Consider the following 72,089-nt stretch of genomic DNA (forward strand, 5'->3'; position numbering starts at 1 on the left):
GAACACAAGCCCTCAGCCTCTGGAGGCGACTCCTGTCCGGAGTGAAGGAAAGGTATCCCTTTAAAGAAGATATTACAAATCGCCTAGGAAAATGGACAACTATGGGTATGTGAACTGCAAGGAAGAACAATCACTCAGGGAGGTTCTTCCAGGAAAGCTGCTGCTCCAGTTTCCAGTGAGCAGGTCCCCAGACAGAGGAGTAGAATCACACAGTCACAGAATCACAGGTTGGAAGGGGCCTCAGGGATCATCTAGTGCAACCTTTCTAGGAAGAACAGAGTCTAAACAAGATGGCCCAGCACCCTGTCCAGATGACATTTCTGAGCTTTATAGAGAGACTCCTGATTCACATTTACAGGAAGTGAGTTGTGAATGACATGATCAGGAATAGAGGGGCCCTGCCTCCAGCCGGGTGGAGGAAAGGGATATCCGGGCTTACTGGACTGTGTGGATCTGATGGCCTGGCACACCTGACCCACAGGAGTATAAAGCTTTAGTGGACACTGGTGCACAGTGCACCCTAATGCCTTCAAGCTATATAGGGGCAGACCCCATCAGTATTGCTGGAGTGACAGGGGGATCCCAAGAGCTAACTCTATTGGAGCCCAAAGTTAGCCTAACTGGGAATGAGTGGCAGAAGCACCCCATTGTGACTGGCCCAGAGGCTCCGTGCATGCTTGGCATAGACTACCTCAGGAGAGGGTATTTCAAGGACCCAAAAGGGTACAGGTGGGCTTTTGGTGTAGCTGCCTTGAAGATGGAGGAAACTGAACAGCTGTCTACCTTGCCCGGTCTCTCAAAGGACCCTTCTGTTGTGGGGTTGCTGAGGGTCGAAGAACAACAGGCGCCAATCGCCACCACAACAGTGCACCGGCGGCACTATCGCACCAACAGAGACTCTCTGATCCCCATCCATAAACTCATTCACCAACTGAGGAGCCAAGGAGTCATCAGTAAGACCCACTCACCCTTTAACAGTCCCATATGGCCAGTCCGGAAGTCTAATGGAGAGTGGAGACTAACAGTAGACTATCGTGGCCTGAATGAAGTCACTCCACCATTGAGTGCTCCCATGCTGGACATGCTAGAACTTCAATACGAACTGGAGTCCAAGGCAGCTAAGTGGTATGCCACAATTGATATTGCTAACACATTCTTCTCAATCCCTCTGGCAGCAGAGTGCAGGCCACAGTTTGCTTTCACATGGACGGGTGTCCAGTACACCTGGAATTGACTGCACCAGGGGTGGAAACACAGTCCTACCATTTGCCATGGACTGATTCAGACTGTACTGGAACAGGGCGAAGCTCCAGGACACCTTCAATACATTGATGACGTCATTGTGTGGGGCAACACAGCGGAAGAAGTTTCTGAGAAAGGAGAGAAAATATTCTAAATCCTTCTGAAAGCTGGTTTTGCCATAAAACAAAGTAAGGTGAAGGGACCCGCACGAGAAATCCAGTTCTTAGGAATCAAATGGCAAGATGGTCGCCGTCAGATTCCAATGGATGTGATCAACAAAATAGCAGCCATGTCTCCACCAACTAGCAAAAAGGAAACACAAGCTTTCTTGGGCATTGTGGGCTTTTGGAGAATGTATATTCCAGATTACAGTATGATCGTAATTCAAGTGACCCGGAAAAAGAACGATTTCAAATGGGGCCCTGAGCAACGACAAGCCTTTGAACAGATTAAATGAGGAATAGTTCATGCAGTAGCTCTTGGGCCAGTCCGGGCAGGACAAGATGTAAAAAATGTGCTCTACACTGCAGCCGGGGAGAATGGCCCTACCTGGAGCCTCTGGCAGAAAGCACATGGGGAGACCCGGGGTTGACCCCTAGGGTTTTGGAGTCGGGGATACAGAGCGTCCGAAGCCCACTATACTCCAACTGAAAAAGAGATATTGGCAGCATATGAAGGGGTCCGAGCTGCTTCAGAAGTGGTTGGTACTGAGGCACAGTTGCTCCTGGCACCCCGACTGCCAGTGCTGGGCTGGATGTTCAGAGGGAACGTCCCCTCTACACACCATGCAACTGATGCTACGTGGAGTAAATGGGTTGCACTGATCACCCAGTGGGCTCGAGTAGGAAACCCCAGTGGCCCAGGAATCTTGGAAGTGATTATGGACTGGCCAGAAGGCAAAGACTTTGGATTATCACCAGAGGAGGAGGTGACACGTGCTGAAGAAGCCCCACTGTATAACAAACTGCCAGAAGATGAGAAGCAATATGCCCTGTTCACTGATGGGTCCTGTCGCCTTGTGGGAAAGTACCGGAGATGGAAGGCTGCTGTATGGAGTCCTACATGACAAGTAGCAGAAACTGCTGAAGGAGAAGGTGAATCGAGCCAGTTTGCAGAGGTAAAGGCCATCCAGCTGGCCTTAGACATTGCTGAACGGGAAAAGTGGCCAGTGCTCTATCTCTATACTGACTCCTGGATGGTGGCAAATTCCTTGTGGGGCTGGCTGCAGCAGTGGAAGCAAAGCAACTGGCAGCGCGGAGGCAAACCCATCTGCGCTGCCACATTGTGGCAAGATATTGCTGCCCGGGTAGAGAAACTGGTTGTAAAGGTACGGCATGTGGATGCTCACGTCCCCAAGAGTCGGGCCACTGAAGAACATAGAAACAACCAGCAGGTAGATCAGGCTGCCAAGATTGAAGTGGCTGAGGTGGATCTGGACTGGCAGCATAAGGGAGAACTATTTCTAGCTCGGTGGGCCCATGACACCTCAGGCCATCAAGGGAGAGATGCAACATACAGGTGGGCTCGTGATCGAGGGGTGGACTTGACCATGGATATTATTGCACAGGTTAGCCACGAATGTGACACGTGCGCTGCAATCAAGCAAGCGAAGCGGGTAAAGCCTCTGTGTTATGGGGGACGATGGCTGAAATATAAATATGGGGAGGCCTGGCAAATTGACTATATCACACTCCCACAAACCCGCCTAGGCAAGCACCATGTGCTTACAATGGTAGAAACAACAACTGGCTGGCTGGACACATATCCTGTCCCCCACGCCACTGCCCGGAACACTATCCTGGGTCTTGAGAAACAAGTCCTGTGGCGACATGGCACCCCAGAGAGGATTGAGTCAGACAAGGGGACTCATTTCCTAAATAGCCTCATAGACACCTGGGCCAAAGAGCATGGCATTGAGTGGGTGTATCACATCCCCTATCACGCACCAGCCTCTGGGAAAATTGAACGGTACAATGGACTGTTAAAAACTACACTGAGAGCAATGGGGGGTGGAACATTCAAGCACTGGGATACACATTTAGCAAAAGCCACGTGGTTAGTCAACACGAGGGGATCTGCCAACCGAGCTGGCCCTGCCCAGTCAGAAATCTTACATACTGTGGAAGGGGATAGAGTCCCTGTAGTGCACACAAAAAGTATGCTGGGCAAAACAGTCGGGGTTCTTCCTGCCTCTGGCAAAGGCAAACCCATTCGTGGGATTGCTTGTGCTCGAGGACCTGGGTGCACTTGGTGGGTGATGCGGGAGGATGGAGAAATCCAATGTGTGCCTCAAGGGGATTTGATTTTGGGCAAAAACAGTCAATGAACTGAATGGCACAATGCGAACTGCTATATAATACTGTGTGTCACCTCTGTGTTGTATCAATGATATCAGAGTACAAGCCTCCCAACCCATGGAAGATCAACTATGAAACAAGCCGTGCAGCAGTGATGGAACGATGACTGACTCGGTATGCAGCAACCCAACGCCACACACCATCTCTCCCACCCGGAAAGACTGATACAACAGATGGAGCCCAGAGTCATGGACTGGGTGAACTCAATGGACATTTTAATGGACATTTTACAGGGAAGGTCCATGAACTAAGGGAATGATGTCTGTGTATTATGTTAAAGGACGGGAAGGGGAGGGGTGGTGGTTGGTACGGTTGTATTGCATCATATGGGACCTGGGCATGGTGTAAATGGTATGGAATAAGGGGTGGAGAATGTGCTGGTTTTGGCTGAGAAGGGGTTAATTCTCCTCACTGTGGGGGTCGGCTACCTTTCCAGCTTCCCGCACTCTGCCTCGTGGCGGGGGGGGGCTGGGAGGGGCAGGGCCATGGTGGGGGCAGCTGACCCCGACTGGCCAATGGCAGGTTCATTCCATACCATGTGACAACATGACCAGTATATTGAGGGGGGGCAGTGGCAGCGTGGAAGCGGCGCGGCATTGGGTCGGCAGGCGGCTGCGGCACGTGCGGTTTGTTTCGGCGGTTCGTTCCCCTTCCTCCCCTCCCTTCCCCCCGGGGTTTTGTGCCTCTCGTTGTTCTCCTTTACATTGCATTTCTGTTGTTGTTTCTTTTAATTTTAATTATTAAACTGTTCTTATCCCAACCCACGAGCGTTACCCTTCTGATTCTCTCCCCATCTACCGGTGGGGGAGTGAGCGAGCGACTGTGGGGCTGAGCTGCCGGCTAAACCAAGACATCTACTAAGGGCTTTTGTGCTTCGGAACAGCACAGATCACAAAGTCTAGGACAAAGTATGTGATAGCCAAGGACAAAGCCTTCTTGGTCAAGGATAACATACTTCCAGATAAATCCAATGCCTGAAAATTGTTAGGAAATCCTGGAAAATTCTCCTATGAAAAAGCTACTTCCATTAACATAATGATACAGCATTTCCTGACTTTCAGTCAGTAAAACCAGCCATTGTCTGCTATAGCCTTGGGAGCACACCTGCAGCTCTTTCAGAAGGGGGTGGAAGATGGAGGCTGGTGCCTTCCACCCCGCAGGGCCACTGGCTAACCAGCAATGAGCCAGTTAACAGCCACGCTAGTTCACTGTTAGTGTTTTACCATTTGCTCCCCTGGGGAGGTACTGTGCAGGCTGCTGAGAGTCATTGTCCCAGGCTAGCTGCAGAAGACACTTCATATTCTTTAGGGAACAGGGAAAATTTGTTTTATTTCTTCTTTAACACAAAGCTCAGATTCTGGAGCAAGAAATTGGTGACACTTTCTATAACACCCTGTCCTGCTCTGCCTAGTCACCTGTATTGGGTTTGCATGGTAAAGTTTTGGTAGCGGGGGAGCTACAGAGGTGGCTTCTGTGAGAAGCTACTAGAAGCTTCCCCTATGTCACATAGAGCTAGTGCCAGCCAGCTCCAAGATGGACCCACCACTGGCCAAGGCTGAGCCAATCAGCGACAGTGGTAGCACCTCTGTGATAACATGTTTTAAGAAGGGGAAAAGTTGCTGCACAACAGTAGTCAAAAGAGAGGAGTTAGAATATGTGAAATAAAGAACTATGCAGACACAGGTCAGTGAAGAAGGGGGAGGAGGTGCTCCAAGCGCTGGAGCAGAGATTCCTCTGCAGACCATGGAGGACCCCACACCAGAGCAGGTGGATGTGCCTGAAGGAGGCTGTAACCCCATGGAGAGCCTGTGCTGGAGCAGGCTCCTGGCAGGAGCTGTGGCCCCATGGGGGATCCATGCTGGAGCAGTCTGTTCCTGAAGGACTGCACCCTGTAGAAAGGAGCCATGCTGGAGCAGTTCATGAAGAACTTCAGCCCATGGGAAGGACCCACATTAGAGAAGTTCATGGAGGACTGTGTCCCATGGGTAGGACCCCGTGCTGGAGCAGGGAAAGAGTGTGAGGAGTCCTCCCCCTGAGGAGAAAGGAGTGGTAGAGACAGCATATGATGACCTGACCGTAACCCCATTCCCTATCCCCCTGTGCCACTCAGGGGGAGGAGGTAGAGAAAATGAAGAGTAAAGTTGAGCTCGGGAAGAAGGGAGAGGTGGGGAGGAAGGTGTTTTAAGATTTAGTTTTTATTTCTCATTACCCTATTCTGATTTGACTGGTACTAAAATTCATTTTCCCCAAGTTGAGTCTGTTTTGCCCATGACGGTAATTGCTGAATGATCTCCCTGATCCTTATCTCAACCCACAAGCTTTTTATATTTTTCTCTCCCCTGTCCAGCTGAGGAGAGGGTGTGATAGAGCAGCTTTGGTGGGCACCTGGCATCCAGTCAGGGTCAACCCACCTGTCATGGTTTTAGCTGGGACAGTTAATTTTCTTCACTGTAGCTGGCATAGTGCTGTGCTTTGGACTTAGTATAAAAATAATGTTGATAACACACAGATATTTTGGCTGTTGCTGGGTAGTGCTTGTACTAGTCGAGGACTTTTCTAGCTTCCCATGCTCTGCCGGGTGCACAAGAAGCTGGGAGGGGAGGGGGCACAGCTAAGAGAGTGGATTCGAAGTGGCCAAAGGGATATTCCATATCATGTAATGTCATGCCCAGTATGTTAACTGGGAGGAGCTGGCCAGGGGAAGGAAGCAGCAGTCGCAGCTCAGGGACTGGCAGCATCGGTCGGCGGGTGGTGAGCAGTTGTATTGTTTGTGTTTCTGTTTTTTTCCCTTTTTCCTTTTTATTATATTACCATTATTGTTATTATTTTCTTAATAATTGTCATTATTATTTAAACTGTTCTTATCTTAACCCACAAGTTTTCTTTTTTTTTTTTTTTTTGCTTTTGCTCTTCTGATTCTCTCCCCCATCCCAGAGGGGTGGGGGGAGTGAGCAAGTGGCTGCGTGGTGTTTAGTGGCTGACTGGGGCTGAACCATGACAATACCTGAGGTCAGACTATGTTTATTTAGGCATCTAAATGAAGATTTAATCATCTCACCTGTGGCTCCCAGTCTGAGATTTCACATTACCAGCCAATCCCAACTAGAATTCGGGAATTGTGCGTTTAATCTATTAACTGTGCTGCTCTGCAACTGGTAACACCTGGCACATATAAATGTGTCCAGCTGAAAAACAGTCACAGATTTATTTTGTTTCTGTTACTTCTGGATAATTTTTTTTATAATATAGACAGAGACACACACAGTATTTTGAGTAGTGTTGCTTGCACCCAATCTGATACACAAGATATCTTCAGAGCAAAGCTGTTTTGAATACATTGTGTTTAATTTGCCTGCACAAAACAATGATGATGGGATGATTTTTACATGCCGTGTTAATTTTTCATGTTGTTTATTCAGTCTTGGTACTAATTGTTACTTTTAAGTAACCTCAAACCTCAGGTTACACAGCATGGAGTAATACCTGAGGCTGAAATTGTGTATTTAGGACAGAATCTAGAATCTCAGTACTCTGTGTATAAAAACTGTCTTCAGATAACCATAAACTCAAAATTGGATATCATTTATATAGATGTTGAGCAGCTATCTCCAGAAATATGAGCTCATCTGAGTCGTGGCCCCTGCAGCAGTTTGGACTTTCTCTACAACATCTCAGCTCTCTCAGACTCTTGCATACTCTCTTTAACCAACATGCACTACCAGGACTCACTGCCAACCACCAGTTTGTTATTTATATCCCCTCATTTAAAAATCACCTATGCTTTTGGCCCACTGGGCCTAGGAAAGTGAAAGAGAGTCTGAGTAAACTCAAGTGAACTTAACTTAGACTTACATATCACCTGTACGTTTGGCACCATCTCCTAGAACAATGTCAGAAAACGAACCAAAAAGAATTCATGATACTCTTTTGATGTTACAGGACATTTACTGGGTGTTACTTTTATTGTTGTGTCCAAAACAACCAGAGGACATGGAGGATCCAGGATATTTTCCTACCAACAGGTCTCTAAATATTCTTAAAGTGCTGTTCAGTTCTGAAGGGGGGTGATGTAAAAATGACACTTTCGTATTCTGCACATCTGTTCTTTGTGCACATTCACAGCTGGAGTCATATCTGCTGCCTGCAGAAACAACATTTCAGCTTTACTGTATTTTTCCTCTTTTAGTCTTGCAGAGCAGGCACAGCAGAGAACAAGCTGGATCCCCTTCTTGTCCAGATTTCTAACTATAAGCAAATTTTGAGTGAGTCTGCATATATGTAACCAAATATACAATCCAAGAACAAGGCATAGCATTGATGTGATGGAGACAATAATCTTGCCACCAAAACTGGAAGTATTTCTAAAGAAATGTGAAGCAAAAAGTATAACCTAGCTTGATGTCGTGGTTTAGCCGGCAGCTCAGCCCTACACAGTCGCTCGCTCACTCCCCCACCGGTAGATGGGGGAGAGAATCAGAAGGGTAGCGCTCGTGGGTTGGGATAAGAACAGTTTAATAATTAAAATTAAAAGAAACAACAATAGAAATGTAATGTAAAGGAGAACAACGAGAGGCGCAAAGCCCCAAGGGGAGAGGGAAAGGGAGGGGAGAGGGGGAACGAACCGCCGAAACAAACCGCACGCGCCGCAGCCGCACGACGCCCGCCGACCCGACGCCGCGCCGCTTCCGCGCTGCCACTGCCCCCCCTCAATATACTGGTCATGGTGTCACATGGTATGGAATGAACCTGCCATTGGCCAGTTGGGGTCAGCCGCCCCCACCATGGCCCTGCCCCTCCCAGCCCCCCCCCCCGCCACGAGGCAGAGTGCGGGAAGCTGGAAAGGTAGCCGACCCCCACAGTGAGGAGAATTAACCCCTTCTCAGCCAAAACCAGCACATTCTCCACCCCTTATTCCATACCATTTACACCATACCCAGGTCCCATATGATGCAATACAACCGTACCAACCACCACCCCTCCTCTTCCCATCCTTTGACATAATACACAGACATCATTCCATTAGTCTATGGACCTTCCCTGTAAAATGTCCATTAAAATGTCCATTGAGTTCACCCAGTCCATGACTCTGGGCTCCATCTGTTGTATCAGTCTTTCCGGGTGGGAGAGATGGTGTGTGTGGCGTTGGGTTGCTGCATACCGAGTCAGTCATCGTTCCATCACTGCTGCACGGCTTGTTTCATAGTTGATCTTCCATGGGTTGGGAGGCTCGTACTCTGATATCATTGATACAACACAGAGGTGACACAAAGTATTATATAGCAGTTCACATTGTGCCATTCAGTTCATTGACTGTTTTTGCCCAAAATCAAATCCCCTTGAGGCACACATCGGATTTCTCCATCCTCCCGCATCACCCACCAAGTGCACCCAGGTCCTCGAGCACAAGCAATCCCACGAATGGGTTTGCCTTTGCCAGAGGCAGGAAGAACCCCGACTGTTTTGCCCAGCATACTTTTTGTGTGCACTACAGGGACTCTATCCCCTTCCACAGTATGTAGGATTTCTGACTGGGCAGGGCCAGCTCGGTTGGCAGATCCCCTCGTGTTGACTAACCACGTGGCTTTTGCTAAATGTGTATCCCAGTGCTTGATTGTTCCACCCCCCCATTGCTCTCAGTGTAGTTTTTAACAGTCCATTGTACCGTTCAATTTTCCCAGAGGCTGGTGCGTGACAGGGGATGTGATACACCCACTCAATGCCATGCTCTTTGGCCCAGGTGTCTATGAGGCTATTTCGGAAATGAGTCCCATTGTCTGACTCAATCCTCTCTGGGGTGCCATGTCGCCACAGGACTTGTTTCTCAAGACCCAGGATAGTGTTCCGGGCAGTGGCATGGGGGACAGGATATGTGTCCAGCCAGCCAGTCGTCGTTTCTACCATTGTAAGCACATGGTGCTTGCCTTGGTGGGTCTGTGGGAGTGTGATATAGTCAATTTGCCAGGCCTCCCCATATTTATATTTCAGCCATTGTCCCCCATACCACAGAGGCTTTACCCGCTTCGCTTGCTTGATTGCAGCGCATGTGTCACATTCGTGGCTAACCTGTGCAATAATATCCATGGTCAAGTCCACCCCTCGATCACGAGCCCACCTGTATGTTGCATCTCTCCCTGGATGGCCTGAGGTGTCATGGGCCCATCGAGCTAGAAATAGTTCACCCTTATGCTGCCAGTCCAGATCCACCTCAGCCACTTCAATCTTGGCAGCCTGATCTACCTGCTGGTTGTTCCGATGTTCTTCAGTGGCCCGACTCTTGGGGACGTGAGCATCCACATGCCGTACCTTTACAACCAGGTTCTCTACCCGGGCAGCAATATCTTGCCACAATGTGACAGCCCAGATGGGTTTGCCTCTATGCTGTCAGTTGCTCTGCTTCCACTGCTGCAGCCAGCCCCACAGGGCATTCGCCACCATCCAGGAGTCAGTATAGAGATAGAGCACTGGCCACTTTTCCCGTTCAGCAATGTCTAAGGCCAGCTGGATGGCCTTTACCTCTGCAAACTGGCTCGATTCACCTTCTCCTTCAGCAGTTTCTGCTACTTGTCGTGTAGGACTCCATACAGCAGCCTTCCATCTCCGGTGCTTTCCCACAAGGCGACAGGACCCATCAGAGAACAGGGCATATTGCTTCTCATCTTCTGGCAGTTTGTTATACAGTGGGGCTTCTTCAGCACGTGTCACCTCCTCCTCTGGTGATAATCCAAAGTCTTTGCCTTCTGGCCAGTCCATAATCACTTCCAAGATTCCTGGGCCACTGGGGTTTCCTACTCGAGCCCGCTGGGTGATTAGTGCAACCCATTTACTCCACGTAGCATCAGTTGCATGGTGTGTAGAGGGGACCTTCCCTCTGAACATCCAGCCCAGCACTGGCAGTCGGGGTGCCAGGAGCAACTGTGCCTCAGTACCAACCACTTCTGAAGCAGCTCGGACCCCTTCATATGCTGCCAATATCTCTTTTTCAGTTGGAGTATAGCGGGCTTCAGACCCTCTGTATCCCCGACTCCAAAACCCTAGGGGTCGACCTCGGGTCTCCCCATGTGCTTTCTGCCAGAGGCTCCAGGTAGGGCCATTCTCCCCGGCTGCGGTTTAGAGCACATTTTTTACATCTTGTCCTGCCCGGACTGGCCCAAGAGCTACTGCATGAACTATTTCTCATTTAATCTGTTCAAAGGCTTGTCGTTGCTCAGGGCCCCATTTGAAATCATTCTTTTTCCGGGTCACTTGATAGAGAGGGCTTACAATTAGACTGTAATTTGGAATATGCATTCTCCAAAAACCCACAATGCCCAAGAAAGCTTGTGTTTCCTTTTTGCTAGTTGGTGGAGACATGGCTGCTATTTTGTTGATCACATCCATTGGAATCTGACGGCGACCATCTTGCCATTTGATTCCTAAGAACTGGATTTCTCGTGCGGGTCCCTTCACCTTACTTTGTTTTATGGCAAAACCAGCTTTCAGAAGGATTTAGAATATTTTCTCTCCTTTCTCAGAAACTTCTTCCACTGTGTTGCCCCACACAATGTCGCCATCAATGTATTGAAGGTGTTCTGGAGCTTCGCCCTGTTCCAGTACAGTCTGAATCAGTCCATGGCAAATGGTAGGACTGTGTTTCCACCCCTGGTGCAGTCAATTCCAGGTGTACTGGACACCCGTCCATGTGAAAGCAAACTGTGGCCTGCACTCTGCTGCCAGAGGGATGGAGAAGAATGCATTAGCAATATCAATTGTGGCATACCACTTAGCTGCCTTGGACTCCAGTTCGTATTGAAGTTCTAGCATGTCCAGCATGGGAGCACTCAACGGTGGAGTGACTTCATTCAGGCCACGATAGTCTACTGTTAGTCTCCACTCTCCATTAGACTTCCGGACTGGCCATATGGGACTGTTAAAGGGTGAGTGGGTCTTACTGATGACTCCTTGGCTCCTCAGTTGGTGAATGAGTTTATGGATGGGGATCAGGGAGTCTCTGTTGGTGCGATAGTGCTGCCGGTGCACTGTTGTGGTGGCGACCGGCACCTGTTGTTCTTTGACCTTCAGCAACCCCACAACAGATGGGTCATTCGAGAGACCGGGAAAGGTAGACAGCTGTTCAGTTTCCTCCATCTCCAAGGCAGCTACACCAAAAGCCCACCTGTACCCTTTTGGGTCCTTGAAATACCCTCTCCTGAGGTAGTCTATGCCAAGGATGCACGGAGCCTCTGGGCCAGTCACAATGGGGTGCTTCTGCCACTCATTCCTGGTTAGGCTCACTTCGGCCTCCAATACAGTTAGCTCTTGGGATCCCCCTGTCACTCCAGCAATACTGATGGGTTCTGCCCCTATATAGTTTGATGGGATTAAGGTGCACTGTGCTCTGGTTGTCCACTAAAGCTTTATACTCCTGTGGGTCAGATGTGCCAGGCCATCAGATCCACACAGTCCAGTAAGCCCGGATATCCCTTTCCTCCACCCGGCTGGAGGCAGGGCCCCTCTAGTCCTGATCATGGCAGTCACAACTCACTTCCTGTAAATGTGAATCAGGAGTCCCTCTATTACACTTAGAAATAAAATCTGCTCTTCTACTCCTCTGTCTGGGGACTTGCTCGCTGGAAACTGGAGCAGCAGCTTTCCTGGAAGAGCCTCCCTGAGTGACTGTTCTTCCTTGCAGTTCATGTACTCGTGCCTGTACGGTCAAAGTAGGCTTGCCATCCCACCTCATCATGTCCTCTCCGTGGTCACGCAGGTAGAACCATAGGGTGGCCCGTAGTGTGTATCCTCTTCTTTGAGCCAAAGGACACTTATTCCTAACAGCTGAGACACTACTCTGTCGAGGTGGGGAGTAGGACAGATCTTCTTTGAGTTGCTGGACCTCATGGGATAGTTTCTCCACAGCAGAGACAACCGAGGAAGAGATATTTGTGTCGTAATCCCGGAATCTATCTATCACCTCTGCCACCGTTGGTGTCTCATCATCTTTCCAGGACATCACTGCCAATGAGTTTGCATGCGAAGATGGTGCGCTCTGTACAAACTTCCGCCACATGGGTCGTGTGCACTCGGCTTCATCTGGATCTTTGGATGACCGTTGGTCGTCCAGGTCACCATAAATCACCTCAAACACAGCTAATTCCCTTAGATACTGGATGCCTTTCTCCATAGTTGTCCATTTTCCTGGGCGATATGTAACACCTTCTTTAAAGGGATACCTTTCCTTCACTCCGGACAGGAGTCGCCTCCAGAGGCTGAGGGCTTGTGTTCTTTTCCCAACTGCTTTGTAAATGCCCCCTTCCCCAGAAAGGGATCCCAATTGTTTGGCTTCTTTTCCCTCTAATTCCAGGCTACTGGCCCCATTATCCCAGCATCGGAGCAGCCAGGTGACAATGTGTTCACCTGAATGAGGGCTATAATCTTTTCGCATATCTTGCAACTCGCTCAAGGACAGGGATCGGGTGGTCTCTATTTCATTTATTACTTCTCCCTCCTCTCCCCGCGATGGCCCTGGTTCTTCATCATCCCGTTCTAAATGAGTTGATGTCCGCTTCCAATATTTTGTCTTGTGTATGGGGGCAACTGATACTGGTACGGGTTTATTTTCTGAGCTAGCTCCAGTACTTGTCGTAGGGGTTTGAGTGGCTGCACTGCCTGTTGTCAGGGCTGGATTGTCTACAGTGCCAGTCACTTTGTCTCTGGACTGAAATGCATTCTCTTCCCCCTGGGGGCACTGAATACTGTTGAGCAGGGCTGGGTATGCATGGGCCAGGCCCCAGCACATTGCAGTTATCTGTGTCTCTCTGGAGTTCCCAGCATAACAACATACTTTCTCCAAATATTCTACTAGCTTTTCAGGATTCTGCACTTGTTCAGGGGTGAAACTCCAAGACACTGGGGGTGCCCACTGCCCTAGGTATTTGCCCATGCTATCCCACATGCCCTGCCACTCATAACTATCAAGCCTTGGGGCAGATTTCTGGGTGATATTCTTCAGTTGATTAGTCAAAACCAAAACAACATGCCCAAAAACTAACAATAAGTGCACCTTAACCACCCAAGGATGTTCAAAATACAAAAAGGTTGTTGTAATAGAGGCACAGACATCATAGAACAAAGTTGCAAAGATACCAATCTGTATTTCCTCCATATAAAACCTCTCAGAGGAGGAGGTATAATTGCTAATTGCCTCAACAAGGTGGTATCCGAAGTACAGTAACAGTTTCAGCAAAAACCCCAAATACCAGAGAAAGCTGAAAACGAGTGTTTGTATAACAAATCTTGTAGGCAAAACATGACTAATCACAGCAGAACACAGCAGACTCAGCAAACCAACACCCATCTTTAACACCAACTGCAAAAAGGACAACATGGTGCTGTGACCAGCAGCTGTTATTATCTCCAACCCTTGAGCCCCATGTTGGGTGCCAAAAAGACTGTCGCGGTTTAGCGGCAGCTCAGCCCCACACAGTCGCTCGCTCACTCCCCCACTGGTAGATGGGGGAGAGAATCAGAAGGGTAACGCTCGTGGGTTGGGATGAGAACAGTTTAATAATTAAAATTTAAAGAAACAACAGTAGAAATGTAATGTAAAGGAGAACAACGAGAGGCGCAAAGCCCCGGGGGAAGGGGGAAAGGGAGGGGAGAGGGGGAACAAACGAAGCGAAGCGAAGCGAAGCGAAGCGAAATGAAACGAAGCGAAACGAAGCGAAACAAAGCGAAGCGAAACGAAACGAAGCAAAGCGAAACGAAGCGAAACGAAGCGAAACGAAGCGAAACGAAGCGAAACGCGCTCACCGCACGCCGCACCGCTTCCACGCTGCCACTGCCCCCCCTCAATATACTGGCCATGGTGTCACATGGTATGGAATGAACCTGCCATTGGCCAGTCGGGGTCAGACGCCCCCACCATGGCCCCGCCCCTCCCAGCCCCCCCCCCCCCCGCCACGCGACAGAGCGGGAAGCTGGAAAGGTAGCCGACCCCCACAGTGAGGAGAATTAACCCCTTCTCAGCCAAAAGCAGCACACTTGAGAACTACATATATTGTTCTACATAACAGTGGAAAACACTGTGATGAAAATATAGATTTTTGGGGATAATTCATAATCACCCATTAAGTAATTACTTTGTCTTAATCCTGACTGATGTGAAAGGAACAGTTATATTTCAGGACAGCTGTGTGCATCTGAAAGTGTTTTGTCCATAAAAGAAATCAGTGCTAGGTATAGATTCCAAAAATGTAAGCAACTAATTGGTCTTGTTCACTTTTTTGTTTTCTCTTTCTCTATTCCATTAAGGAGCTTATTAACAGATACAAGCAGCTTTTCTTCATGCCAGGCAAGTCACTGAAAAGTGTTTTCATCAATTATACATGCACATATCATCTGCAGTTAAGTCTAATTAGTTCATGTTCTGTTACAGGCTTAGTAATTATTAGCTCCTTTTCTGATTGATATTTTCAAGATCATTGCAATAATCATTATATAGAGCTTTTAAGGTAGTATTTAAGAATACAAATCCAGCACAGACAATGTATTCCCACTCGTATTTAAGCTTTTTGCCAATTTGTATCCCTTCTACAATGATGGCTTTGCACCAACAAAAAAAAAAAAGTTGATGTTTCAAAGCCAAAACTATAAAAAATATCCAGCATTTTATGCAAAAGTCAGTGAAATAAAATTTGTAGTAACTTTTGTGTTTTGAAAAGTAAGGATTTCAAGTACCTGCAGGTGACTTTTTACATTAAATATCTTTCTTCTTTTTAATAATACATTTTAAATATACAGTCCACAGTCAGATAAAAATTCTCTTAAAATAATAATGGTACTTTAATCTGTGGTTAACACAAGAAAAATCCTCAAAAAAAGACTTATGGTGAAAAAGACATAGAAACTAGTTTTAATAATGTCAACACTATTTGGGCATTGAAAAGTCTTTTAGCCTACTGTCCTTGCTTTCTTACCTGTAACCTACCATCATCATAAGGAGATTCATACATTGTAAGCTTTTATTAAAGAGCAAATGTCTCCTTTGCTTACCAGCAAGAGAAGTGCCTGTGCTACCCAACATAATACAGAGACATCTGGTGGCTGATGGACACACTGCTAAGAGGCTTTTCAGTTGGGAGAGCTGGAGGAAGTCCAGCAGTGACTCCCCTGGAGACACACCTTCCAGATTCTCCTGTAACCTTTGCTGCTGTGTGCTGTTTACCTGGCTGTACATGGGGTCTGTCAGCTTTGTATCACTGTTCTGGACTCAGTGGTTTTCCTTTGGTCCCCATTGTCTAACAACCATCAGTACAATTGGCTGTGGTTGCTCTTAGTTTCCTGTAATGCTCATCAACTAGAAAATGAGTCAAACCTCTCTCTAAACCAGCATCCAGCATGCTCAATTTGAAGGCATCACACTTTAGTCCACAACCGCATGTCTTTCATTAGCAAAAGTCCTTCTCTTAAAACATGTTGGGATAGCAGGTCCTTCATGACTTATCTCCACAGGCTCCTTCAGCTCTGGAGTGGGTGGCTACAAATTAAGCCAAAGGCATCAAGCATCAAGTGCTCATAGGAGCAGGAAAGAAGAAGCCAGACTTCAAGGGAAAAATATGCAACTTCTCACTCTCTCTGAATACACCCCTAGACTAACTCTGTAATGCCTTGGTTCAGCCAATAAAATCATACTTGCCAGAAATATAAACATGTTAAAACAGGAAACACCAGAATCTTTGGGGAGTCAAAATAGCATTTTTTTAATCTACAGATTGTTACATTTATTTTGTTTTAAAGTAAAATGATTTTGAAAAAAAATTTTCAAATAAAATATAAACATTCACATTTTTATATGATGAGGTTTTGCATATGTAGTAAGGTAGAGATTCTTAATGCAGTCCCATACTCCACTAGATGCAAAAAATCATAGAGATCTGTTTTCATGCACAAATAATTTTTCTTTTGAAAAATCTGTAAAAATCAATCATCGGTGCTAGCAGCCATGGCAGTGCAGCATGAGGAGCTACCACAAACCCAAGATTTTTGAAAATTCAAGGCTTCTGGCTGCATTCTAACATGTCTGTAGTAAAGTATAGGGTCATCCTTGTTTGAAGCTTAACAAGACAAAGTCCAAATGACCAGATTCCCCCATAAAACTAATTGTTGCCTCTTGGGTGTTCTAAGTTGTTTGGTGTTTTTTTTAAAAAAGTTCTCTGTGTACAGTTAATGGGTTGTAAAAGCATAATTATCTTTTGTGAAACTGAACAAGAGATCTTTACTAAGTGTAACGAAGGGCTGCATATCTTCATCCATTTTATTAACAGCTAAAATATTAATGGTTCTTCTTTTTGTGAATTCAGACTTGTAATGACTCTGCCTTACACAGCAACAGGGTGAGGATAGTAAAGCAAAGACCCACTTAGTGAGGGGGGACTAAAACATGACTGGGCTACTGTTCCCAAGATCACCATGGGAATGTCAGTAACAGCTTCCCTACCAAGCAGCTTCCCACAGGATTTAGGCAGACTTGACCCAGAACTGTGGGAAACATATTTCATAGTATTGTCCTGCAGAGGATAGTGATACTCCAGTGCTTTTAGACAGTGATGTCTGGATCCCAAGCAATGTGTGGGAAAGGGAGAGGTAATTTGTGGGGAGCTGCCATACCACAGGGCTCACCTCGTCTAGCCACAAACAGAGAGGTGTTCACATACTGTATTGAACAGAAAGAGAACCACTCAAGCTCGTCATTATTATTTTTCAAGTTTGAAACCTTGATTTGATGAACCAAGGTTTCATCAGAAGGTACTCATCAATTTGATGAGTGCTGAACATGGAACTCCAGGCTCCAGGAAGCAAACACACCTGACGAAACCCTTACCCCAAGTCAACCTTGCCCTGGAATAATCTTAGTAAAAGCATAAAAATACAATAACAATGCTGCTACAAAGAACCTTGTGTCATGGCTTAACCCCGGTTGGCAACTAAGCGCCACACAGCTGTGGCAATTCATGACATGGACTCCGTATTCATGCACAAGCGAAGCCGAAGCTGTTTATTAGCAAGAGATCAGCCTTAATATAGTCTGCTTCCTGAGCTAGCATTTTTCCCTTCTCTCCACCTCTGAATGTGTTCTATCACACTAGCTCCACATATGGTATAAACATAGATAAGTGTGCTCTCCTGCTTTGGTGCTCCAGCTGTGCCCCTGACCTTCTGTCCCGCATATCAAGGCCTCAGTTCTGTGTTTTTCTGTGGGTTGTTTATCTATCCCACAGCTTGTGTCCAACAAGGGCGATGAGATCTCCGGTGCTGTCACGGGAGGCCACATTCACCTATTCCACAATTCCCCCTTCTTTTTCAACTATCAATATGGTTTTCAGAGATTTATCTATTAAACATTTGTGCTGGTTTTGGCTGAGAAGGGGGTAATTCTCTTCACTGTGGGGGTCGGCTACCTTTCCAGCTTCCCACGCTCTGCCGCATCGGCAGAAGGCTGCAAGGGGCAGGGCCACGGCCAGGGCGACTGACCCCAACTGGCCAATGGGATGTTCGTTCCATACCATGTGACACCATGACCAGTATATTAAGGGGGGGGCAGTTTTCGACTCGGAGGAGGCATGGCATTGGGTTGGCGTGCAGTGAGCGGCTGCGTCGCGTGCGGTTTGTTTCGGTGGTTCATTACCCTCCCCCCTCCCTTCCCCGCCCCAGGTTTCGCACCTCTTGTTGTTCTCCTATCCATTGCATTTTTGTTGTTGTTTTTTTAAATTTTAATTATTAAACTGTTGTTATCCCGACCCACGAGCGTTACCCTTCTGATTCTCTCCCCCATCTACCGGTGGGGGAGTGAGCAAGCGACTGTGTGGGGCTGAGTTGCTGGCTAAACCACAACAAAGTTGTTAGCATTGTAATAAGCATAGGATACAGATAACAATACACAAAAACATTCCAATGCAAAAGATGACATACTTCACAAGGGTTTTTACCCATCTGCCCAGACCTAACCCACTAAAGAGCTGATCAAGCCAACTCCAATCACTGTCCATTTGCAATTTCTGCAGGTTTTGTTCTAGCTGCTGAATACTTTTCTGAATAGATTCAGAATGAGAGAGTCTTGGTTTATGGCTTTCACCAATGTTACCCAAACATTGTTAGACGATGGCAGCTTGGGTAACCCTGGCCAAGAATATACCCTGTTATATGAACAGATTATAAATACAATCAACAAACAGAGCATCTTCATTTTCCTTCAGTAGGGTTTGGTTCTTCCTATGCAGAATTTTCTGTTGAGGGTTGATACTGATATGGCCGAACACAACGGGCTGCGATCCAGAGAGGTCCTGACCCTGTGGAGACACAAGCATAACCTCTCCCCCATGTTATTAGGGGGAAGGGACCCTCCACTATCCCAGATTCTAAATTTCATACGACAATCTGCGCCTTTCCTTCAATGCTCTGCTGGTCTGTTTGCAGAGAGATAGTGTTGGCTAATGAGGGAACTTGTATCGGAAAAATTCAAGAAGTTAAGGACATATAGTGCTTTTGCTAAATGCTCTTGTGGAATTAGGGTTCCAGCTCCCCCGCTTTGTTGTAACAACATGCATTTTAAGGTGTTATGTGCTTGTTCAACAATGACTTGCCCTGTGGGGGAGTGAGGAATACCTGTGATGTGTTTCACCCCCCAGTCTTGAAAAAAGGTTAGTAGATGATGTGAGATATAGGCTGGGCCATTATCGGTCTTATAACGTGAATATATTTCAAGCAACCAAATGTTGGAAAATGGGTAACATCTGTTTGCCATCATTCTAAGGCAGTCAATCCCCTAGGATTAACGCCTGCGTGTGATGTTGTGCTACAGAAGCATTGGCAGTCTGGACAAGCACTAATAATGTCACGGGCTTGTACAGACGTCAAAGAAAACATTTTTTGTAATGCTTTCACATTTTGGTGAAAAACCGCATGGGAAATCCAGGCTTGTTCCATCATATTGGGAAGTACTTGAACAGGCATGGTCCGAGCATCTGCTCGCCGGTTGCCTTCAACCAAAGGGCCAGGGAGAGTCGTATGCGCTCTAATATGCATAATAAAATAAGGTTCTTCTCTGTCATTCAAAAGGCGGGACAGCTGGAATAGATAGTGGAATAACAGCGGATGAGAAACGTCCCGCAAACATGCATTTTCTAAACGAGACACGAGCCTGGCTACATAAGCTGAGTCTGTTCCAATATTGGGGGGTTCTTGCCAAAGTTGAAAAGCTCAGACTACTGCAGCGAGTTCCACAATTTGTGGAGAACCATCAGCATGGCTGATATCTGACAACCAAGTTTGAGTACATGGATCTTTCCACACAATAACTGCCCAGCCGGTTCGACCTGATCCATCAGTAAATAAGGTGAGGGCTGATATAGGTATATGGCTTCTGTTTGGGCTTTCATATAATATAAAGTCATGTTGGGTCAACTTGTGGCTCGGGTTATGATTATCTAGCTGACCGGGAAGGTCTACTAAAGCTGTTTGAAAGTCTAGAGAAGTTTGCATCAAATACTGTAACATATGTGACGACACTGGTACAATGATTCTGGCAATATCTTGTCCTGCTAATACTCTGAGTCGTTGTCGTCCTTTCATAATTACCAGGGCAAAGCTTTCAGGACACGTCACGACGGTCTTATGTAACTGATTAGCAAGAAATAGCCATTCGATTATCACTAAGGGGTCATTGCGTGTTACAGCCCACTGATAAAGCAGTGCATATGGCTGGGTAGATGGATTCAAGATGACTAGTTGAAAGGGTCGTTCAGGACAGACACGATCTGCTTGATGCGAAGTGATAGCGTCAGAAACCTTTGTAAGTGCCACTGTCACTTCAGGGGTTAAAACATGAGGTGAAAAAAGCTCAGGGCTGCCTTTCAATAGAGAAAATCAAGGGCTTAATTCATGATTCGTAACACCTAACAGAGGTCGAACCCAAATAATAGTACCTAAGAGTTTCTGTAAATCATGAAGGGTCTTGACATTAGTTTGGATTTTTACATGTTGTGGCCTGATTTTTTGTTCTGTTATTCTCCACCCTAAATACTGTCATGGGCTCGCCTGTTGAATCTTCTCTGGTGCAATTTGCAGACCAGCCTGCTTTATTTGGTGGGATGCAAATGCTAAGGTCATTTGCACCTATTCATCAGATTCTGCGGCTGTAAGGATATCATCCATATAGTGACAGATAAGTGCTTCAGCAAATTGTTCACGTACTGGGGATAGGGCTTTTGCTACAAACCACTGACATATCGTAGGGCTATTTTTCATGCCTTGTGGCAACACTACCCAATGATAGTGTTTGTGGGGTTCATTAATATTAATGGAAGGGACTGAAAATGCAAATTTAGGGGCATCGTTAGGATGCAAAGGAATTGTGAAAAAACAGTCTTTTAAATCAATAATAGTAACGTGCCAGTTGCGGGGGATCATGGCAGGTGACAGCATGCCTGGTTGTAGCGCACCCATATCCTCCATTACAGCATTAATTTTCCTTAGGTCATGTAAGAGACGCCATTTACCATTTTTCTTCTGAATGACAAACACAGGTGAATTCCATGGACTAGTAGTAGGTACTATGTGTCCTGCACGTAATTGGTCATCAACTAATTTGTGTAAATGGCGCAATTTGACAACAGGCAGGGGCCACTGTTCCACCCATACTGGAGTTTGTGTTGTCCATGTCAATTCTAAGGTGGCTTGCACCGCAGTGGCCCTCAGGATAAATTAGACCCAATTTGTACCCCCCACTGACTCATACAGTCCCGTCCCCATAATGTAATTGGTGTTGCTAATACAAACGGGCGCACCAATGCTACATGTTTGTCAGGCCCTTTGATTAATATAATGATTTTACTCTGCAAAGGTAAAGCATTCCCGCCAATTCCAGTTAAAGCTTCCCCAAGTTGCACCGGAGGCCAGTCTTTGGGCCACAGTTCTTTAGAGATGACGGTGACATCAGCACCAGTGTCAATAACACCGGCTAATCAGATAGATTTCTTGTCTTTCGCCGTCAGGGTACAGTGCAGCATGGGGTGTGTAGCACTCACTGGGCCCACAGAATATGCGGGGCTCCTGTTGATCCAAAGCCTTGACACCCTCGTACTGTGTTAGTGGTTTTTGGGGGGTGGGCATTAAAGTAGACTGAGCTATTCGTGAGCCTTGCACAATAGTGCAAGGTGGGGTGGGAGTCCAGGCCATAATTTTGATTTCACCAGAGTAATCTGAATCAATAACGCCGGGTAAAACAAATAGCCCTTGCAGGGTTGTAGACAGTCATGGGGCAGCAGGGTAAAAGATTTCATGATTGACCCCAACATGTTCCTTGAATATGGGGATCCCAGTCCATATTCTATCACTCCTCGTAGCATTTCCTTAATAATGGAAAAGTTAAGTCCTTCCCATCTCGGTTGTTGATTGGCATCATAGATGACAGGGGCTACGATCTTTGCAGCCAGCTCATGATCCCCAGCAGCTAATGCCTCTCTACGAATCGCTTGCCATTGATCATGTGGGTCAGGGGGGTACAAATCAGGTTCTTTCTCTTGGTCAATGGGTCCATGATCAAATGGGTCATCAGGGTCATCATCACTGTTCGAGAACCCTAGGTAAACTTGAGTCTTACATCGGGTGCCTTTCCTTTTTCCTGGGACCTTGGATTTAGCTGGCACTGGGGGGGCAGTGGGTAGAGCAGTGGACTCACACTCTCCGGCATCTCGGTAACTAGCTTCCTGCTTGTGCATAAGCTCTAATATTTGTCTCCAGGGAGTTAAGAGCTCTGCCGCAATTTTATCCGACCTTGTTGCTCTATCCCACAATTTAACTCCTGCTTTGTCCCAAGTTTAAGAGATAAAAATGTTAACTGCATTGACCCCCTCACAGTTTATCGATACCCACTTCAAAATTCTCTTTAATGACTGCGGGTCGATATCAACCCTGTGTTTTCATAGGAGTCCCTCCATTGGGCTCAGTACTGACTTCTCTTCGGACGATGTATTACTCCCCATAGTTCCCCACAGCTCACCTCAGTCGATGAGGGATTGCAGCCGGCTCCTGCTTCCTTTCAGCAGCACTTCAGTCCTGTGGGACTCACCACCGGTTCACCTTCTTAGGTCGATTTGTCGCTCCTCACACAGGGCACCGTTTGTGGTGATTCACGACATGGACTCCGTATTCATGCGCAAGCGAAGCCAAAGCTGTTTATTAGCAGGAGATCAGCCTTAATATAGTCTGCCTCCTGAGCTAGTATTTTTCCCTTCTCTCCACCTCTGAATGTGTTCTATCACACTAGCTCCACATATGGTATAAACATAGATAAGCGTGCTCTCCTGCTTCGGTGCTCCAGCTGTGCCCCTGACCTTCTGTCCCGCATATCAAGGCCTCAGTTCTGTGTTTTTGTGGGTTGTTTATCTATCCCACAGCTTGTGTCCAACAAGGGCGATGAGATCTCCGGTGCTGTCACGGGAGGCCACATTCACTTATTTCACACACAGCCACTTGCTCACACCCCCCCCACCCAGTGGGATGGGGGAGAGAATCAGAAGAGTAAAAGTGAGGAATCTCATGGGTTGAGATAAAAAGAGTTTAAGAAATAAAGCGAAAGCCATGCGTGCAAGCAAAGCAAACCAAGGAATTAATTTACTACTTCCCATCAGCAGGCAGGTGTTCAGCCATCTCCAGGAAAGCATCACATATAACAATATCATGGTTCAGCCTCAGTCGGCAACTAAACATCACACAACCGCTCTCTCACTCCCCCCACCCCTGTGGGATAAGGGACAGAATCGGTAGAGCAAAAGAAAAAAAAAAATTGTGGGTTGAGATAAGAACAGTTTAATAATTACTCTGGGATGGAGTTCATTTTCTTCACTGTAGCTGGCATAGTGCTGTGCTTTGGACTTAGTATGAAAACAATGTTGATAACACACAGATATTTTGGTTGTTGCTGGGTAGTGCTTGTACTAGTCAAAGACTCTTCTAGCTTCCCGTGCTCTGCCAGGTGCACAAGAAGCTGGGAGGGGAGGGGGCACAGCCAAGACAGCTGATCCAAACTGGCCACAGGGATACTCCGTATCATATGACATCATGCTCAGTATATTACCTTGGGGAGTTGGCTGGGGGAAGCAGTAATCACAGCTCATGGACTGGCAGTATTGTTCAGTGGGTGGTTGCATCACTTGTTTGTCTGGGTTTTTTCCTCCCTCCCCAGGTTTCACCTCTCTATCTTAATATTTTCCTTTTCATTATATTATTATTGTTATTATTATTACTATTACTATTTTATTTTAATTATTAAACTGTTCTTATCTCAACCCAAGAGATTTCTTTTGCTCTTCCAATTCTCTCCCCCATCCCACAGGGGTGGGGGGAGTGAGTGAGCAGCCATGTGGTGCTCAGTTGCTAACTGGGGCTAAACCACAACATGTGGGTATTGCCCTAAGCAGCACGGCAGAGGTAGAGACCTGGATTTCTGCCATAACCAAGGCATAACCATTCAGTGCAGAATCTGACAGTTTATTCCAAACGCGTCTAACCTTCCCGTGTTAAAATTCAGACAGCATGAGACAGTAACAGGTGGTTCATTTTGCTTGCTGTGCTGATAATTCATACATAATATAGCTGTTAATTTGGTTAGCCAAAGCATCAAGTATGCTGGTATTGTGCACACACCTCTTCATCTCCTTTGGTTATTTTCTGTTACATCATCATTGAAGATTGTTTTCCTATTCCATGTTTCATAACAGGAAGGAAGTGAGCTAAAGAGCTACAATGATTTCCATCTAAACTGCTCTCTTTTTGTCTGCTGTGGTTTAGCCAGTAACTCAGCCCCGCACAGCCGCTCACTCCCCCACCAGTGGGATGGGGGAGAGAATCAGAAGGGTAAAGCTCGTGGGTTGAGATAAGAACACTTTAATAATTACAATAAAACAACAACAAAAATGCAATGGAAAGGAAAACAATGAGAGAGGCACGAAACCTGGGGGGAGGGGGGGGAAGGGGGAATGAACTACCAAAACAACCCGCACATGACACAGCCACCAACCCAACAGCACAAGTCCCCAAACCACAACAACCCCCACACCCCAACTGCCCCCGTTAATATACTGGTCATGGTATGGAATGAACATCCCATTGGCCAGTTGGGGTCAGCTGTCTTGACTGTGGCCCCGCCCCTCCCGGACTCTTGCCCAGGTGGCAGAACATGGGAAGTTGGAAAGGTCCCTGACTACTACAGGCGCTACAGTGAGGAGAATTAACCCTTTCTCATCCAAAACCAGCACAGCTTCAAAAACTAACATCCCTTTGCCAACATTTGCTTAGACAATTTTCAAATCATAAGAAAGGAAATTATGGCAGTGAGAATACAAAAATGGAGCAAAATCCTCTTTTTACGATAAAGTGTGCATTGGAAATGAGTGAGTTTCCTACTCTTCAGAATATACATGCGAGCAGTAGGAGACAACAAATGCTCTAAGGACTGTCTCCTGCTTGCCAACACAGTAAAGCAATCAGAAGTGAGAAGGCTGTTTGCCTTTTCAGAATGAATGAATGAATGGATAAATAAATAAATGTCTTTCTTGAGAGCTTGTGGCAGAGTTCTTTATTTTCATCTCTCCTGTGATGCTTCACAATCTCACTGGACTTTTAAAGTTACATAGAATACCCATTCCTCTGTGCTTTCTGGTCCTGGGATACTACAGTTGCTTAGTAGCTTTTCCCTGGAATACGTAAGATTCCCAAAGCTGGAGTCTTTAACAATGTCATTACTTTCACAAAGAAGCATGCAAGGAGTTCTGTCAGTTCTGTTACACTGGGAAAAAAATAAGGTTTCTTTTTTTGCAGATTTGCTTTTTTCTTAACTACACACAGCGTTTTCTAATGGGAGTTTTGTGAAGAACAAGACAAAGAGGAAGGGAACAACATGCATATGTGTAGGTATACGGGAGAGAACACTAATACAACCTGCTCACAACAGAACAAGTAGGGTTTTCTGTATATGTTGGCATTACCCAAGAACTGAGATATGCAAATTATCAAGTCCTGGAGCACATTTATCTGAAGTTTAATCCAGGATACAATTAATGTTTAACCTAATCCAACTCCAAATCTTCAGAAAGCATGAGTCTAAGTGTCTCAAGTCTTGAGCTTACCATTAAAAATCACCCTTTTTTAGTGAATACAGTTAGTTTCTTTGTGTTCACCTTCTGGTTTCTAAATCATTAGGCAATGTTCATAGCACAGTTTTGTTTTGTTTTTTCTACAACCATAAGTACTAGAAACTGAAGGCTTTTATGCCTATTTCCTCAATTGATTGACTGGCTGAATGATAAATAAATGCTAATACTCTAGGAAAATTGTCTAAAGCAGCTGGATGTTTAAGAAAAAACTTTGAATCTTGCAAGACATTATATCACTGTAAGATTACTGAAATTCCACCCCTGAAATTCCTAAAACTTCCATTCACTTAAGTGCCTCATTTTATTGTCCTAACCGACAGCATTTTAAACTGACAAAATATTTAAATTTGGCTGATAGTCCTTTGATAATCAAGTAACGGTAAACATGCCAGTCTTCAAGATAAAATTAGCACATTCTGCAGAGAAACTGAAAAGAGCTCCAGTGGCATAACTGGATCAGGATGAACCTAATACAAAAAGTGGATTCTCCAGCCCAGGGCTCAGGTCATTTTGCAGACTCTCTGTCTATGTCATCACTGAGATACTGTCCTTCATACAGAGTTGCTGAAGCCTTGAGTGAAATTCAGTTTCAGGCAAAGGAACATCCCAAGACTTATCTGGCTTTGGCCTTATGCAAAGGTTAAATGTAACACCTTGAACAGAGAGATTAATCCTTAAAAAAAATTAGTCGGATAAGGTAAGATAGACAGGGAGTCCTCTTTCAATAAAAAAACCCCAGATGAACCAAAGAAAACAAAGGAAAAAATACCTCAAAATTAATTCAAACACAGAAGTTCCTTTCCTTTTCTTTCCCAGCTTGATTCTTTATTAAGCTAACTTGTCATAACTTCGTCTTTACACAAGTTCTTTATGGTGATTTGTATAATGAAGTAAATGCTTTAAAGAAAAAAGAGGAAAAGAAAATAATCACTTAATCTAATAAAATTAAAATCTTAAACAAAACACCTTCTACGGTGCAAAAGTGAAGCCAGCAAATAATCTTGGCATACTTTTTGTAAAAGAGATGGTTTGTTGGTTAACTTTTCTCACAAATACGTTTGCTTTTCTTTAATTCACCATATACTTGGGAAGAAAACAGCATGAGAAGGTTATAACCAAGGTTCCCTGATTCTCCACTCTCGCCTTGTTCAAAAATGGATTCAAAAGGATTTAGTAAAAGAAAAAAGAAGAAAAAGGGGTCAGAAGTTCCCCCCGAGCCTAAACAGCACGATGGGCCACAGCAGGTAAGGGCAATTTCTGTAGCAAGTGGAAGAAAAGCAAATGAAACACCTGGCATCATGCCCAACCACCTCTGATTCACCAGCAAAATTACTCTTTATAAGGAGGTCAACTGGGAAAAGCAAGTGGAAGGAAGGTGGGGTGAGATCTGAGTTCCTGCCTCTGAACCATGCAGCTCCTGTACTCCACATGCACTCTCATCATGAGGGAATATTTAAAATTTTTTGCAGTCTAATGCATATTCATATTTTTATGCTTATACCTATTCATTGCTGCACTCAACCCTAATTATCAGGTCATTGCCACTTTAAAAAGGTTTTCCAGTCTTCAGCCCAAGTGCATTTTTCCTTAAATATTCTAATGAATTATTTGCTTGTAAACAACCTGTATACAAAAATAAATGCAGGGATTGAATGTTCAGTTGCAAAAAGCAGGTGCATAAGAAAACCCACCCATCATGACACAGTTTTCATAGCCTGAATCAACCAGTCTGAACTCATATTCACTTGTCCTGTTGTAATTCTAGTTATCCCTTAGTACTGAAATGACAAAGGCATCTAAATCATGTGAAAATTAAATCACTTACTAGTCATATAAACATTATTTTTCTCTCTCTTTTTCCATAATGTTAGTTTAAGCAAGGCTGAACAAAAGGAATTAATTTTCTCCACCAGATGCAAACACCAAATTAGGTGTAAATCTCAACTGAATTAAAACCTGGCTATTCCAACCATGAAATCAACACACCTTATATGATTCACATTTTTGCAAAAACATAGAAAAGAGGACTAGAAATTTAGTACATCTAATAGGCCACTGAATCCTGTTCCCCATTATTTCAAGCAACCACATCAAAAATCATATTGCTAACTTTATCAAATAACATCTGTCGTGGTTTAGCCCCAGTCAGCAACTAAGCACCACACAGCCACTCACTCACTCCCCCCACCCCTCTGGGATGGGGGAGAGAATCAGAAGAGCAAAAGCAAAAAAACTCGTGGCTTGAGATAAGAACAGTTTAATAATTAAAATAAGACAGTAACAGTAATAGTAACAGTAATAGTAATAGTAATAATATAATGAAAAGGAAAATAGCGAGAGAGTAAAAGAGAGGTGAAACCTTGGGAGGAGGGAAAAAACCCAAACAAGTGATGCAATCGCTCAGCACCTGCCAACCAATGACACCAGTCCCCCAGCCGCAATCACTGCCCACCCCTGGACAGCCCCCCACGAGTTAATATACTGGGCATGATATCATATGATATGGAATATCCCTTTAGTCAGTTTGGATCAGCTGTCTTGGCTTTGTGTGCACCCGGCAGTGCATGAGAGGCCGGAAAAGTCCTTGACTAGTACAAGCACTACCTAGCAACAACTAAAACATCAGTGTGTTATCAAAATTATTCTCATACTAAGTCCAAAGCACAACACTATGGCAGCTACAGTGAAGAAAATTAACTCTATCCCAGCTAAACCCATTACATTATCCACCTCTCATTCCATACCATTTACGTCATGCTCAGGTCCTATACTATCCAATACAACCTCAATAACCACCACCACACCCATTCCCATCCTTCGATAAAATACACAAATATCATTTATCATCCCCTTATTCTATGCACCACCCCTGAAAAATGTCTGAAGAGGGTCCACAAATGTCCATAAAATGCCCATTGAGTTCATTTAGTCCCTGACTTTGGGCTCCATCTATTATAAAAGTCTTCCAGGGCCAGACAGATGGTGTGTCTGGTACGGGATTGTTGCATGCTGAAGTCAGTCCTTGTTCCATGTCGTGGTTTAGCCGGCAGCTCAGCCCCACACAGTCGCTCGCTCACTCCCCCACCGGTAGATGGGGGAGAGAATCAGAAGGGTAACGCTCGTGGGTTGAGATAACAACAGTTTAATAACTAAAATTAAAAGAAACAACAACAAAAATGCAACTGAAAGGAGAACAACAAGAGGCTCGACACTGGGGGGGGGGGAGGGAGGGAGGGAAGGAAGGGAATGAACTGCCAAAACAAACCGCACACAATGCAGCCGCTCACCACCCGCCAACCCAACACCACAAACTAACCCCCTTAATATACTGGTCATGGTGTCACATGGTATGGAATGAACATGCCATTGGCCAGTTGGGGTCAGCCGCCCCCACCACGGCCCTGCCCCTCCCAGCCCCCACACCACATGGCAGAGTGCGGGAAGCTGGAAAGGTAGCCGACCCCCACAGTGAGGAGAATTAACCCCTTCTCAGCCAAAACCAGCACATTCTCCACCCCTTATTCCATACCATTTACACCATGCCCAGGTCCCACCAAATCCAATACAACCTTACCAACCACCACCCCTCCCTTCCCATCCTTTGACATAATACACAGACATCATTCCATTAGTCTATGGACCTTCCCTGTAAAATGTCCATTAAAATGTCCATTGAGTTCACCCAGTCCATGACTCTGGGCTCCATCTGTCTTTCAGGGTGGGAGAGATGGTGTGTGTGGCATTGGGTTGCTGCATATCAAGTCAGACTTCGTTCCATCATTGCTGCACTTTGCTTGTATCACAGTTTATCTTCTATGGATTGGGAGGCTTGTACTATGATATCATTGATAAAACACAGAGGTGACACACAGTATTATATAGCAGTCTGCATTGTGCCATTCAGTTCATTGGCTGTTTTCGCCCAAAATCAAATCCCCTTGAGGCACACATTGGATTTCTCCATCCTCCCGCATCACCCACCAAGTGAACCCAGGTCCTCGAGCACAAGCAATCTCACGAATGGGTTTGCCTTTGCCAGAGGCAGGAAGAACCCCGACTGTTTTGCCCAGCATACTTTTTGCACGCACACTACAGGGACTCTACCCCCTTCCACAGTATGTAGGATTTCTGATTGGGCAGGGCCAGCTCGGTTGGCAGATCCCCTCGTGTTGACTAACCAAGTGGCTTTTGCTAAATGTGTATCCCAGTGCTTGAATGTCCCACCCCCCATTGCTCTCAGTGTAGTTTTAACAGTCCATTGTACCGTTCAATTTTCCCAGAGGCTGGTGCGTGATAGGGGATGTGATACACCCACTCAATGCCATGCTCTTTGGCCCAGGTGTCTATGCGGTTGTTTCGGAAATGAGTCCCGTTGTCTGACTCAGTTCTCTCTGGGGTGCCATGTCGCCACAGGACTTGTTTTTCGAGACCCAAGATCGTGTTCTGAGCAGTGTCATAGGAGATAGGATATGTTTCCAGCCAGCCAGTCGTTGTTTCTACCATTGTAAGCACATGGCGCTTGCCTTGGCAGGTTTGTGGGAGTGTGATATAGTCAATTTGCCAGGCCTCCCCATATTTATACTTCAGCCATCGTCCCCCATACCACAGAGGCTTTACCCGCTTCGCTTGCTTGATTGCAGCGTATGTTTCACATTCATGGATAACCTGCGCAATAACGTCCATTCTCAAGTCCACACCTCCATCACAAGCCCATCTATATGTTGCACCTCTCCCTTGATGGCCTGAGGTGTCTTGGGCCCAGCGAGCTAGAAATAGTTCACCCTTATGCTGCCAGTCCAGATCCACCTCAGCCACTTCAATCTTGGCAGCCTGATCTACCTGCTGGTTGTTCCGATGTTCTTCAGTGGCCCGACTCTTGGGGATGTGAGCATCCACATGATGTACCTTTACAACCAGTTTCTCTACCCGGGCAGCAATATCTTGCCACAATGTGACAGCCCAGATGGGTTTGCCTCTATGCTGTCAGTTGTTCTGCTTCCATTCCTGCAACGACCCCCACAGGGCATTTGCCACCATCCAGGAATCAGTATAAAAGCAGAGCACTGGCCGCTTTTCCCGTTCAGCGATGTCTAAGGCCAGCTGGATGGCCTTTACCTCTGCAAACTGGCTCGATTCACCTTCTCCTTCAGCAGTTTCTGCTACTTGTCATGTAGGACTCCATACAGCAGCCTTCCATCTCCGGTGCTTTCCCACAAGGCAACAGGACCCATCAGTGAACAGGGCATACTGCTCTTCACCTTCTGACATTTTGTTATACAGTGGGGCTTCTTCAGCACGTGTCACTTCCTCCTCTGGTGATAATCCAAAGTCTTTGCCTTCTGGCCAGTCCATGATCACTTCCAAGATTCCTGGGCCACTGGGGTTTCCTACTCGAGCCCGTTGGGTGATCAGTGCAACCCATTTACTCCACGTAGCATCAGTTGCATGGTGTGTAGAGGGGACCTTCCCTTTGAACATCCAGCCCAGCACCGGCAATCGGGGTGCCAGGAGCAGCTCTGCTTCAGTACCAACCACTTCTGAAGCAGCTCCAACCCCTTCATATGCTGCCAATATCTCTTTTTCAGTTGGAGTGTAGCGGGCTTCGGATGCTCTGTATCCCTGACTCCAAAACCCTAGGGGTCAACCTCAAGTCTCCCCATGTGCTTTCTGCCAGAGGCTCCAGGTAGGGCCATTCTCCCCAGCTGCGGTTTAGAGCACATTTTTTACATCTTCTCTTGCCGTGACTGGCCCAAGGGCTACTGCATGAACTATCTCCTGTTTAATCTGTTCAAAGGCTTGTCATTGCTCAGGGCCCCATTTAGAATCATTCTTCTTCCGGGTCACTTCATAAAGAGGGCTTAAAATCAGAATATAATTTGGAACATGTATTTGCCAGAAATGCACAACACCTGAAAAAGCTTGGTTTTCCTTTTTGCCAGTTGGTGGAGACATGGCTGTTATTTTGTTCCTCACATCCATTGGGATCTGATGACATCCATCTTACCATTTTATTCCTAAAAACTCAGTCTCATGTGCAGCTTCCTTGACCTTACTTGGTTTATGATGAAACTGGTCTTCGAAAGGATTTGGACTTCCAAATCCGGGGCATCCGGAAAGACAACAAGCCTGGCTGAACAGAGAGATTTTGCTGGCACTCAGGAAATAAAGGAGACTCTACCGCTTTTGGAAGAAGGGGCAGGCAACTCAGGAAGAGTACAGTAATCTCATTAGGTCTTGTAGAGAAAATTTGGCAAGCAAAAGCCCAGATAGAACTCAATCTGGCCACTGTTGTAAGAGATAAAAAAAGGTTTTACAAATACATGAACAACAAAAGGACAGCCAAGAAGAATGTCCTTTCTCAACTGGACACGGAGGGGAATATTGCCACCGAGGATGAGGAAAAGGCTGAGGTACTAAATGCCTTCTTTGCCTCAGTCTTTAACAGTCAGACCAGTTATCCCCAGGGTATTCAGCCCCCTGAGCTGGAAGGCAGGGACCGATCACAGAACAAACCCCCCATATTCCAGGAGGAAGCAGTTCATGACCTGCTGCTCCACCTGGACGCTCACAAGTCTATGGGGCCAGATTAGATGCACTCAAGGGTACTGAGGGAGCTGGCGGAGGAGCTTGCCAAGCCACTCTCCATCATTTACCAGCAGTCCTGGTTAACAGGGGAGGTCCCAGATGACTGGAGGCTTGCCAATGTGATGCCCATCTACAAGAAGGTCCAGAAGGAGGATCCGAGGAACTACAGGCCTCTCAGCATGACCACAATAGAGGGGAAGATTATGGAGCAGTTCATCTTGAGCGAGCTCACCAGGCATGTACAGGACAACCAGGGGATCAGGCCCAGCCAGCATGGCTTCATGAAAGGCAGGTCCTGCCTGACCAACCTGATCTCCTTCTATGACGAGGTGACCCACCTAGTGGATGAGGGAAGTGCTATGGATGTTGTCTACCTGGACATTAGCAAAGCCTTAGACACCATTTCCCACAGCATCCTCCTAGAGAAGCTGGAGGGTCATGGCTTAGACAGGTATACTCTTCACTGGGAAAAAACCTGGCTGGCTGGCTGAGCCCAGAGAGTTATAGTGAATGGAGCAAAATCCAGTTGGTGGCTGGTCACAAGTAGTGTTCCCCAGGGCGTGGTTTTGGGGCCAGTCTTGTTTAATATCTTTATTAATGATCTGGATGAGGGGATCAAGTGCGCCTTCAGTAAGTTTACAGATGGCACCAAGTTGGGCAGGAGTGTTGAGCTGTTTGAGGGTAAGAAGGCTCTACAGAGGGACCTGGACAGGCTGGATTGATGGGCCGAGGCCAATTGTATGAGGTTCAACGAGGCCAAGTGCCAGGTCCTGCTCTTGGTCACAACAATCCCATGCAACGCTACAGGCTTGGGGAAGAATAGCTGGAAAGCTGCCTGGCAGAAAAGCACCAGGGTGTGTCAGTCAACAGCCAGCTAAACATGAGCCAGCAGCGTGCCCAGGTGGCCAAGAAAGCCAACAGCATCCTGGCTTGTGTCAGCAATAATGTGGCCAGAAGGAGTAGGGAAGTGATCGTGCCCCTGTGCTCAGCACTGGTTAGGCCACATGTCAAATACTGCATTCAGTTTTGGGCCCCTCACTACAAGAAGGACATTGAGTTGCTGGAGCGTGTCCAGAGAAGGGCAACGAAGCTGGTGAAGGGTCTGGAGAGAAGGTCTTATGAGGAGAGGTTGAGGGAACTGGGGTTGTTTAGTCTGGAGAAAAGGGGGTTGAGGGGAGACCTTATCACTCTCTACAAATACCTGAAAGGAAGTAGTAGTGAGGTGGGTGTTGGCCTCTTCTCCCAAGTTACTAGTGATAGGATGAGAGGAAATGGCCTCATTTTGCTCACATACCCGAGTCGGGCCACTGAAGAACATCTAAACAGCCAGCAGGTGGATCAGGATGCTAGGATTGAAGTGGTCAGGTGGATCTTGATTGGCAGCATAAGGGTAAATTTTGGTATGCCACAACTGATATCGCTAATGCATTCTTCTCAATCCCTCTAGCAGCAGAGTGCAGGCTACAGTTTGCTTTCACTTGGAGGGGCGTCCAGTACACCTGGAATCAACTGCCCCAGGGGTGGAAACACAGCCATACCATTTGCCATGGACTGATTCAGACTGCACTCGTGTGGAGAACATCATCTTGTTTAATAAAAACAGCATGAGAAATATGCGAGTTTGGCCTGTTTGCTGAAATGGCCAAGGACAATGGATCAAAAAAAGTGCACATACAAAGCAAGCTCTGCATGTTCCAGTGGTTTGCAAACAAGAGGTGGCTGGCTAAATTCGGGAGATAAGGAGCTGAGAAACAAGTCAGGTTGCCTGCCATGAGGAACAGAAAATATAAACATCGAGTTACACTGGGAACATGAATCAGGTGGTGATTGGGGAATAAAAGGGCCTCCCCTTTACAGAAATGCTGTATATAATGAGAGAAGTTTATAATAAAGTGATTCTGTGCCTACACCCTACGGAATCCATGGCCGTCCTACACCACACACTAGAACAGGGAGAAGCTCCCGAACACCTACAACACATTGATGACATCATCATGTGGGGCAACACAGCAGAAGATGTTTTTGAGAACAGGAAGAAAATAGTCCAAATCCTTCTGAAAGCTGGTTTTGCCATAAAACAAACGAAGGTCAAGGGACCAACACAGGAGATGCAGTTCTTAGGATAAGAACTTTTTCAGGCGTTGTGGGTTTTTGGAGAATGCATATTCCAAATTACAGTCTGATCGTAAGCCCTCTCTATCAGGTGACCCAAAAGAAGAATGATTTCAAATGGGGCCCTGAGCAACGACAAGCCTTTGAACAGATTAAACGAGAAATAGTTCATGCAGTAGCTCTTGGGCCTGTCTAGGCAGGACAAGATGTAAAAAATGTGCTCTACACTGCAGCTGGGGAGAATGGCCCTACCTGGAGCCTCTGGCAGAAAGCGCCAGGGGAGACCCGAGGTTGACCCCTAGGGTTTTGGAGTCAGGGATACAGAGGGTCCGAAGCCCGCTATACTCCAACTGAAAAAGAGATATTGGCAGCATATGAAGGGGTTCGAGCTGCTTCAGAAGTGGTTGGTACTGAAGCACCAACTGCTGGTGCTGGGCTGGATGTTCAAAGGGAAGGTCCCCTCTACACACCATGCAACTGATGCTACATGGAGTAAATGGGTTGCACTGATCACCCAACGGGATTGAATAGGAAACACCAGTCACCCAGGAATCTGGGAGTTGATCATGGACTGGCCAGAAGGCAAAGATTTTGGCAATATCCTCTCAACCCTATTCCTCCTGCAGCATTATTAAATCGTTTTGACAGCAGACACTGATAAATAAGCCATACTTGAATTATTAAGCAAAAAGCATCCCTTTTATCAGGAGCTTATAGTTAAAGTACAAGTTATTTCCACAATCTTAATGAGGCTTTGGTATACAGCACTTTCTTTTTTATTTTTTTTTTTTTAATAATAGAACTCTGCAAAAAGCCTGAGCTCCCAGTTCTTTAGATGTCTTAATGTTATGTCAGATCATGCCTAGAGTAATATCACTTTTAAGGGCAAGGGATGAGGGGGGGAACAAGAGAGTTTTTAACGTTATTGATTGAAAGGTAAGGCATCCAACTAGCCCCTATAGAGCTGTTGAAACAGAAATTTCCAAGCTGGTTGTTAATACTTGCAATAAAACATCACACTCCTTTTATTCACTATAGACCTGCTTTGCATACAGTATTTTATTTCAGGCATTTTAGCTGCTAACTTTTAAATATTAAAGAGGGAACTTTGTTCATTATTTAATATTATAATTATTTTCTCTATTCCAAACGCTAGTCCTGAAGATATAATAATTCTACATATGGTGCTTTTATTTTGCATAATATTTAAGGAAATAAAAAGACAAAACCCACATAGGATTAGACATATAATCCAAAGACCATGGTACAACCTTTTTTCCTTTTTTTTCTTTTAGCAAACAAAAAAATAGAGTCAAATGACATGAAAAGTGGCAAGTCTTCTGATAATAAATAATAAATTATAATTTTGCAATGTAAGAGCAAAAAAGGGATTTTTTTTTTCTTTTTCCTTTTCCTTTTTTTTTTAAATTTCTCTTTATTGAGAGAGGGAGAGAAAGAGAGAAAAACAGACGTTTTAACCAGTTACTATATACATCTTTGGGGAGGGGAAGGTTCTTGGACAGACATATTTCAAACACAATCCCAAGACGCCTTGTGGCAAAATAGAGGTATACCTTGTTGCAATGCTTTTATAAATTGGTTTTACAAGAGGAATTAAAAAACCTATTTTTAATCACTTCAGACTTGATAGAGAATGGATCTCAGCCAAACAAAATCAAAATCCTGCTACAGTACATGCTAGAAGAGATCCAGGAAATAACCCCTTGTTAGAGTCAACTAAAAAAACCAAACATTGCAAACCAATGCAGCTCTGCCTTCCTGCAATGAATTTTTCAGCAATGTGGGGCTAAATCGTTTCTTTCCTGGTGATGGAAAACCTACTGAAGCTCCTTTTGGCAAGACAATGACCAATATAGAAACAGCACAATTCAGATTGGGAGGGACCAGATAGAAAGTCCCTCTACCTTGGTTTCTCCCCAAGATGCGCAGCCAAAGTAAAAGATTTTTTTTCACTTTTTTTTTGTTTTACATCCACAAATACAAATATTTTGCACTTTTAAAATGTCTTTTTGATCCTTCTCTGATGATTGAATAGCATGGGTTTTGGTTTTTTAGTATTTATTCTAGTAAGATCCCATGATTGTCTTCATAGTGTTGCTACCATATTACCTTGTCTTTTCAAACATGACTCCATTCATTTCATGGAGCAGTTCCTTGCTAGGTTCATTACAGGGTTGTTAAATACTTTTTTCCCCCTAAATTTTGGAATCTCACGATCACTTTTCTACTCCCTCCAACAGGGGTGATAGTAAGGGCAGAAGCAACAAGAGAGATCTGAATGAATATTCCTCATGCCTCCAAAGGACTGGCTACCATGCTGTTGGGCGTATCTGGGAGCTGAGAAGACATTGATGCTACGTCACTTCCAGTAAAATTGGAACCAGGTCCTCCTCCTGAAAAATTAACCTTAAAAAAAAAAGAATTTTTACAACTGTAACAATCAAAGAAAAGTAGCAGGCAAAGGCAAAGAAGAACACAAAAATACTCAGGCATGTAGCTGAATGGCCTGATACATCTCCACAGGAAGCTGTGTCACTGCTTGTTGCTTTGTTTAGTTTCCCCATTGACTTCATAGCAATCTTCTTCAGGCCTTTGGCCAAATCACCAAAAAAAAGCAGGTTAAAAAAACCACAAAAAAAAAATAATAAATTTTTTAAAAAGACTGAAAGATCAAGCAAATAAAAAACCCAACCATATTAATGAAACCTTCTTCCCTGTCTTGCAGAAGTGGCAATCCCAACAGGATGTCCTAGTCAATTATTTAAGAGTGCATGTGTGTTTTTGACACAAAACTGCAAGGTTATTTTTTAACCCTTTTGTAATAAAATAAACCTGGAAGGAGCATCCAGGAGCAGAAGGCATTTGAAACAAGCCATCCTCTTTAATTTGTGAATTGAAGTCAGTGGTATCTCTTTTTAACGAGAATCAGTTTGATAAAAAAAGGTCACACTTCTCCATTCTATTGTGCCCCATGGCTCCAGTTAGTTTAGGAACAGCACTGGGAAAAGTCATGATTTGAAGTGTGAAGCTTTGCTAATCCAAAAGCATTTCTTTGGCACTTATTTAGCTGGCAGATCCTGTGATTAAGGCCCTTTCCAGATTAGATAAATGCCTTGAAAGGTCGATGAACTGTCTGTTCCATCCACAGTTCATTTTAACTCTTTTCAATATCAGACATTATGCCCAATATATATCAATATCTATCTAACGATCTATCTATATGCGTGTGTGTATTTGGACTATCCATCTTCCATTCTGCCTTTTTTTTTTTTAAACCTACTCCTTACAAAAACTCACGGCATCAAAAGTTTTTGAAGTCTCCTATTCTGTTAAGGCACAATAAGTAAGGCAGCTGAAGGAGATCACTTTTTCTTGTGTCTGCTTGACAGCTTGATTAAAGCAGGAAAACCAGTGTTGCTCTAGAGGTAAATTGATGCAAACAGCCCTGCTGCTGAGCTACAGTGAACATGGTGTGCCAGGGGAAGGAAGCACGCTGCAGCCTGCCACTGGGAGGGAAAAAAAAAAAAGGCAACCCTGTAAGAGTGTGATACTAAACTGAAAAGGTCTGAAATAATTTCTAGACATGGCTACAAACCTTCATTTTCCATCGCTTCATGTTGAAAAAATGCCCAACAGATCAAAAAAGGGACTATATGTTTCATCATCAAGTATTATTTTTTAATCACTGATAAATCATACACAATGTACCTTATTATTTTAAAGATCTGGTTTTAACGCACTTAGGCCAGGACATTGAGTTAAGGTTGAACTCCTGTCCTCAATTCATCTTGTTGGGCCTAAGTATTGCAGATTATATGGTCCCATATGAGCTGCCAAATGATGTAGGCATAAGTGAATGAGTTAAGAACAGAATTTATTCTAAAATGTCTGTTTTCTTTTGGCTTAAGGCAGTTTATTATTCTGTTTGAAATTTTCACATGAATACACACTAACAATTCCCTTTCTGAAGCACAACATTTAATGTAAACTATATATATGTATATATTTGCATGTATATATAGATATATAAAGTTATATCTAGAGGTACCTGCGTAAAACAAGGACTTTGACAATTTAATTAAGCTACTCATATTTGTGTGAGAAAACAAGTATACAAACTGACATTGCAATCATATATTTAAAATCCACCCTATAGTATAAAGGGAAAATTGGCCCTAAAGGTGGAGGGGCGAATTTTAGAAACTGCTATCATAAATGTACATACAATTAAATGACATGTGAAGAATGTTTTAGTTCTCTGAATAGAGGTGCTTAGTCTCAGACCTGGGTTACAGAGTGCCATAATACCCACCTTGCAATTTCAGGAAAACTCGGCTAGTCTGAATTGCTTATCTCTCTGAGGGCATCTGGCGCATTTAGGGAATCCCCCATTGCTCTGCCCCGGGTACACGCTGGCTTGCTCCAGCTGGTAACTGACACTTACTAGTTGCTGAAAAGCAGGTTTATCTATGTCATTTTGCAATGCGAAGTCACTCAGTACTTTCCAGGGTGGCTGGTAACTCTGCACCTCCACCGGGTTTGCCTGTAAACCACCGTCATGTCTCTCCGGACTAGCCACCATCGGAGTTCCTGTCATCCCTTGGATATTCTGTGAAAAGCCCAGCAAAAGATGTTAATGAGTTTGGTTGACTTCATTGTATATAAACGCTGAGTCAATAAACTGCTTTCTTTCTTATCTTTACAGTCGCTGTCACTTGTATTTGCTTTGTTATTCTGCTGTGAATGTTTTGCTCTATTCTACTCTAGGTCAGCCTATTTCTACCTGCTGCATTTATCACAATCCTCATATTTCTCTCAAGGCATATTCTCCCCCCCAGCTTTCTTAAACACGAGGACCTTGTATCTTGGCTGCCGATGCACGGCTCGGCACAAGAAACAGTTAATCATGTTCCCTTTCTATTTTGCATCCAGACTGGTTTTATTCTGCGTGACCTTAACTGGATCATATATCCATTACACGTCAAACCTGAGGTATGTCAGTACCATGCTCTTTCAAAACAAACAAACAAACAAACAAAACAGCCCTCCCAGTATGCCCTTTGGTGCAGGCACTGTGCACAAAATAATTCCAAGCCTTGACGAATAGATTGTTCGGGCGAGTTAACAACATCGTGCTTTATTTCATTCCAACAGGGTAAAACGAAACTCCTTAAATTCCACTTATCTAGGCAGCCTTATGAATTAATAGTCATTCTCAGGTCAGTCAATACACAGAGGGAGAATAACAGACTCTTCTTCAAGTAGACTAACAAAAAAAAAAAGTTAGCTTAAAATGGAGACAGCGAGTTTGCTATACTGAATCCAGTGCTTTCCGCTTGTTTGCATCACACATGCATATGCCCACAGACAAAAACTCAATATATTTCTACGCACGAACTATATATATTTTAAATAACCTGTAAACACAATGGTAATTCCATAAACTTTGCATTGCATTTGTCTTTTTCTACAGTAACTGCACTGACAAACGCATACATACACATTGTAGTATAAAGTGCTAAGAAAATAAATCAAATTTCCCTTTTACTCATGGGTTTTACTTCTGGGTTTACTCCTGTGTAAAACCATTGAGAAAGGGTGAAAGTATCATTTTCCCCTCAAGGAGTCCTTTGCATTTGCAATATAAATATTACACAAGGCTGGGCTTATTACGTCCCATAAGCTCTGCAGATCGCAATTCATGCTGCAGAGAAGTTAGTCTAATCCACTGTGTATTCTTAGAACCGCAAAAAGACGTGTTTGTTTGAGCTGCCTATATCGGCTTCTCACTGTGGTCTGTTTTAATTGCACTGACAGCAGAACAAGTGAATAATAGTTAAGCGGTGTCATTTTGTTTGTTTTAAGGGAGCTCCCACAAAATCAAAAACATCAAACCGACCCCAAATGTTGGCCAGGCTGGACATAGCCTGGGTGTTTCTCCTTTCGGAAGCACGGTCAGAGGCTAAAGCCACTTATAGTTTTATCATTGGGTTGCTGTTGCTGAAGTTGCTTCATCATAATACTCCTTTTTTGGTCTTTGCACCGCTTGTTTTGAAACCAAACCCTGATGACCCTCGGGCTGAGGCCAGTCATTTCTACCAGTTGCTCTTTCATGAGGGCGTCAGGTCTGGGATTGGCAGCGTAACAGGTCCTCAAGGTGTGAAGCTGTTTTTCATTAAGGACAGTCCGAACTTGGGTAGTCTTCTCGGGCTGTTTGTGGACATGGGGTCACAGAGCTGGCTGTCTGGCAGAGATAGGGTCTGCTATAAGGGAAAGGAAAGGGAGGAACAGGATCCCCATGAGTAGGAAGCAGGGAGTCTGCAGATGCTATGAATATAAGCTGGTGGGACGGGGGAAGGTGGGGGTGGGTGATGAACCCTCTTTCAAAGGCCATTCAAGCAGTCAGATCTATCGGAGCTCCTACAGCCTCCTCTGCTTTATGCGCTGGTGGAGTGACAGGACTGACATTTCTGACTCCACAGATAATTAATTTGCAAAAACAAACCATCCCCCCCTAAATCCCTTAATGACAGAAGCTTGAACCTGTGTGAGACTTGACAGGGGAGGGCGAGTTCGCTGAGGTGTGCGGGTGCTAGGAAAGGAGGGGGAGGGGTTTATATATTTATTTCCTGACAAATCACCAAAACAGATTTTGGCCCGAAAAGCAATAAAAGAATACTTAAATTAATCATAATTCGGGTCTGTTTCTTGTATACTGAATCTAGCTCAGTTTAGCCAGAGGCCGCGATAACTTGCAACAGCTCCCGGCATTTTGATGCTTCCAAATCAAAGCAAAACGAGCCAAATCCGCTGAACCATAACCGTGGAGAAAATCCCATGAGAGCCCCGTATCCCAAAGCTCGGGGGACAGAAGTCTGTCTTAGAAAGTAGAGATGCTAGGTGAATTTATGTCAACTTTTGACGAATACTTAAAAAATATGAATGTTTTGCCAATTCTTTAAAAGGGGAGCAAGCCTAGCAACTCATGGAAATCGCCAATAAATGCAAAACAACGGGTAATGTCACATCAAGAGTATTTGTGTGATTGTGCTATTCTGTGTATTGTGTAGTTGTAGCTATCTAGATGCAATTTGACCCAGTCAAGGGAAAAATAAAAAATACTTTTTTTTCCTAAAACCCTGGCTAGCTAATATTCGATAGCGTTCACTTTTGTACAGTAGGGTTCCAACTTCTGCGATTATAACAATAAAACAGCAAATTCAATGAAGACAATACGAAGGCTTCAATTATTAGCAGTGTTGTACCTGCAAACACAATATGCCTTTCGGAGACATGCACAAACATGCTACAGGGAGCGCGTACAATCTCTCTAAAATTCTGCAATGATCAGCTATGGGATTTTTGTTCTCCCTACATATAGATATGTCACCTGAAAGCAGCTCAGAAGCGGGAAATGAACCCGTTTACACAGCTGTGTTTGTAAATAATCTTTCGAGTTAAAGTTACTTGCACAGCAATAACGCCGGCCAACCTCGTTTTGTCCAGCCTAGTTTGCCTCAAAATGACATTCCTCTTCCTAAAGCTAAGCGTCTCTGAGTATGTGATGTACACGTCGAGAACTAAAAGTGTAAGTAAAGTTGTAAGTTGGGGCGATTCTGAAGTTACAATGCTGAGATTGTAAAAAGATTAAATTCTCATCAAATCACACAAAACGTTTCAAGAAGGCAGAGTCACTTTAAAAGACAAATACTGAGGTTTAGCTTGTTGACAGTTTTTAATTACGGTCTAAGTGCTCGCCTGTAGTTTTCAGATCCCACTTCCTCCAGTGCTTAAAACAGCTTTTCTGCATGCTCCGGAGACAGAGGGGTTCGTGTATCGGCGGAAATCCGGCATGGCGGAGGGACCTGACTTAGCTTGACCCGGAGTTGAACCGGACCGCCCAGGTACACCGGGGAAAGACGAAGCTGCCATCCACGCCCAGCAAACGTGCCATCCCCACCAAATGCTGTTATTTTTGTGAGGAAGCCAATCAGGACTTCTGCCGCTTAATGCGTGCCTGGGCTCCTGGCAGCTTAGCCTCTGGCATATGGCAGGGGTGACTCTGCCAGCGGCAGGGGCTCTTTCCCTTGTCCTCTCTCACCAGGTTAATTTTATACAACAATATAGGCATACACACACCCACGCCCTTATATATATACACGCTCACATATATAGTGGTGTAACTCCCCTCCCCCGCCTTAAACGCATTTTCGGTGCTTTGGCTCTGCAGCCTGCCCCTACCTCAGCCTCCCTGCCCCGTCTCCCCTCCTGCTCACGCTCCCACCTTGAGCCAGGGCTCAAGCCCTCCAGCAGCAGTGAAAGGGCAACTTCTCGCTGACAGCGGCTTCCACCAAGTGCTCCTTAGCCAGCCTCCGTGGTATTAAGTAAAATTAACATCTTTCCATAAATGTACGGATACATGCACATATACACGCCCACAATCCACAGAACTGTAAAAGCTGTTCTTAAATCTGAGCTAATATTCATCCCCACACATTTCCTCACCAGTATACTTCATTAGAGATAGTCATACAGTAGAGATGTATACTTGTGGGTACAGATGTTTATTTACACACATCTTTAGCTGCTATGTCTATGGAGGTGCACTCATCCTATATTCAGAGCTACATATTTCCGAATTATAACATTTCGAGAAGAAAAAAAAAACTCCAACCAGCTAAACGGCAAAAGAAGAGCGTGCTCGCAAAGTGTATGCATTAATAGGTACAAAAGTTGGGGGAGTTGTCCGCATCTGACAATTATAGATTGGCTCACGGTCTAATACAAAGTCGACTTACACATAATGTACATCTTACTTTTAAAATTGTAGCAAATGAAATGCATTGCGTATTAACTTAAAAAAGCTTCATTTTTTCCCTTTGTTTAAATTTTGCCCGCTGAGTTCTTGCAGAAGCACACGTTTTCCTTTCATTCGAAATTAGTGAAAGGATGAAAGTGTAATTTTTCGCCATAGTAAAACTTTGAGAATAATCCCACAACATGGCTTGAAGGAATGACCTGCTTATGAACTGTGCACTGGAGAAGGAAAGACTCAAGTGCTTTATTTCAATTCAGAATTACAAAGAAACTAGGAAAGATATCTTAGGTGGCTAGGCAGGTACTTGCTCCCAAAACCTTCTGTAAAAAAATACTGCCCATACCTCAGTGTCATGCAAAGTTCTGGTTTGGCAAACCCAGTAGATGACACTGAAACGGATCAGCATGATCCAGGAGCACAAATAATAAACACTCGAAATTCCTGCTTTGGTTTCTCTATAGTGTCAGGATCAGCAACTCTCACATTTTATCATTTACCAGATTTTAATGTGAGGAAGGAAGCGGTTCCATTATCTAAGGATACCCAATTGTTCGCGAACAGATGATGGGCAATTCGATCTGCTCTAATTATCAGTATAGATAAGAAAGGACAGTCAGATATCACCAAAGGGGTTAATATTTAAAAGGATTAATTGTCAGTTATTTTAGCAAAGAAACATTTCGGTCTAGGTTTTAACCTTCCCACAAAACGATCGTTCATTCTGAAGGAAACTTCAGTTTTGATTTTGTTTTTCTTTTGCTTTTTGTTTGTTTGGTTTTGATAGGCCTAGTTTAAATAGGGGGGGTTTGCCCGTGTATTTATTTTTACGGCATACATGCTTGAAGTGCCTTTCTTATGAATGCCATTATGCCTTTGCAAAACCACAGAGATGCATTTCCCAGGTTGCATTAAAAAGTGATCAGTTCCGTGTTCCTCATAATAGCTATGCCACATGAAAATATTCTCTATCACCTAGGATTTCACACTTTGTCAGAATCACAGGCTGCATTGTCAACGTCCTCAGGAAGGTCCCATACAGTCGCTAGCTGTTTCCGAATGTGGTTTTGTTTATAGAGAGATTTGTATTTGAATTTGTGGAATAAAAAACTTACTCGAACTTTTTTCCTCACCTGTCTGCCTATGGGGAAATCACTTAAAAATATACCAATTGTCTTTTCATCCTCTTTCTCACGATTGTTCCTCTTCCTGCCTCTGTCAGATTTATAAAGTTTTTTTAAAAAAATTCTCACCGAAGAATTAAACAACGAAAATGGCGTACCTGATATAATCTCTTTTACAGTAGGTTTTGCCATCCCTAACAAAGCACGTACAGGTCTCGTCCAAATACTGATTACACTCTGCACACTTCAAATGCCGCATGCCATTACAAATCCGGAGAAACCCTCAGAATATACTGATCGTGAATTTGATTGCCGCAACCAACACATAGGGAAATCGGGCGTTTCTCTGAAATGAAAATAAATACATGATCGACTAACCGTTCACTCTCCTACAGAGATAAACACACTTTCGGTGTCATTCCCTTATAGGGCGTACTCTGGGAGTGTTGTTTTTTGGTGGGTTATTTTTTGGTTGTTTGGTTGTTGGGTTTTGGGTTTTTTTAGAGTATTACACTTTTGAATGGTAATTGAGGTGTGCCATCGTTTAGAAAGGAGGCGGAACATATGTTAAAATGCAGATGTGAACAGTCTTCGGGGTGAAGGTCCTCATTTTGCAAGCCTTGCACAGAATCAAAACTCCGAACTCCCTCGTGGGTTTATTTTTGTTTGCTTGTTTGGATTCCTTTCCTTACGAGAAGAGCACCTATATGTTTGATTTCATCTTATAAGAGTCTCTGACTGGAAACGTCGAACGCATGGCTTTGTGCGCTTCCCATTCAGCCCTTTGCCATAGAAGAGGGGACTAGAGGCTGCTAGTAAGAACAAGCATCATTACGGTTAGCACTTACTCTCCTTTGCAAGTCTAATGCTAATTCCCCTAGACGGAGTAGGTGCGGGATAGACAGCCTCACCACAGTCTAGCACAAGAATTTAAGGCTCCGTGGTTGGAGATCCTATTAAAATCCTGCCTGCTCCCCAAACTTTAAAAGAAAGCAGGACCCCAGGCTATTAACATACAAGGCTACGAGATTAAAACAGAGCAAGCATACAGGCATAGCAACAAAGGCATCTTCTCTACCATTCAAAGGAAGTTCAGCTCTTTATCAATTCACCTGCCTTAGACAATTACAATAAACAGCACACTTATTCCAACAATGGTAAAAATTCCTCCTTACTTTTTGGTGGGTCTCCCACGTCTGTAAGAGTGCAATGTCCACAGTGAAACGGTGTACGGTTTCATTTTAAGACCCCAAAGTAGTTTTGAGAGCTATCACTAATAATAAAAAAAGTAGTAGTAGTAATAAGGAAAAAAAAAAAGGCTCAAAAAAAAAAGGGGGGGGGAGGGGCAAAAAAAACCCCACCACCAGCGTGGGAGATACTGTCAGGGCTGCACAAAGAGAATGGGGCGCGGCAGCGTCCAGCAGTGTGGGAACAGAGTGGAGCAGCAGTGCCGGACTAGGTGCTGGCAGCTCAGGTACTCACCTCGCCCTTATCTCTTACTCAAACTTCTCTGCTCCAACTCAGCCCCCTCGGTATTGGCCTGACGTTATGCGCGGGGACGTCACGCCTGCGTGGCAACCATTGGCTGCGGGCAGCACGGCTCAGCTGTTCCAATTATCATATTTCAGCGTGAAGCAGTGCGGCGATCTTGGCTTGGGCTTTCGGAGGCAACTTTTCCTCGCTTCGTAGTTATACTTCCTTTTACACTTTTCTTCTTGTCTCTCTCCTATATCCCCACCGCTTGTCTCCCATCACACCTTTCACTTTCCTTCTAAGCCCACTCGGGCTCCTCCACCTCTTCCCCTGCTCAGGCTCGCCATGCCATATTTACAGGTTTTGTATGTTTGGGTTTTTGTTGTTGTTGTGATTTGTTTGTTTGTATTTTGGGGGTGGGGTGTTAATTCAGCTATTTCCTTTCCGAACATTTATCTTTCCTAGGTGGGAGCCACTGCTCGGGTTTGCCCAGGTGAAGCTGCCCTGAGCAAGGAGGGCAGGGCAGGCTGGCTGGGCGTGGCCCCAGCCACGAGATGGAACTATTTATGTTTTTCCTCCAGCCTCCTTATCTATTAAAATCGTGGATAAAAACTTTATGTATTTCTGTTAAATACAAGATCGAAGAAAGTACAAATATTTACCTTAAATTGTCTTTCAACGCTCCCTCCATTTTATTTATGTTTTCCAATCCCTCTTAGACCTTTTTCCTTTCCTTTTTCCCTTTTTTTTTTCCCCATCTGTAAATAGAAATACATTCTGTGTTTAGACGGTTTCATAGGTTGGCCGGGAATGGAGATTTGCGGAGAAAAGTGAAGAACCTCTGCCTCTCCATGTGGAGAATCCCTTAAAATTCTTATTTAAAAAGAAAAGAAAAAAAAAAAGGGAAAACAAAAGGAGAGGAAGAAGACGCGAACTCTGCCGTTTGCGCGGATGTGCAGTGCTGGTCCCCAGAGGCGATGTGGGAAGCCTAGCCCCTAGAGCTGTGGCCGGGCGCAGACCCCAGCTGCGTGCAGACGCACAGCGCCCCGTAGCCTGCCCCTTTTAAAGGGCAGGCCCCGCTTCAGCGACATGGTGAGTTTCCTTTAGTCTGTGCGCGAAACTGCACCCACTCCCGAGCGTGCCCACCCCAAACCCTTCTGAATCCTTCCCCCCATCTTAAACATCCCCTTTGAGTTTGTTTAAATCCCATTTTTGTGTTCTGCTCCATATGGGCTGTTACAACTCCCTCATCAATGTAGTGTATAGGTGCCCTCCAATCACTACTCATCAGGAAAATATATTTTTTAAAAAAGCCTTATTTTTTAAAAAAGGCAGCCGACGAGACTAGAGTTTGAGTGAAAGAGAAGCAAAGCCATATTCACGCGGAATATTTTCCCGCGGGGGAATCTGGTTGCACTAAAACAACCAAGGAAAAGTTCTGAAACTTGCATTTGCTGATGAGATAGCTGCTAAACAACAGACCTCCTCGGAGTCCTAACTTACTTTGCAAGTTGTTTTTCTTTGCTAAGCTGAGGAAGCAAACACACCCTCCAGTTTTATTTCAAACAAGAAGTGGGACCCAACGTTGCCGCTTGTAGAGATAACTAAGCTGTCTTGAAATTATCTCAGGATAGTGTCAGGAGGTAAAGATATGGTTATAAACCCACGCACAGTTACTTTACATATTTGACATTTAAATAAACAGTGGGAAATGCAACTCTACTAGGTGATCACTTCTACATCCAAGAAACTGGCAATAAACATATATGTGGGTGTGTTTATGTATATGCATGTATACATATGAGACTGTGTTTATATATACTTTATAATTCTGTGTTTTAGCTGAGTAAACCAAAAAGCAGTTATCAGGAATTACTGCTGATGCTGGTAGCTTCGGACAGCCTGGCACGTATTTGGGGCAAACCTTTAGTAATGGGCAATTTCACTTAAATCGACTCGGACTGCGGTGTCGCCCCTGTGCTGCTCGCCCGGGATAGGGGTGCACCTCCGTGCCCCCCCCCGCGGCCAGGTGCTCACTCCGCAGCCCCCACGGTTCAGCACGGACGCCTCCTCCGCAGGATCGCGGTGCACACCTCGTCGCCCGCGGAAGGCGCGTTGCGGTGCTTAGTGTGAACAGAGACAGCACTTATTGTGGCAGGGGATCGGAAATGCGCAGCCCTCCACGAGGGACCGTCCCCTGTCCGGTCGCCCCTTCCCCAGCCGACCTCTCCCCACCGATCGACCGTGGGTAGCGTGTTTCTGACCTTTTGTGCCTTTCCGCCTGGTACTCTGCAAATATCACAATCCCACCCACTCAGCATGGGGCGTGCCGAGATTCCCCCCCCACTCCCCTGGGTGACCTCGTGGGCTACGAGCTAGCAAAAGATCCGAGCGTAGGTAATTAAAAACAAACAAACAAACAAACAAAAAAGAGTCATCCCAATGACTAAGAAAAAATCCATGGATTTTATGAGACTGAAACAGGGAAAGTGTTTTTCCGTACTCCGTCCTATGCATTTTTGTCCATGGATGTTTGTATTTCTTTTAAAAATTTGTCCCGATTAAAATACACCCTCTCCCAGCTCTGAAATAAGGCATCTTATTTTCCACCGTCACACCTTTGTTTAAAAATAATTCAGTCTGGTTTTAACTCTATTAACCCCCACCCCCTAACTTTGGGGATTTTTAACTGCCGTTTCTGGGAGAGGTGATTGCATTTTAAGCTTGATCTTTGCAAATGATTTGCAATAAGCGAGAAACCTGTCTCCGCCCCAACAAACCAGGACTGGGAAGAAAAGGAGGGCTTTGATCAAGATTTTTGGTGTTATTTTTTTGTTTGTTTGTTTGTTCTTAGTTTGTTTGGTTTTTTTCCCTCCTGTGCTACTGATGTATTTGATTCGCGTTCCCAGGAAGGCGAAGCTCTATATTTAGCCAGCATCAGAATCGGGTTTAAGGGAGTGGAATAATGAGTGGAGCTGCCAGTTTCAATGAATAAGGTATTTAGAGGAAAACCCCAATAAAGGCTTTCTCTTTTATTATATCAATATACACGTGAATGGGAAGGCATACAACGGGATTTATACGTATTTGAGACACTTCCGAAAATATACGTTAATTTTAGTTTTTTCTTGCTTTTTTCCTTTTTTATTTATTTACTTTTGGGGAGGGGACTGGGGGAGTGTGCTAAAAGTCGGTGGCTCTACACAGCAGTCAATAGCTTTCACCACGTTGAGGGGCTCAAATGAGATTATACGCATTCGAGGGAAGGAAAAAACCCCACCCAAACCAAGCACCAAACCGACAAGGGCGATTAACCCTTTCCGTCCCGTAAAGAACAGCTATAAATTCGGTCTTGAGTTTGTTTAGTGGCGAAAACTAGGACGGTCCCACAGGGGAATAAAAAGGGGAGGAGGAAAAAAAACCCCAAACTAAAAACCAAAACAGCTTTGGGAAATTAATAAAGAAGTAGTGCTGGTTTCAGAAGGGAGGCAGCATTAGAGGCTGAGATGCCTTTGCCGACGAGGGCTGGGGCAGTAGCGAACTGCAGCGGCCGAGTCCCGGGTGCGAACAGGCCATCGCGGGGCTCCCTACACCGCCCCGCTGGGGGCCCGTTGCGGTCATCATCCTGGGGCTCAGACCCTGAGACGTGGCCTCGGGAGTCAGCGAGGCCCCCATACACATAGAGACTGATTCTTCGGGAGGGCAATTTTTGTCCCACTACATTGCGGTGGCTCAGCGTAGCCTCGCCACTAGGGCACGCGGAAAGGCTCCTTCAGTCAGGTCCATTTTAAAACGTTTCTTAAGGCGCTATGGGCCAGAAAGATGCTTTGCAAGAAGAGTCTGGGTTTGGGCTCCCAGAAGTTCAGATTACCTCGCTGCCTTACAGGATGCGGCGAGGACACCAGGTCTGAGCCCGTGCAATGTGCCGAGAGGGGAAAGGAGCTTCGCACACGGCTGAAACTGAAAACAACTCAGCGGGGAAATCGATCACGAAATGTATTACCTGCTCTGGGCTGTAGGCTTTGACTCATCTAGAGGTGTGCGATCTTTAATCTTCAAGTTTTAGCTACTGCATGTGAGGGAGAGGTGTACCATAACAGCACTAAATCTATCAAAACACAAGAAAACCTGTCAGTGGATTTCTGTGCACCCAGGAAACCTTCATGACTTTAATAATACAACTTGTTTTATTAAATCGTGTTACCACTTAAAAAAATGCCATCCTTTCCCTCCTAGAGCCTTCTTTGAGTGCACTGTTACAGGACTGGCTAGCGGTCAGAAATGGGCACACTGTAACGGGGAGTACAGGCAAGGGGAGCAAGGTCTTTGGCAGTTGGGGGAAAATAAACCCCCAAAGATTTTGGGAGGAGGAAAATCCCCAAAAGATGTTAAGAAGATGGCAGAGCCCGGGTCGGGCCTAGCGGTCCGGAACAATACTGGAAAAGCCCAGTTTCTCCTCAGCCAAGTGCCACCTGGCTTTAGCACCGGCAGGCGCACCCGCAACGGGGAGCGAGGTGGATCGGGGATATTTATTGCTTTAAACTTTCCCTTTTGATACCTTCCCCGTGTCAGGAAGCGTTCGAGGACAGGAAATACGGCGGCGATTTTGCCTCCGGAGTGAACAGAAATCTCTAGGTAGCAAGGGAGTTTAAGGCCCGCTTTCCAGTCCCCGCTCTGGCGGGGTGATCGGGCCCTTTCGTTCTCCCCACGGGCCGTGGGGGGAGACAGTGAGTCGAACCTGGCCCCACGCCGACCCCAAAGGGCGCCCGGCCCACGTCAGGGGGACAAACTACCAGGAGAGGTGGGGTGAGGAGCAGCGGGAAAACTCTGTCCCCCACGAGTCTGTCTTGCCAGGAGTGTGTGTGGGGGACAGCCCCATCCTCTCTTTCCCGTAAACACGCTCGTTCCCACTGGAAATTTGCCTCGCAAAAATAACCTCAAGCAGTCCCGGCTCAGTGCTGTTACAATAGTCACTTCTTCAAGCCCCAGGAAAACGGCCCAGACCCCCAGTACTGGAGTGTGGCTTTGGAAAGAAAAAAAAAAAAACCCAAACCCAAGCACCTAAATAACTAATAACATCATTGTCGTGGTTTTAGCTGGGATAGAGTTAATTTTCTTCACTGCAGCTGGCATAGTGCTGTGCTTTGAACTTAGTATGAAAACAATGTTGATGATAACACACAAATGTTTCGGTTGTTGCTGGGTAGTGCTTGTACTAGTCAAGGACTCTTCTAGCTTCCCATGCTCTGCCGGGTACACAAGAAGCCAGGAGGGGAGGGGGCACAGCCAAGACAGCTGATTCAAAGTGGCCAAAGGGATATTCCCTATCATGTAACGTCATGCCCAGTATGTTGACTGGGAGGAGCTGGCCGGGGGAGGGAGGCAGCAATCATGGCTCGGGGACGGGCAGCGTCAGTCGATGGGTGGTGAGCGGTTGTATCGTTTGTGTTTCTGGTTTTTTTTCCCTTTTTCCCTTTTCCTTTTTATTATATTATCATTATTGTTATTATTATCATAATCATTATTATAATTTTTATTTAATTGTAATTATTAAACTGTGCTTATCTCAACCCACAAGTTTTTTATTTTGTTTTTTTCTTTTGCTCTTCCAATTCTCTCCCCCATCCCACAGGGGTGGGAGGAGTGAGCGAGCGGCTGCGTGGTGTTTAGTCGCTGACTGAGGCTGAACCACGACAGTCATCAACAACAATAATAACAGCACAAGCAGCAGCCGAGGCGGGCGTGGGGGGCCAGCGCTGTCGGGGCCCGCGGTCGCTGAGGAAGGCTGTGGGGCGGGAGAGGGCTGCCCGGTCCTTGTCCATCTCGCACCCGCCGGAGGGCAGGGATATCCCTGCAGGCGCGATCTGTCGGGTGCCGCGGCGCCTCGCCGGGCGGCAGAGAGCGGGAGACTCGCTCCGCTCCCCAGCCGGAGAGTCAGCGCTGACCCCTCCGCACGGCTCCGCGGGGGCGCCTGGCTGTGCGGGCCGCCCGCCCCGGGGCCAAGGCGAGGAGCCAAAGGCGGTGGGGAGAGCTGCAAACCCTCTCACTGCAAGCAGCACCAGCTGCCATACAAAAGGCTCTTCCCGGCTGAGCGAAGGCGCCTTCTCTCAGAGGCAATTAGGCATTCATTATTGCCACCCTCGTCCCTACCCCTGCTCACAGCGACGTCTTTAATATCTTACCAGCTTTGACTATCGCTGTGCAGAAGGCACTAACCGGTTTTACTCCCGAGACGCTCGCTCTCCTCCCCCACTCCTTACTGACCTTCACAACACGGTTTCAAGCGGTGAAAAAAACCCAACAGCAGCAGCAAAGGGGGAACGACACTAAATAAATGAAGGAATATAGCAAATAGAAGAAACTAAGTTGGACGATTGGTAGTGGATTACTTGTCTGAAGGGTGGTGATTTGCTTTAGACCTAGCAGAGGATATACCACCCGTCTTTGGTCGTTATAAGGTATATTTATTGCTTCCCCAAAGAGCACAATAACATTGACAGCCACAACCTGGAAAAAAAAGTATTCTATTATTATCAGTATTTTTGCATGGATTTGATTTTAAAAGCAAACACAGAGTTATCTGCATGGAAGTTAGACAGGTCAAGTTAATTAGCCGAAGAGAGTACATATGTGTAAACACAAAATGATGCCCTGTTAAATTAGCTATTATTGCTTAGATCTTGAAAACAAATCTTGCTACATTAATGACCAGAGAAGCAGTAGGGAGACCCATAAAGGAGATGAAGTCTGAATAGGGAACAGTTAGAACTTCTTTACCTCAGTGTATATAATTACTGCAAGTTCGGTGTGCTCACATGTATATCCCTGCAGATCCAGCAATGCACACAGTTTATTATACTTGTTCTGAGAAGAGGTTGCCTCACTGCAACAGGAAAAAAAACCCAACAAACCCAAATCAAAACAAAAAGCCCTTAACAACATTTGCATAATGCTAGCCCCATAAGTCTCAAAACTGCAGACACAAACTTGTTAAAGTGGCTACATACAAAATAGGAGACTTCTGAGTGAAAGTAGTACAATCAACATGTCAGAGGGATGAATTAAAGATGGACCGTGACCCTTTATACAATCATTTCTCATGCATGAATGCAAAAAAAAAAAGGGTGTGTGTGTGTTATGTACTGTCCACTGTTCAGTGGTCTCTGTTTTGAACAGGGGCAAATAAAAGCCATCAATAAATCATAAACCTTACATTAAGAACAAGCACGCACAACATACTTATGGCTTAGCATTTTTTCCCACTAGTAGGACATGTGCCATCCATTACTTATGAAAATGAAAGGTATATCATACAGTACAGTGGTATTGGGTTAGATATGTATATAGCTAGAAAGAGAATCAGAGTATTAATGCAATAGGTACCACCAATACATGTGTTACACACCTGGAGCATGTAATCATTATTAAAGCTACTTATGGCTTCCTATGTATTGCTCAGAATGCCCCAGCTCATGAAAAGAAATGTATTGTAAGTGTAGCAAGAGCTTGAGCTGCCTGTCTTCATTTGTTCTCTTTCTCAATAGGATATGTATTTCTTCCTGTATGGTTATTTGCATCCACATATTGTGTCTTCTCCAACTCTGTTGCACACAGCTTCTGTTTTTGTGTATAAACAAACATGTACAGGGTGAACTCAGCATCTGAAGATCCTGCAAGTACAGTGTATATTTTAACAGTTTCACTGCCAAATATGTTTTGCAGATCAGGAATTTTTAGCCAGTATCAACTTCCTAACTGTACATATAATGTATCTGAACTGCAGATCAGAGGAAATTTGATGTCTTTATGATGATTTTCCAGTTTTCCTGTAGATTGTCTGCTATGCGCTAGTCCACTTGGTTTTATGAAAGGTTGGAAAGAAAAGAAAATCTCTTTGGAAGAGTCAGGCCAGTAAATGTGTTCCAGCCCCAGGACCGTACTTGATGACACATACTCTGGGCAGCGCTGTGAGTGCAATCAGTAAAGAAGCCATGTCATTCCCACCATTGTCAAGAGTGCCAAAATGAATGGGGGGCCTTGGAAAGAGGCTACATATGATCTGATCTGAAGACCACATGCATTTGTGCCTTGCGGTAGGACAAAATGTGTGTGCGAAGGGTGAATACACTAAAGAGAATGAGGGCTGGGGAAAAGATAAAAAAGGACGAATGTGGTCACATAAGCAAAAATGCATGGAGGAATAAATAGAACCACAGAGGAGCAGAGGTGAGAGAAAAGTTTAAGAAATTGAATGTAGTGCCATAGGGAGCTGAGAAAATAAGGAAGAAGGAAAGAAACTGATGGTGAAAAGAATATAAAAGAAGGAATGAGAAATGAGGAGAGGGAAGATGGAGACAGCAGGAATAAAAAAAGAAGAGATCTGCAGGATATTGAGATGGTGTGTGTGTGTTTGATGCAGAGGCTGTGACAAATCATATGCTGCCATTGATGACGATGATTTGGCACTCAACTATAAAAGTTTTCCAGTCTCTCTCACAAATATATTTTTCTGTTTGAACTACAATCAGTCTTAATATATCTGACAAAACATGGGTATGTTTATGCTCATTGTAACATTGTAACTGGTTTTTGTCACTCTTGGATTTGCATAGCATTTCTTCCTCCTAAAAAATAAAATGTTTTCTGGGTTTTTTGTTTGCTTTGTTTTTAAGAAAGCATTGCTCTTTCAAAAGAAAGTAACCCCCCCACCAAACCTTCTTCCCCAGAAATCACCTTCTCTGTAACTCCTGTAGGTCAAAGAGGACCCCTGTTCCGCATATGTGCAGAAACTAGCAGGCCTATAAAAACTTGATGTGAGTCAGCATTGTTCCATAAAAGGTCAACTACAGCTGAATCGAGCTACTTTTAAAAGGCATCTACCACAGAGAATAAATATGAGACAGACAGGAACAGTATAAAAAAGGAAAGGTATTAATCAGAGCAAAAGACAGAAGGCAAAGAACAGAAAATTCTGCCAAGCCTTAATACTTTTCCACTAATATATTCAACAATGCCCATATAACCTACACAGGTGTCATGGTTTCAGCTGGGATAGAGTTAATTTTCTTCACTCTAGCTGGCATAGTGCTGTGCTTTGAACTTAGCATTAAAAAAAAATGTTGAGATAACACACAGATGTTTTGGCTGTTGCTGGGTAGCACTTCTACTAGTCAAGGACATTTCTAGCTTCCCATGCTCTGCTGGGTACACAAGAAGCCGGGAGGGGATGGGGCACAGCTAAGAGAGCGGATTCAAACTGACCAAAGGGATATTCCATATCATGTAACATCATGCCCAGTATGTTAACTGGGAGGAGCTGGCCTGGGGAGGAAGGGAGCAATCACAGCTCGGGAAGGGGCAGTGTCAGTCGGCAGGTGGTGAGCAGCTGTATCATTTGTGTTTCTGGGTTTTTTTCCCTTTTATTTCCCCCTTCCTTTTCCATTTTATTATATTAACATTATTGCCATTATTATCATAATCATTATTATAATTATTATTTAATTGTAACTATTAAACTTTGCTTATCTCAACCCACAAGTTCTTTTGCTATTCCGATTCTCTCCCCCATCCCACAGGGGTGGGGGGGAGTGAGCGAGCGGCTGCGTGGTGTTTAGTTGCCAGCTGAGGCTGAACCACAACAACAGGCCAACTGGCTAAGATCAGGTTGACCTTAGCTATGCAAAAGGAAGCAGCTGTCAACTGTGGCACATGACAGACAGAGAATTCTTATCAGATTTTTAAAACCTGAAATTATTATTTTTTTAATTTAGAAATTAATTTGCTGTGTGACATTAGAAGCCCTAATACTGGCACCACATGTTGCAATGAACCATCTTCCACCTCTGCATGACAGGATAAGAATGTTTTTATGATGTGTGTATATTTTGTCATACTTGGATTTTTATTTATTTTAGGCCTTCTGCCTCTTTATATAGATTGCACTATAAATATTATTCTGTTGATACTGAAATTATTGGATTTGACAACATTTGCTTAGGTGGTGGAAAGGAAAAAACCAACTTTATTGCAGGAAATATGACAGGAGGTCAGAACAGATGAGCAGAATAGTCCTTCCTCTCCCTCAAGTCTCTTAGATAGCTGGTAGTGTCTCTTGGTGGAGCTTCACTGATATCAACAGTTATAGCACCCATGACTCAAAAGTTGAGCAAATAGCTAACATGTTAAGACAAAATAAGATATGCCAGGTGCATGAAGCACCTGTTTAGAAGCACCGCTGAAAATGATTTTAAAATATACTATGTAACAAAGGTATAATTATTGGCTTTAATAATAATGATAATATTATGCCCATCTGTTGATTTCTCAGGGTCTCAAAGACTCAACACAGTCATTACCTTAAGGACTCAGTCCTTAATAATAGGATGGGAGTCATGGCTATCTGTGCACAGGGGGAGTCTTCAGGACTCAGTCAAAAGTTTTTAGTCAAACAACACGGTGAGGCAGGCAATAATCATTATACCCATTTTACAGATACCCTGAACTGTCTTTCAAGTGAAAAAGGGTGAAATTCTGCTGCCGATATTGTCAGTGGGAGGCTTGTTGATTTGTAATGCAATATCCTGACATATTTCTCAGCCTTAAGAATCTAAGTAAAACTGCCTCTGCATCTTTATGTTCTGGCAAATAAATGTGTGTGTTACAAAGGTAGATGTGTGTGCAATATTATACCGGGGCATCAGCTTTAATATTTAAGCAGACATAAACCCAAATATTTTTACATACATTTTCAGCTGTGATCCAACAAGATCTGCAAATCTTACAGATGCTCCTGCTTACTAGCAAGCAGTTATAAAGTGAAAAAATTTTGGATAGTGTTTTCTTCCTTATGTGCTTTACAGCATACATGTGGCCTTTGACTCTAAGGGTATTTATTATGCAAGTGGACTCCTTATGGACTTAGAGCTCTGTTTATAAAGTGGTTAAGCATTCAACTATTTTTAAGGACTCAAGACAGTCCACTGTCATAAATGACCTCACATAAAGGTTTAAAGGTAGGCACATAAAGTATGTGTCTTCCTGAACCTCTGTCATTATTCATTCATTTACAATATTTCTCACATACTGTCATCATCACAAAGGACCATTTTTAGTTGTTTTGGGTGAGATCTTGCCTCTACTCATAAGAACTCTTCTGGAAGAGGAAGGAAGGACACTGGCAGAGTGGGAAAAGTGAGAGCCATCCCACAGCTCTTTTGAAAATAACTTTTCTAGTGAAAATGGATTGTGCCAGTAGCTTATGTGTGAGTGGGTAATATGTCCCCCAATTCCCATGGGGATTTACTTCTGTGGCATGTGTATTTCTGTCTCCCAGCTGTCCTCCAAAATACAATTCTGGCTAGGGAGAGCAGTGTTTGGCTCTTTATTCTGAACACCCCTAGCACTGATTGATGAATAGCACTTGATTTTGAGAGCTGCTCTCCAACTTCTGTTCTCCATGACAAAGTCCCTTTTGACTATCATAGAATATCTCAGGTTGGAAGGGACCCATAAGGATCACTGAGTCTAGCTCCCTGCTCCTCACAGGACTACCTAAAACTAAACCATATGACTAAGAGCATCGTCCAGATACAACTTGAATTCTGACAGGATTCATGCTGTGACCACTTCCCTGGGGAGTCTGTTCCAGTGACCGACCACCCTATCAGTGAAGAACCTTTTCCTAATGTCCAATCTGAACTTCCCCTGACACAGCTTCATTCCATTTCCTCATGTCCTATCACTGGTCACCAGAGAGAGGAGATCAGCACCTTCCCCTCTGCTGATTTCCTTGAGGAAGTTGTAGACTGTGATGAGGTCACCCCTCAGCCTTCTCTTCACCAAGCTGAACAAACCAAGTGACCTCAGCCACTCCTCATAAGTCTTGCCCTCGAGGCATTTCACCATCTTGGTCACCCTCCTCTGGACACACTCTAATAGTTTGATGGCCTTCTTATATTGAGGTGCCCCAAACTGTACATAGTTCTTGAGGTGGGGGCCACACCAGTGCAGCGTAGAGTGGGACAATCACCTCCATTGACCTAGCTATGCTGTGCTTGATGTACCCTAGGACACAGTTGGCCCTTTTGGCTGCCAGGGCACACTGTTGACTCATATTCAACTTGCCATCAACCCAACCCCCCAGGTCTCTTTCTGTGGGGCTGCTCTCCAGTTTCTCATTCCCCAATTGGTATGTATAACCAGTATTACCCCGTCCCAGGTGGAGAATCCAGCATTTGCTCTTGTTAAATTTCATGTGGTTGGTGATTGCCCAGCTCTCTAATCTATCCAGATCTTTCTGTAAGGCCTCTCTACCCTCGAGGGAGGCCACAGCTCCTCCTAGTTTAGTATCATCGGCAAACTTACTTTCTTACCACAACAGAAAGACAAGACCACCGGTTACTGTGTAATCCTATATGTACAATGATTTCATCCAGGTATAACTTCACCAGTTTCCTGTGAGTTTCTTGGGTGGGTACCAACCTAAATCAAAAGCAAACTATATGTACCTTAAAAAGTGAATCCATGAGAAAAAAATTGATAAGGACTTTCTGAAAGCCACTAGCTTGGCCTTTTAGAAGACTTCATGTCTCCTTCTTTTCAAAGAAGTGCTTTGATTTATACAGGTTGGCTGCATCTAAACTTGTTTTGCATCTGGAGTCTTCTGTAAATTTAAGTGTTCAAAAAGAAACTCAGCCATGTACTTCAGAAGGGCTGCTCTTTGGTTTAGGGAAATAACAGAGCAACAGTTTCATGGTCTTTATTGAAAGTTAAGCAGATATTAGGCAAAGTTTCTTACAACTTGCTTCTGTTTTATGAATGTGTTTCAGCTTAATTTACTATTATCTTTTCCTCCTATGAGTTACTTCTATTCGGTATAGTTCAATGGAAGAAAAATGAATGATCGCATGCACATGAACACAAGTTAGATTAATAGATGGGATTATCCAGAACAGTCAAGTATGACAGTCCAGACCTGTAGAAACATGCATTTTGGGGCCTAAACATACAAATCCTTACTCAGATGATCAATGACATTGATGCCAGTCAAGCTACAGGTATATGTAGTTTTATTCACATAAATCAGGACCTCTGTCATAAAAGTTTCAGTACAGAGCTCTGTAGCAGAAACCTTAGTCAAAGGTGGCATTTTGTTCAAGTCGATGTAATTTTCATATGAGAAAAACCCCACATGCTTAAACATTATTTTCTTTCTAATATGTACACTACAGACAAGGATTCCTTTTTATTTTTTCTTCCAGAAAGTAACAAGATTGAGTATATCAGAGTCATTAGGATACTTTTCAACAGAAGCTGGAAATATCTCTCTAATCTATGTCCAGTTACAGAAAAATTAAATTTTATGAGCTTCATAAAATTGTACCTAAGACAAACCCAATTTGTTCAAACCAATTAACAAAAGTGTCTTTATAGAAAAGAAAATGAGTACTGGAAATTACTTATAGACAGTCAAAATACTGTTGAAAATGGAATTGTTAGGTTTAAATATATATTAAAAATGAAGTATAATTTTATGAATCCTTTAATGTCTTCCAATTCATGTTCTGATGACATAGAAACAAGATGGAAAAGAAATAAGGAAGGGGCAAGAAGTGAAGTGGAATTAAACTGTAGCCTCTTTTGTAGAAGGAATATCTTGTGGGTAGTTAGTGGTAGTAGAATCATATATAATTGGGAGTCAAAATGATAGAGTAGCAGATTTACTTTAGTAGCAGAATCCTAAACAGTGAGTACAGTTAAGTTGTACTTTACTTCCTTTTTTTTAAGGTTTTTTCTGTCCTTTTAAAAAAAATTTCAATCAAGTATGCAATTAATCTGCCAACATCAACAAGATCTTTAGAAAAATTCCAACATCGAATGATCATGTTTTTCCATGTACTGTAAATACTTATCTTTTTTGATAATCCCACTACTCCATATTATTCTTAATGAAAGTTTTTTGATTGCTAAATAAACATCTTGATGCAATTATATTCAGAAACTTACAGGGACAAAATGTGTCTAGTGCTTGTGAACAAGTATAAATCTACCAACTCACTAATACTACCATTTCAGTATCCTCTGTGCAACCATCAATAAATTATGACTTCTGTCATGGTTCAGCCTCAGTCGGCAACTAAACACCACACAGCCGCTCGCTCACTTCCCCCCCACCCCTATGGAATGGGGGAGAGAATTGGAAGAGCAAAAGAACATGTGGGTTGAGATAAGCACAGTTTAATAATTACAATTAAATAATAATAATAATGACTATGATCATAATAATAACAATAATTATATTCTAATAAAATGGAAAAGGAAAAAACCAGAAACACAAGCGATACAACTTTTCACCACCTGCCGACCAATGCTGCCCGTCCCTGAGCTGTGATTGCTTCCCTCCTCCCCCGGCCAGCCCCTCCCAGTTGACATACTGGGCATGACATTACATGATATGGAATATCCCTTTGGTCAGTTTGAATCCACTCTCTTAGCTGTGCCACCTCCCCTCCCGGCTTCTTGTGCACCCAGCAGAGCATGGGAAGCTAGAAAGGTCCTTGACTAGTACAAGCACTACCCAGCAACAGCCAAAACATGTGTGTTATCTCAACATTGTTTTCATACTAAGTTCAAAGCACAGCACTAGGCCAGCTGCAGTGAAGAAAATTAACTCTATCCCAGCTAAAACTATGACACTTTGCAGCTAGATCCTTAACTGATTAATTGCAGGCTTTCACAAAGAAGCTTGCTTTTTTTTTTTTTCTTTTTTCCCCCTCCTAACATGTCAGTAATAGAGGCATTCATTACATTCACAGACAAGAGACTGTGCTGATACAACATTAAGCTTGTGAAACTAACTTAAAACCATGGCAAGCTTTTGTTGGGTATGAAATGCTGAATATCTGAGACAACATGCACTTTGTTTTGCTTATGTAATGCAGGGATATGCAGACAAACTCTAAAGTAGAAACAGGCAAACTAATCACTATGATTATTAATTTACTTGTCATCAATTAAATTAGTTAAGAAAAGGAGAAATATCTTTAGTTCCTGAATCCTGTCACTGAGCCATGGCAAAAAAAGTATAGGGTATTTGCCACAGAGCTGCATTTTTGGGAACTACTTTTATAAACACTGAATACCAGGGTCAGTCCTACAACTTAGCTTAAAATTACTATTGACTGATTGACTGCTATTGATTATGTTGCAAAGGTGAACTGAACCATGATGTAAATGTGCTGGAGGTCACTGTCCTAGTAAAGTAATGCCTAAATACTGACTATAGATGACCTATAACTTATTGAAATACACATTTTTGTATCCATTTAAAAGTAGATATAAAAAGACTATAAAAAAAGCTGAGGAATTGGCAGATATTGCCATATGCAGATGCTTGTGAAGAATCTCTATTCAGTACACTGGGAGTGGTTTATGACTTTGAGACCACCCTCCAGGCTCCTATATCTTGGGGTCCTAAGAGCTGATGTGAGAATGCATGGCCCTTTTTACAGGACTGTTGCATCATGTGTGCTGCACTGGAGTATAGTGATGCTCTGGCCACGGAGTGTCTCTTCAGCATGTCTTAGAGCCAGCTACTGAGCTGCTACTTGGTTTTCTGTGCATCTGGCTGAATAAAAAGCTTAACAGCTTCTATGTATCACTGACATGAACAGGGCCAGAGTGGCCCTCAGGGTATGCCTCAATACATTCATGATGGATACAGAAAGGTATTAAGGCAATATTGGTTGTCCCTTCTTTAAAAGCTGTGGTTCTGGTTGCCTTGAACATCACCAGAGATACTATTAGCATTACAGTCCCCAGTGGGAATCAAGGTGTAGCTTGTTTGCCACCATAAAAACATAATAATAAGAAATAATTACTGCCTCAAACCTTTTAGGATCTATGATACTGGTAAAGGGGAGAAAGGGAAAGAAATGGCACAAAAAGTGAGTTTTTGAAGATTAAACAGCATGCATGAAAAGAACATGGAATGAAATGCAGGTTTTCTGAGTTCCATGTTATTGAATAGCTCTATATACTGCATACAGAATATACATGATCGTAAGTACAGCAAGGGCTAGATCCAAAAAAAGTGGTTGTCATGGTTTTAGCTGGGATAGAGTTAGTTTTCTTCACTGTATCTGGCCTAGTGCTGTGCTTTGGACTTAACATGAAAACAGTGTTGATAACACACAGATGTTTTGGTTGTTGCTGGGTAGTGCTTGTACTAGTCAAGGACTCTTCTAGCTTCCCATGCTCTGCCGGGTGCGCAAGAATCCGGGAGGGGAGGGGGCACAGCCATGACAGCTGATTCAAAGTGGCCAAAGAGATATTCCCTATCATGTAACGTCATGCCCAGTATGTTAACTGGGAGGGGCTGGCCAGGGGAGGCAGGCAGCAATCGCGGCTCGGGGATGGGCAGCGTCAGTTGGCGGGTGGTGAGCGGCTGTATCGTTTGTGTTTTCTGGTTTTTTCCCTTTTTCCCTTTTCCTTTTTATTATATTAACATTATTGCTATTACTATAAAAATCATCATTATTTTCATCATTATTTTATTTTAATTATTAAACTGTGCTTATCTCAACCCACAAGTGGTATGTTGGGTTTTTTTTGCTTTTGGTCTTCCGATTCTGAGTGAGCAGCTGCGTGGTGTTTAGTTGCTGAGTGGGGCTGAACCACAACAGTGGTACAACTACAGCAGTGTTACATCTTGCCCTCCAAAACTCTGATTTTTTAATGAGGAGAAACTGGAACCCTGGGTTAGGCATCTCATCTTGCAGGGGTGGGGTGAGGTACATAATCCCAAATGCATGTCCACCATAATGTTAATTTGCCTGAAGTCAGCATGCTGCTCAAGGAGATGCTTAGAGCTCATTAATGGGGAGCACCTGAAAACTATTAGGTCTTCATTCTCTGTCCCTGTTCATAGCTTTGACTACTTAGCCACAGCTGCAAGAATGCACTTTAGTCTAGTTGTGATTAATAGCTGAGTGATCTCAGATCTTTTTTGAAAAAGCAGAGTAGAGGTCCCTATTAAAAACAAACAAACAAAAATAAAAAGCAAAGCAAACCACAGCATGGCAGAAAAAAGTGTTGCTGTCAGACACCTGTTATACAATAACCTAGAGAGTATAGGGCTCAGCCCAGATGTACCTGAGAAGACTCAAGCTGACACCTTCCATGTGCCATCAGAGAGCTACTATCACCGTGCTATTATTACCCTGGTGGGAGCAGGGGACAGGGAAAAGGATAGACATCTTCCAGCCACTCTGCTGGAAGAAGAGATGTACCGAACCAGAAAGTGAGAACAGGAAGAAACATGATTCTGAAGCTTAGATATGGGGTACTGACCTGGATGAAGAAAACCCCAGGTTGTGATCTCTGTCTCAAGGCTTGTGAACACATTTCATTCAGTGGATGTTTCATATAGTGGTTGGACAAGGAGCTAGAAACAATGTCTTCTCTGCTCCCCCATCAGCAGATTAAAGAATCATGTTCCTCTGGTTCTCATCTTTTGGCCCAATAAATCTTAAATTCTTTTCTGATCCAGTTCAATATCAGAAACACTACACATACATTAGCACAGCTCTGTGCCCACTCAGAGTGAGCTCAGGTGATACCACATGGAGCTGGGGTGGACATACTCCAAAACAGGTTAAGCAGAAGAATGTGCGGGAAACCTTGACAACTCTCTTTTATTAAATACCAATTTACAAAAATTTGTTTATGTTTATTGCAGATTTCAGAATAATAAAGATGAGTGACTTCCTTATGATTAATCTATTCTTTAACAAAGAGGATGAAACTTTACTTTTGCTAGAAGTGATTCTTTATGTCTTAGAGATCTATACAGTGACTTGTCTAGGTTCTAGTATCTAACTATAAAAAAAAATCTAGTTATTACAGCATTTTCCAGGGTTTTTCACATATCAGAAATTATTTAAATAGTCTGAGACACAGGTTTGTGTGACAATGATATAATCTGAACTAATGAGTAGAAATTAGTGAGTTGGGATGATTAGAGGGCAGTATTGTTAAAACCAAAACACCTATTTTACTTTCTCTCTTATTATTTAAATGTCACTATGTGCTAGCACTGTACAGCTGGAAATAATAACCATCTTCAATTACCTCATCTTTGATGCTTGCCATAAAGTACTTGCAATAGCATGTTTAATTACTCATGTTTTGTTTGTACATTAATAAAAGGAAATTGCACAGAGAGGAACTGCAAAGTACTGTACAGCACAAGTAATGAATAGACAGCAAAAGGTCTGGTTTGGAAGTTCAATGTTCATTTATAAGCTATGGTTCTAAAATAAAATATGGTTCAAAGCAAACTGTGGCTGTGCATTCAATATTTCCAAACTAAATTAAAAGTATAGTTCTATTTCTTTAAACTTTTATTTTAAATGAGTAATCTTTTCCTCTGGAAGTAGTGCTAAAACCTTCAGCTAGACTACCAAGTTGTTAGCTGATTCAGTGATAACCTCTGTAAGAATTTTCTGAACAGGTCCTATAAAAGAACTCCATTAAATTTGACAGGTGAAGCCAGAAGCTATCACCTAGGGATGAATTTGGTGTATTGTATTCTAAAGGCAGTTGTTCCTATTTTATTCTACTGAAAAAAATGATTTATACTTTTCTCTTTATATGAGAAAAGTATGTCAGGTACTTTTAAGTTCAGAAATGGAAACTCTCTGTGATTGACAGTTTTGGTATCCTTTCTTTTTATTTTTGTCAAATCTCATTTGCATTTGCTCTTCTCAGGCTGTTGAGGTATTGGGAGACCTTTCAGTCAAAGGAAAAGAAAAAAGACAACTACGAGCAGAATTAATATTTTTCTTGATTATTATCAAACTTCAGCAGCACCCAAGCATGCAAAGGAAGTGGAGAGAGAAAGAAAGAAAGAACTGGGAATAAAGTTTAGGCTTTATTTGCATCTTTGCACAGAAGGAAGCTGCTTCAGCTCATCCCCAACAGAAAATACAATTTTTAGTAACTCTTAAAATGAGAAAATTCAGCAGAACCCTAAAGTTACACCAGAATCCTAAGCTTATAACGAGCTCCTCTGGGAATCAGTCCTTCCACCTACTAAAATGCAGACATTTTTCTTTCCTGTGGCAAAGCAGATGGCAGGTATTGTGGCGTGGTGAACCTGGGAATCCCTGCCAATGTGCAGAAAGAGACACAAGGCTGTACTGCTGTGTCACAAGTGCAGGCAAGGGTTCAGGTGTGGCCTGACGCTTTGGGTTGTCTCAAGTAACCTGTGTGTCTCTTCTCTCTGCAGAGGTGCACAGCAAACAGAGTGGAAGAAGGCACAGCTGAAAGGGCACTTCTGAAAAGACAGTGTCTTTTGGGTTTAAGGAGGAATTTAGCTAGCCTTTCTCAAGAAGTACTCATTTCTCCTTCCTTGAGTGCTGTGATGCTCTTTCCTCCTGTTTCTGCAAAACAAAGACAAATCCATCACAGAATTCCAAAACCCAAGTAAGTCTAGTACAGAAGTAAATTTAACAGTTCAAAATGTAGACTGAATTAATGAATTGCAGATTATTCCTGTTGAATTCCAGTAGTTTATTGTGATAGGTCAAGGAATATGAAATCTCACAGTGAAGGGAAGTCAGGATTTCTTTATATGCAACATTTGCTGCAGATTAACTGGAATTACATCATGGTTAAACTGCCTTGCATCTGTTTTTTACTTTTCCTCTGATGTAAATATTATTAATCTTTCTTTGAAAGTAGGTTTCCTGAGATATGATGTGAATTCTTTCTAATGCAATTGCTGTGGATGTAGCATCCTGAAACAGCTGTCACACTAGTAGTCCACTCTCTGCTGGCTACTAAGGTCAGGTTATCCATTAATTCCTTAGTCATACCCTGTGATCACAGTGCATGTGTATCACCTAATGGGTTTAAATGCTAGTGCATGGACATTTATATCCCTTTGGCCCAGAATTCACATAACTGTACTATATAGCACTGAGATACACCTTGTACATGAGCGTGAATTGCTCCTGAGATCTGGCTGTCAGAAAAAGAGTGCATATAGGGCCATTCAATTATCATTTAACATACACATGCACACTAGCACCTCCTAAACAGGCATCACAAGCAGGATCCTAGTCTCTCCCTATGCAACAAGAATATTAGGAACAGTAATAAGGCCCCTGAAATCTCACCGCAGTGTAGAAACTCACTGTTTCTATCCCCTCCCTCCAGTATGCAAAGATGCAATAGCCATCACCTGCACATTATATATTCATTTGCTGCCCTTGTTCTTGCTATGTTTTTTCCTCCATATCACCTGTATAAAAGGATAGAAAAAGGAAATTCAAAACTCTGACTATCTGGCTGACATCATTGCAAGGCCACTCACCATAATCTTTGAGAAGTCGTGGAGAACAGGGGAATATCCCAGAGGACTGGAGGAGGGCAAATGGTACCCCTATCTACAAGAAAGGTTCGAAGGGGGATCCAGGTAAATTATAGGCCCATCAGCTTTACTTCAGTCCCTGGGAAAGTTATGGAATGAATCCTCCTGAGGGCCATCACAAGTCAAATGAAGCACATGATTGGGAAAAGCCAACACGGCTTCACTAAGGGCAGATCGTGCTTGACAAACCTGGTGGCCTTCTATGACAAAGTGACTTGCCTGGTTGACATGGGGAGGGCGGTTGACATTGTCTACCTGGACTTCTCCAAGGCTTTTGATATGGTTCCCCACAGCCTCCTCCTGGAGAAATTAATGCGTTATGGCCTAGACAAGTGGTCTGTGCGGTGGGTGGGGAACTGGCTGACAGGCCACACCCAAAGGGTGGTGGTAAATAGCTCTTTCTCAAACTGGCAACCTGCCACTAGTGGAGTCCCCCAGGGATCGATATTGGGCCCAATGTTATTCAACACCTTTATAAGTGATCTGGATAACGGCATCAAGTGTAGCCTGATGAAGTTTGAAGATGACGCCAAGTTGAGTGGGGAAGTAGACACTCCAGAAGGGAGAGCTGCTCTGCAGGAAGATCTGGATAGGCTGGAAGAGTGGGCCAGCAAGAACCTTATGAAGTTCAACAAGGACAAGTGTAAGGTCACGCACCTGGGGAAACATAATCCGGGAGTGCAGTACAGACTGGGATCCACCTGGCTGGAGAGCAGCTCTGTGGAAAGGGACCTGGGGGTCCTGGTGGACAGGAAGCTCAACATGAGCGAACAGTGTGCTGCTGCGGCCAAGAAGGCCAATAGGATGCTGGGTTGCATCAAAAAGCGCATCATCAACTGTCACGGTTTAGCCGGCAACTCAGCCCCACACAGCCACTCGCTCACTCCCCCACCGGTGGGACAGGGGAGAGAATCAGAAAGGTAAAGCTTGTGGGTTGAGATAAGAACAGTTTAATAATTAAAATAAAACCATAACAACAAGAAAAATGCAGTGGAAAGGAAAAACAATGAGAGACGCGAAACCCAGGGACGGGGGGGACGTGAACAAACAAAAGAAACAGCACGTGACGCAACCTCTCACCGCCCGCCAACCCGACACCACCAGTTCCCACGCCGCAACTGTCCCCCCATGCGCCAACTGCCCCAGTTAATATACTGGTCATGGCGTCACATGGTATGGAATGAACATCCCAGTGGCCAGTTTGGGTCAGCTCTCTTGGCTGTGGCCCCGCCCATCCCGGCCTCCTGCCCACATGGCAGAGCATGGGAAGCTAGAAAGGTCCGTGACTACTGCAGGCACTACAGTAAAGAGAATTAACTCTTTCTCAGCCAAAACCAGCACATTCTCCACCCCTTATTCCATGCCGTTTACACCATGCCCAGGTCCGATACCATCCAATACAAACTCACCAACCACCACCCCTCCCCTTCCCATCCTTTGACATAATACACAGACATAATTCCCTTAGTTTATGGACCTTCCCTGTGAAATGTCCATTAAAATGTCTATGGAGTTCATCTAGCCCATGACTCTGGGCTCCATCTGTCATAGCAGTCTTTCAGGGCAGGAGAGATGGTGTGTGTGGTGTTGGGTTGCTGCATACCAAGCCAGTTTTCGTTCCATCATTGCTGCACTTTGCTTGTTTCAGCAAAGTTCATCTTCCATGGATTGGGAGATTTGTACTATATCACAGATATGGTATACAGCAACCACAGAAGAGATGATGTACAATATTACATAGCAGTTTGCATTATGCCATTCGGTTCATTGAATGTTTTTGCCCAAGATCAAATTCCCTTGAGGTACACATTGGACTTCTCCATCCTCCCGCATCACCTACCAAGTGCACCCAGGTTCTCAACCAAAAGCAGTCCTACGAATGGGTTTGCCTTTGCCTGAGGCAGGAAGAACACAGACTGTTTTGCCCAGCATATATTTTACGTGCACTACAGGGACTCCCCTTGCACAGTATGTAAGGGTTCTGACTGGGCAGGGCCAGCTTGATTGGCAGATCCCCTCGTGTTGCCTAACCAGATGACTTTTGCTAAATGGGTATCCCAGTGTTTAAATGTCCCACCCCCATTGCTCTCAGTGTAGTTTTTAACAGTCCATTGTATCTTTTGATTTTCCCAGAGGCTGGTGCGTGACAGGGGATGTGATACACCCACTCAAGGCCATGCTCTTTGGCCCACTGTCTATGAGGCTATTTCGGAAATGAGTCCCATTGTCTGACTCAATTCTCTCTGGGGTGCCATGTCGCCACAGGACTTGTTTTTCGAGACCCAGGATAGTGTTCTGGGCAGTGGCATGGGGGATGGGATATGTTTCCAGCCATTCGGTCGTTGTTTCTACCATTGTAAGCACATGGCGCTTGCCTTGATGGGTTTGTGGGAGTGTGATATAGTCAATCTGCCAGGCCTCCCCATATTTATATTTCAGCTATCATCCCCCATACCACAGAGGCTTTACCCACTTCGCTTGCTTGATTGCAGCGCATGTTTCACATTCATGGATAACCTGTGCAATAGCGTCCATTCTCAAGTCCACCCCTCCATCACAAGCCCATCTGTATGTTGCATCTCTCCCTTGATGGCCTGAGGTGTCATGGGCCCAGCAAGCTAGAAATAGTTCACCCTTATGCTGCCAGTCCAGATCCACCTCAGCCACTTCAATCTTGGCAGCCTGATCTACCTGCTGGTTGTTCCGATGTTCTTCAGTGGCCCAACTCTTGGGGACGTGAGCACCCACATGATGTATTTTCGCAACAAGGTTCTCTACCCGGGCAGCAACATCTTGCCACAATGTGGCAGCCCAGATGGGTTTGCCTCTGCGCTGCCAGTTGCTCTGCTTCCATTGCTGTAACCAGCCCCACAGGGCATTTGCCACCATCCAGGAGTCAGTATAAAGAAAGAGCACTGGCCACTTTTCCCATTCAGCAAAGTCTAAGGCCAACTGGATGGCCTTTACCTCTGCAAACTGGCTCGATTCACCTTCTCCTTCAGCAGTTTCTGCTACTTGTCGTGTAGGACTCCATACAGCAGCCTTCCATCTCCGGTGCTTTCCCACAAGGCGACAGGACCCATTGGTGAACAAGGCATATTGCTTCTCATCTTCTGGCAGTTTTTTATAGAGTGGGGCTTCTTCAGCACGTGTCACCTCCTCCTCTGGTTATAATCCAAAGTCATTGCCTTCTGGCCAGTCCATAATCACTTCCAAGATTCCTGGGCGACTGGGGTTTCCTACTCGAGCCCGCTGGGTGATCAGTGCAACCCATTTACTCCACGTAGCATCAGCTGCATGGTGTGTAGAGGGGACGTTTCCTTTGAACATCCAGCCCAGCACTGGCAGTCGGGATGCCAGGCCATCTAAGCCACACAGTCCAGTAAATCTGGTTGTCCCTTTCCTCCGCCTGGCTGGGTGCAGGGCCCCTCTTATCCTGATCACGGTATTTGTCACTCACTTCCTGTAAATACGCATCAGAAGTGTCTCTGTTAAGGTCAGAAAGAAAATCAGCGCTACTACTCCTCTGTCTGGGGAATTTGTTAGTGGAAACTGGAGTAGCAGCTTTCCTGGAGGAACCCACCTGACTGACTGTTTTTCCTTGCGGGTCATGTATCTGTGCCTCTATGTTCGAGGTAAGTTTTCCATCCCACTTCTTCATGTCCTCTCCGTGGTCACACAGGTAAAACCATTGGATGTCCCATCATGCATATGCTCTCTCTTGAGCAAAGGGACGCTTACTCCTATTGGCTGAGATACTAGTCCATACCAGTGGGGAGTAGGACATATCTTGTTTGAGTTGCTGGACCTCCTGGGACAGTTTCTCCACAGCTGAGACAAGGGAGGAAGAAAGATTTGCTTCGTAATCCCGGAGTCTATCAATCACTTCTGCCACTGTTGGTGCCTCATCATCTTTCCACGACATTGTATAGGTGCAACTGATACTGGCACGGGTTGACTCTCTGATTCAGCTGCAGCACCTGTCATGGCAATTTGAGTAGCTGCAGTGCTTGTTGCCATGGTTGGAGTAGCTGCAGTGCTTGTTGCTTTGTCTTCCGATCCGGAGGCCTTCTCTTCCCCTTGGGGGTACTGAATACTGTTCAATATGGCTCAGTAGGTGCAGGGATGAATGTCATGGACTCCTGACAGATGTTCTGCAGAAGACCTTTATTCTCAGCTTTTCATTGCTTATATATCTTTTCGATGCATTCCTCACGTGATCACGTGCACAAACAATTTCTGTTATTTGTCAGCTAGCTCTAAGCATGCGCCTTATGCTACATTCTAATAGGCTGTTCTATTTGTGCTACTTCATTTGTTTTTGCTTACTTAAATTCTTCTTGGCATTCCCCAAGTTCCTGTCTCTGTCTTTTACTGCTGCATTGCTTCAGTTCAAGGACGTGTCAAACAGTGCTAAGTTACTTGCAAATTCATCCCCCACAAGTAGGAATGGGTCAGGCAGGCATGGGACAAGCCCCAGCACATTGCAGTGATTTGTTTCTCTCTGAAGTTGCCAGCGTAACAACATACTTTCTCCATATATTCTACTAGTTTTTCAGGATTCTGCACTTGTTCAGGGGTAAGTTCCAAAATACTGGAGGTGCCCACCGTCCTAGGTATTTTTCCCATACTATCCCACATACCCTGCCACTCATAGCTGTCAAGCCTTCAGGCAGATCTCTGGATGATGTTCTTAAATTGCTTACTAACCTTAGACAAAACCAAAACAATATGCCCAAGCAATACCAATAGAAGTATCTTAACTACCCAAGGATATTTAAGATACTGAAAAGTTGTAATGAAGGAGGAGACATCATAGAACAAGGTAGCTAAGGTGCCATTCTGTATTTCCTTCATATATAACCTCTCAGAGGAGGAGGTATAATTGTTAATTGTCTCCATGAGGTGGTACAGTAACAGCTTCAATACAAAACCCACATACCCAATAAAGGTGAATGTCAGCGTTTGAGTAACAAATCTCCCAGACAGAACATTGTTAATCACTGCAGAGCACAGCAGACTACAAAACCCAACAGCAATCTTTAACATGTACAGCAAAAGCAAGAGCATGGTGCAGATCAGATAAACTAATATTGAGGAGAGATGAATCAGTGCTGTGACAAGCAACTGTTATTATCTCAAACCCTTCAAGCCCCATGTTGGGTGCTGTTGCATTAATGGTAGGAGTGTGAGGAGTGGCTAGGGGGAGATCCTACCGTTGAGTCATGAGTTTCAGACAGGACCCCCTTGCTTTCTAAAGTCCTTCTCCGAGAGGAATCTAGGTGTGGCTAAGTCCAGTCTTAGTCTCAGACTTGGTCAATGGTATATTTTCCAAGAACTGCAGATGTAACCACCCATCAGAGTATTTGTTGTTAGTAACTAATTTGGCAGATGCCCAGGCTGGTCGTGTTCAATGAGAACGATCACAGCTAGATTAATGAATAGTACAATTTATTAAAGCAACAGATACACAGGTTCTTTGGATTACCGGTGATAATATTGCTGGTTACAAGGCACACACAAATACTAAGAAAATGAGTAACGCTGATAGGCTACAAGCGCATTAAGCAAATATGAAGCATCTCTAATGCATCAAAGATTTAAAGTGAAGCTATAAAGAGGTTTCTAAGTTTTCCCGGGGAAACACTTGGTATAACCAAATATTTTAATCTTACCCAAAGGCGTCCCAGTAGGGGGGAAGAGAGGCTCAGCCCGTCGACTGGTCCCAGAAGTCAGAGTGCT

The 72,089-nt window shown here is 44.3% G+C and overlaps 1 protein-coding gene across 1 annotated transcript; it reads right to left on the reverse strand.

Moving 5' to 3' along the window:
* Nucleotides 1–34,936: 34,936 nt before the first annotated feature.
* On the reverse strand, nt 34,937–42,433 carry LOC142049745 (insulin gene enhancer protein ISL-1-like). Its single transcript, XM_075077678.1, is given in 4 exon segments — nt 34,937–36,907; nt 38,946–39,111; nt 40,479–40,764; nt 42,280–42,433. Coding segments are annotated over 4 exon segments (723 nt in total). The 3' UTR covers nt 34,937–36,790.
* Nucleotides 42,434–72,089: the final 29,656 nt, after the last annotated feature.

The sequence above is a fragment of the Phalacrocorax aristotelis genome, chromosome W (assembly GCF_949628215.1).
Source record: "Phalacrocorax aristotelis chromosome W, bGulAri2.1, whole genome shotgun sequence".
In the NCBI taxonomy this organism is placed as follows: Eukaryota; Metazoa; Chordata; class Aves; order Suliformes; family Phalacrocoracidae; genus Phalacrocorax; species Phalacrocorax aristotelis.